Source organism: Solea senegalensis, unplaced genomic scaffold, assembly GCF_019176455.1.
Source record: "Solea senegalensis isolate Sse05_10M unplaced genomic scaffold, IFAPA_SoseM_1 scf7180000015118, whole genome shotgun sequence".
NCBI lineage: Eukaryota > Metazoa > Chordata > Actinopteri > Pleuronectiformes > Soleidae > Solea > Solea senegalensis.
This window is the reverse complement of record NW_025321228.1, coordinates 1-55000: the sequence shown is the minus strand read 5'-3', so window position 1 is coordinate 55000 and position 55000 is coordinate 1. Positions and strand designations below refer to the sequence as shown.

The 55000-nt window shown below is 40.4% G+C and overlaps 3 protein-coding genes across 3 annotated transcripts in view; 1 reads left to right on the top strand and 2 right to left on the bottom strand.

The window, feature by feature from the left end:
• The window catches only part of LOC122761957 (very long-chain acyl-CoA synthetase), a 9744-nt gene extending 9362 nt beyond the window's left edge, over positions 1–382 (bottom strand). The window contains exon 1 of the mRNA XM_044017150.1: positions 1–382. This exon is cut by the window's left edge and continues 142 nt beyond it. Coding sequence (XP_043873085.1) covers positions 1–336 — 336 coding nt within the window. The 5' untranslated portion in view covers positions 337–382.
• A 3014-nt stretch (positions 383–3396) lies between these two features.
• megf10 (multiple EGF-like-domains 10) lies at positions 3397–49436 on the bottom strand. Its single transcript, XM_044017151.1, has 25 exons — positions 49410–49436; positions 31268–31413; positions 29669–29770; positions 29256–29356; positions 28214–28306; positions 19677–19923; positions 18403–18523; positions 18109–18245; positions 16193–16405; positions 15415–15589; positions 14750–14870; positions 13144–13307; positions 12391–12493; positions 11516–11662; positions 10845–10979; positions 10631–10759; positions 9971–10099; positions 9287–9415; positions 8861–8989; positions 8062–8289; positions 7115–7230; positions 6629–6752; positions 5387–5431; positions 5094–5303; positions 3397–4589 (listed from the first exon to the last, which is right to left on the bottom strand). The coding sequence occupies exons 2-25, from the start codon at positions 31393–31395 to the stop codon at positions 4423–4425; spliced, it is 3393 nt and encodes a 1130-aa protein (XP_043873086.1). The 5' UTR covers positions 31396–31413; positions 49410–49436; the 3' UTR covers positions 3397–4422.
• LOC122761959 (chondroitin sulfate synthase 3-like) lies at positions 45321–53568 on the top strand. Its single transcript, XM_044017152.1, has 3 exons — positions 45321–46267; positions 47586–47869; positions 51232–53568. Exons 1-3 carry the CDS (start codon positions 45736–45738, stop codon positions 52801–52803), a joined length of 2388 nt encoding a protein of 795 aa, XP_043873087.1. The 5' UTR covers positions 45321–45735; the 3' UTR covers positions 52804–53568.
• Positions 53569–55000: the final 1432 nt, after the last annotated feature.

The window sequence follows — 55000 nt, the reverse complement described above, 5'->3', positions numbered from 1 at the left end:
GCACATCAACAGAGCAACAATGTCTCCTTTCTTTAGAAAACCGTGCAAACGGAACACTCTGGCAAACTGGTTACTTCTGTAGTCCACGTCCTGGTAGGTCAGGGTCTGCTTCTCGAAGATAATGAAGGGTTTGTTCGGGTTCTTCCTCGCCTGGTACAGGAAACAGTCGAGGTACGTGAGGATTCCCTGCTGCATGCGAGTCTGCAGCGTCTTTCTGTAGCTCCGCAGTTTCAAGTAGTGAATCAGATCCACGCAGAGGAACGGAGCACTCATCTTCTGATAGAGAAGGAGCGCGAGCAGCGCCGCGAGAACACTGAAGAACACCGCACCGATCATGTTCGCGACGAAGGAACCCACAGCAGCACCAGCAGCAGCAGCAGCAACTCTGCTCCGACACTGCGCGCGCACACAGCCACACACACGCGCGCTCGCGCACAGGTTTGCGCACCTATTGTTTTTAGCACACTGCAAACGCTTCCATTCATTTACACACACACACACACAGTGAGGACTAAGGTGTTAGGTAACTAAATGACAGTGTTGGGAAGATTACTTTGAAAATGCAGTTGGTTACAATTATAAGTTACCTTGTTGAAAATGTAATGGTAGTGTAACTATTTCAATTACTTTTGGATACATTGTGATTACTTTTCTGAATTTAAAAGTGGATTCAAACCATAGATCATTATTTTGGAATTAACCACATATTTGTTCTTTACACAAATAATAAACTGATAACAAAACATGATGAAATGTAAATAAATAACAATAAAATGTTGATCTGATGACAAATGTGCACAATTTAGACAACAGCGCGTGAGCAGATACGTGATGGCATTAATGTTCCATAAAATAGACCAAAAAGTCATAGACCAAAAGTCAATGTTTTTTTATGTGTTCAAAAGTTTAACCAAACATTATGAGTCTAAACTGGTCTAACTTTTTCAAAAGCTCAGATAAACTAATAAAGATTGCACCACAAGGTGGCGCTTCGAGGTCATATTTGGAAAAACTGTTAGGCTACATCTTATTTTATTGTACACAGTTCTTGCGTCAGAAATGATATGAAACTACTGTATCGTTAACAAGTCGACTGAGTCTAGTGGCAGTATGTCACATGACCAGAGAGAGCCAATCACAAGTGTCGGCTTTAGACGGAGGACGTTGATATGAAAAAAAAGATTTGATAAATCCGAGCTTCTACGGCGATTTTTAAAAATTGTAATCATGGAAATTTCCAAAAGCAACTGTAATTTCCTGCGACCCATGTGTGGGTCCTGACCCAGCCTTTGGGAACCACTGAGTTGGACCATTTCCTTGTGTTTAAAGCCTTACAAATAGGCTGTCAGAGGAAAAGAAAAAAAAACCTTTTTCATGATAGTTTTATTCGAAAGCATTTGCACAAACAAACACAGCTCTATAATAAAAAAAACAACAAACACCCACTGCCCCTCCCCCCCCCAAAAAAAGTAGAACAGATCAAATGTCGTGGTAGTAGTGGCTAAATCATTGTCACACGATTTGGAAATATGCAGTGGAAGCAAATGATCGCAAACATTACAATCAGAACAAACGTCTTTAGTGGTCTTTTAAATGCAGATTATTCTGGCGTAGTAGAAAAAGGAAGCGATTACAAAGGATATCCAGTATTCAGAGATAAAAAAAGAGTCTTGAGAGTTTACATGGTCATTATTTGGTGAAACAAATGCCTCATTTGTTCATGTAAGACACTAGGTGACATAAACATTTCTACACCAGAATCCATCACATTATATACATTATTTTACAAACAACATGTCAGAATAGCCCTAAGACTGCTTTTATAGACTATGAAGACACAACAGTACAGACAAGAAGACAAAAAGTCAATTCCAATTCAAATGGTCATTTTCACACTATTTCCCGTGAGTTTATTTCTGACACTGATTAATAACGTGCACTGTTATAATTATTCTTCCGAAAGAGCAAAAGTCCAGCTCAAGCTTGCCTTTCATAAGCAGCTTTGTCAGTGACTTGATATGAATGTGGTCATATGGGGATGTTTATTGACTTGTCATCATAATGACTGACACCCTCATCACTGTCAGTCACGATTAGTCAAAGAACAAAACACAGTAACCTCTGTTTGACTGCATCTGCATCCATGGACACTTTGTAAAGTATGAGAATACTGGACAGAAACGTGTATGTAATGGTGTTTCCCACAGTTAGTAGACACTTTAAACACAAGTTTACTACTGTATGTATTACAAAGAACACACACACCAACAAGTCTATTTGGTCAAAGGAGGCAATTTAAAAATGAACTGTTAGAAAGCAATAGAGCAACCACACACACACACACACACAGAGATGGCCAACAGATGCCTTGTGCTGGCCCAGCAGAGCCACAGATTCTTCATCAGGAATAACAAATGCACATAAATTGAAAAAAAAAATAAAACAATTATAATAACATTATTAGTGTCACTTCTAATATGTTCTACCTCACAGCTGCTAACATCCTTTGCTTTTGACATGTGAAAGTATTAATGTGAGACAGTGCATATTCTGGACAAGCAAGAGTAAGATATATACAAATATATCTATATATATAGATATATACAAATATATCTATATATATAGATATATACAAATATATCTATATATATATACATATATAGATATATCTATATGTATATATATATACTTTTATATACACATATACATATATATCTATCTATATATGTATATATATACTTTTATATACACATATACATATACATATATCTATATATGTATACGTATATATATATCTATATATAGATATATATATATTCAAAAAAATATATATAGATATAAAACCTATTGGTTTGTAAAATGCTTTAGAAAATAAAATAAGAACTGTACAAAGTTGACACAGGTTCTGGTTTTGTGGAGCCCCAGGTTCTGGTTCCTGCAGTGTGCTGAACACTTGGAATTCCTTGTGTTTGCTACCATCAGCTAGTGGTCTTTAGTTTTGTTTTTTAAACCATGCTCTTTCTGTATATCACATCCTTAGAACTTAATACAATTATTAAATAGCACACAGCCATTCACTGTATCAACAACAAGAAAACAATATTTGATCCTTATTTTCAGTACATGATGTCATTAGAACTACGGAGATTAGCCCTAAAAAGGATTTATAAATGGTTTATAGTTGGGTTATTTTATTATTTATTTGGTTTTTAACACGGTATAAATCATTAATATGCAACTCCAGATAAGTTGTAACATTTTTCATGAATTGATAATCCTACTATTGACCAAGATCTTGTTACTGTTTACTACCAATTCATTTCACTCATGAGCGACTAACTGTCTACTACTTTCAAAAACAAACAAGATTCTAATTTTTTGATGCGATCAAATAAATAAAAATGAAATCATGATTCATTTATTTATATACAGTATCTCTTGGAAATGGCTGCATTATATACATTCAACATAACCTTCTTCTGGTCATGCCCAGTCTCAGTGTCAGTGTCGTTTTTACGGTTTTATTTAAAGTGCAGTAAAAACAACAGTGGTTAAATGCTTGTAACCTATTCAACAAGCTGCAGGTCACTGTTGCTCTTTATTATGAAATGACTTATAAACGATGACGAAATCTTAACAACCTAATTAATAACCTCATTATAAACCATTTATAAATTCTATAATAATTATCTATTATTACAGTATCATTTTCTGTGAATGAAGATATGGAAATGAACTGAGATTCTGAGCATGCTTAGAATTTAAATTTACATATTTGAGTCTTTAGTCTTAATTCTGCCATGACATTATGCAAATCTTTATTTATAGAAAATCAGTGACAATATATGTTTTTATAAATATATGTTATTTATATATAAATGAAATGAGCCTCAATCAGAAATGGAATCACTTATAAACCCTCATTCTCCCACTGACATGTGATGTTGTTACCATCCGTCCCACTCCACCTCAGAAACACCAACGTTCAATCCCATCCTGCCTAAATGTCGTTATAAAAATAAAGATTTGATCGGTCATGAGTATTATACACAGAAGTCACGAAGGCGCTTGAAATGAAGAGCTCCGACGTCAGAAACAGGACGACGATCCGTTTAACTGTGTGTGGGTTTCTTTGTTTGTTTTCAGACTAAAGACATGGAAGACGTCGCGTCCCTGCACAGTGACTCGTGAGGCATTTGTTGTTCAGAGCATGACTTCATCAAAACCTCCACGACATAATGGAATGACCTATGAAGAATTCACAGCCGTGTCAATACTGTAGTAAAATATCCCCCAATCTCTTATATACCCACTCTGTTCAAAAAGAAGTCATACATGATTCATTCTTACAATGATAATTTCAAAGTGTAAATATGTCTATGAAAGTGTGAGACCCGATCTCTGTACTGACTCTCTGAAGCATCAGTCACTGTCCAGCTCCTTGAGCTCTGACGATGGACTCTCTCTGGCAGGCAGGAGGTCATAGTGAGAGAGGATGTGGCTGTTTTTTGGTAGATCGTACGGATCTTGACCAAACTGTGTGTGGCCATTGTCGTCTGCAGTGGATGGGACGGTGCTCACCGTCGGCTCTGAAATCAAACACAGACAGAGGTTTACGCTCCATTCTCGACTGCACGTCGTCATGTGAACGTGACAAACAGCATCCATGCGCACAAACACCTCGTCTCAGATCCATGAGGTAAGATTAGGTTCACCTTGACTGAATCTCCACTGAGGACATTTAGAAACAGACACCATGACTTTGTGAGCGAGACGAAGCTAAATGGAAAATACTGTTTAATAATATAGAAAGTAGCTGATGGATTTTATTAGGTGAGCTTTTTGTTGCTTTTTCTTGTCTCCCTGTTGACAGCCATGGTTTAAGTGAGGACATCGGTCTCAGTCTTATCTCAGTCTTATTATTCTCAGCACAGGGGACATGGAGAGACTCATGTCACAGATCATGAATCAGTGATTCAGTGAGTCATTTGACAAAGATTTGAATGAAATCATTTTTACTCACCACAGCTGTGACGCAACTGAAAACAATAAACTCACAGTGACGACGAAACATATTCAAAAAAGCCGCTCACCAACTTCGTAGACATTGCGGTTGTTGGTGGGGCTGCTGTTGCTGATCTCTGCGTACATGGAGTCACGCCTGGCCGGTGACTTCATTTCCACGTAGCCACACTCTGTGTTTTTGGCCGTCAGTATCGGGGGGTCCTTTATCGTGGCGTATGGGTTTTCTGAGCTGCTGAGGGAGCAGGAGCTGGCGTGAAACGGCGCGCCGTTTGCCAGATCTAGATGAGACAGAGAGCAGTTAAAGCTGTTTTGAAAGCAGCATTAAAAGCTTATCATTTATTTGTATTATTGCAGAGTTTACCTCGTAATGATTTCCCAGTGTATCTCCTATCTATTCCATAAGCTCCTGGTGTGGAGAAACAGAAATTTACAGCAACATTCTTCATAAGCTCATTTCCTAACTGTTTGTGCAGTCTGAGTTTCTTAACAGTCTGTGTTTATTGTTTTAATGTTCCTTCTACCTCTTTTCTGTTGTTCATCACATGACTTCATGACACGATGATATTTTTATTGCATTTCATATCAGATTTTTGCCATGAGCAGATGTGGTTCTAGATCAGAATCATCACTGTCTTATTCTCAGGTTGGTCAGCGAGGAAATCACAAGGCTTCTTTTAGTAGTATATTATTCATTTTATTATTCAATTTCCTGCACTGTTGCAGTACTATGTAGAGACCGCCACCATGTTGCTGTCTGTTTTTCTGATGTGCAAGATTTCTCTGTGGTGTTTGGATTCTTGAGCTTTTGCTTTTTGTTTAATTTTGGTATAACTCAGTCAAAATTGACTCCATGCCTTTAAAAACCTGAAATATCCCTTTACTAAATACAGGGATCAGTACCACTATGGTTTCACCTGTATTTCAGGATACGTTCATTGAAAAATGCTGATACATAACTGAGAGGGCTGAGAGAATTAGTTTTTTCTTTTTTGTGGATTGTTAAAAAAATGATATTCAGATGTCTTTATTGTAAAGATTGATTGAATGTAAGAATGCATGGCAACGCATTGAAGCTTTAGGTTTGAAGGTTGAGTTTTAAGATGAAGTAAGCCTTGTTTCAAGATAAACCAACTTGGATTAAGACAGATCTTAGTCATTCTTGCCTAATACGGAGTATTTCTTCTAAAAAAGTAAGAAAACAAAATATTCAAATGCTTATATTTAGTACATTTGACTTATTTTGAGGCTGTAAAAAGTTATTTTTAAGTAATCTCATCTTAAATGTAGCACTTATACTTATTTTAAGCCTTCTGAATACATCTGTAGCCGTGCTTATTTCTGGATTTAATCTCAATTCAAGAAATCTTGTCAAATGAAATCATCTTGCTGCACGGACAGATCATTTCACTTGCTCTGAGCACCTTTTCCCTCAGATTTAGTGTTTTTATCTTGTTTTTAGAAAGCCCTTTCTTTGCAGTGAAGCATGATTTTCACTTCATGGGAGAGTTAATTTCTCAGATTCACTGCATCACGATCACAGCAGCTGCTATCACCAGAGGAAAATGGCTGCCTTGTGAATAATAGTGTCTGTGTCATGACTCACCCAGTTCATCAGAGCTGTCTCCTTGTTTCCAGTCTGCAGGCAGTGTGCCTGTGTGGTCAGGTCGAGGAGCCACTTTCCTCTGATCCACATTCTTCAAATTTGCAAACAGCTGGTTGTTCTTTGTCTAAACATGTATACATGAATAAAAGAACATTCATTAATAACCACATTCCACACTGGATTCTCTCTCTCTCTCTCTCTCTGCCTTCTCTTTGAGCAGCGTCTCAGTTTCCAGACATGAAGTGTGGAGGTTATATCTGGGTCCAGATATTAATCCACCTATGACACAGCTGATATTATGTAGCTTCGATGTGTTCACAACAGCTGGAGAAACTCTGGAGGATTGTCTGAAGCTTTCACTCGGGTGGATTATTTTTGAGTTCCTCATTCTAAAATGATCCAGAGAATCTCACATACAGCTACACCACATAATCTCTGGAATTAAGTACAAGTAGCTGAAAGCAGCTAAAACGTCCAATCCCATACCTTTCCATATGGTCCATTGGTGACATGTGGGGGGCTGATGCACTGGGTCAGAGTATGGTAGCTGGGGTTGGAGAAGTAGCTGCTGGGGTAACCCTCACATGCTGGTGGGTGAGCATCTACAAAATGAAAAGGGAGATAAGATCAAAAAGACTGTTCCTTTAGAGCTTTCAGAGCAAAGCAAAATACAAACATCCCAATGAACATGTGACTCAGACTATTACATGTTACCATGTGATATGGGCCATAGAAAAGGCTAATCTTTCCTTTTGATTTGTCTCTTTTCTTGGTCTAATACAAACAGATGTGTCGTCATTCAAGATGCTTGGATCACACATTGCTACAATATAAATGTGTTTTCAGAGGCATTTATATACATATATATATATATATATATATATATATATACATATATATATGTATATATATACATATATATATACATATATATATACATATATATATACATATATATATATATATATATATACAGTATAAGTTAGTCCAGACCCACTTTTTGAAGATGAACTATTATATGTAATTTGTAATTTGTGCATAATGTAGCAGCCATATCTGTAATATCATTTTGACTTGTTAAATCATTTCCAACAAAAGAAAATTCAATCCAAAAAGTCTTTGGGAATCACTGTTGTAGTGAATATGTGGAGGTCAGACACATGCTAATAGCACTTCTGTTGTATTTGTTACACGGTAAATCAGTCGTACACATAGTACTGTTTGCTTTTGTAATGTAGACATGTTGCTAAACTGTTTGCATGAGCAAAATACCATGTAGATTCTGGTTGTTTACTGGTATGGCTAACAAAGGCTAACAAAGGCTAACAAAGGCTAGCCTCAGATACATTTGTGTCGGCATTTACAACTTCTGCAAAAATGTAACCTTCGACGACACAGACAAAAAAAAGGCTAGTGGTCGGCCTGTAATGTACCTGTGATGGTGTAATCAGCGGTGACCCTCATGGCAGGCGTGTAGGTCACGGCCGGCATGGTGGGCTCTTTTCCCTTCTGCTTCTTCCTGTAAATGATGAAGAGGAGGAGGAGGAAGAGCACCAGCAGCACCAGGACAATGATCCCTGCGATGGCTCCGATCTGGTAGGAGTCCACCTGCATGGCTGCACTGGTCAAACTGTTGAGGCTGCCCACCACCACCACAGCAGCTGCAGGAAATAAAGACTACATGAGCTTCACCATCGTGATGATATGCAACATTCTGCTTCAGGTCATCAGTAAGCAAAAGTATAGTGAAGTACAAATGAGATGAGTAGAGAGAATAACCTCTGTCACAAGACTATGATACCGACAGGAATAGGCATGATTGTGTGCTATGGGGGCCACAGTAGATCAGTGGTAGAGAAAATTGTCTTGTAAGGTTGTGGGTTCCATTCCCAGATCTGCTCTAATTTACTGGAATAACGTTTTTTTTCTGATGCTGAACTGTGACAACTGGTGATTCTCAAGTGTTGCATATTGGACCTTTAGTGACCGTCATGCTTGGACGTGTTACTGCGTTCCTGGTGATTCAAGGCGAGAGAAGCTTTGTGCCAGTAAATGATGCAAACCTCACAAATAAAACTTATTACTTTGTAGTGTTGTATTTGGCTGTGAGTCTCATGCTTGGAAATGTCTGGTGGAGAAAGATTAGTCCACCAAATGAATCGGCATAGAGCAACCATTTTCATAAACAGATTTGTAACCTGAGGGTTAAATGATTTTGTTTGACTCACTCACCTTGGTCACAGCGAGCTCCTTTCCAGCCTGGGTTACAGTAACATGTACCAGTGATGTGGTCACAGGTGGAGTTATTCAGGCAGTCACACACCTGTCGACAGCCGTAACCGTATGAGCCAGGGGGACACTCTGGAAATCAGAGGAAATTAATCATTTAGAGCAGGGGCCTCAAAGTCAAAATGACCTAGGGGCCAGTGAGCTTCTAGTCTGGTCATGAATACTTTGGTGATTAGAAAATAAAATTATACTGTATCTTGAAAATCCATCATGATGTTGCATTTAAAAATATTTAGGATGATAATGCACACCATTTCAAAGTAAAAGTGGTTTTTACATATAGTTCACACAAAAACAAACGTATTTATGATGCAAAATGAATATGAAAATAACAAAAACAAAGAGGAAGGAAGGAAAGCACTGACTTACTTTGCTCACAGTGTCGTCCCATGAAGCCGGTGCGACACGTGCACTGTCCTGAGATGTGGTCACAGTCGGCTCCGTTCCTGCACAGACAGGTCTGAGAACAATCCTTCCCATAGAAACCTAAAGGACAGCCTGCAGGAAAGTCACCAGACATCATGTACAGCAAATAAAAACAGAAGGAAACTATTTGACTTGTTGCATTTTTCTCAACACTGGTCGATTATAAGAAACTCGAGTTTAAAATGAGTGACGTTTAGTTAACAACTCATTGAAATCATTATTAATTCATTATTCATTACTGAGACGGTGACCTGTCAACATATCTGCCATGAAAAAGGCCTGTAACACCACTAAAGCCTGGTGATGAGCTTATATAATACTCAATATAAGTATCTGTGTGACGCCGCTCAGTTCAAAGCAAAAAGACCAACATTATATACCAGACTGCACTAGTCATGTCAGCTGTGCACACTTGTTTTAAGAATGCACAAATAAAACACGCAGTAGAGCAGTGAAAAATAAACAAATACATAATGAAAAAGTATCATTTAATATCATGTAAATGCAAATCAGCCAAAATAAAGGCATAAAAAAGTTGTGATATCAAACATTAAAAAGTGATTTTTTTTAATCACTGTACAATATTATACTTCATACAAAGTTAGTGTGTGTGTGTGTGTGACCTACGCTGTGTGCAGTAGAGGCCAGTCCATCCAGGTGTGCACTTGCATTCTCCATCATAAGCACTGCAGTAGGCTCCGTTGTGACAGTTGCACGTGTGGATGCAGTTGGGTCCCCACTGAGCAGGTGGACACGCTGCAACACAGGGACAACACGTCAGAGCGTGTCATCTTCAGTCTTTTCACCTCAAAATACTATGTACCAACACATTCAGTCTATATATTTCTTTCTATTTCAAGCGCATTTGAACATTATACCAAGTTCATTTACTGCAGGTGTGACATTCCTGTGATGGAGAGCTCCTAAATAACTCAAGCTCTTCTTCTGCTGGATGCTGATGCTTACATTAAATAACATATCTGTTCTCTGATAACTTACTGTCATTAGCTGTTGGGATAATTTTTGCATTGCATAAACCTGTTTAATATAAAATGGTTAGATTAAAGATTTTTTTTTCTTAATTTAACCACAACTGGGGCCAGAAAATGTCCTGTGTGTGAGTGCTTTTGCCCATTTTCCCAGAGTAACTATCAATACCTGCCAGTTATATACATTACATTTTACTGCATGTTAAAATAGTGTTTCAACAGTTTAAAATGAAGAACAACAAAGTTATATTCACAACCACCAGGTTTGTTATATGTGATATCATTTAAAGATACGCACGCTGAGAGCAGTCGCTGCCGATCCATCCTGGATAACACTGACAGGAGCCATCGATGGGGTTACACGTGCCGTTGTTGGTACAGCTGCAGCTCAACATGCAGTCCTTCCCATAGCAACCGCTGGGACACACTGTTGACAGGACATGTGTGTGTGTTAAATGCGCTTCACTGGGTTTCTCAGCGTATCAGTGTATCTGTGGTGGTGCGATGCTCACCCTCGTTGCACAGCGTCCCCTTGAAGCCTGGCAGACAGTCACACTGTCCTGTAATGTGGTGACAGGGTCCATTACTGTGGACACACTGTGGACACGTCTGACTGCAGCGGTGACCAAAGTAACCCGGAGAGCAGACTGCAGGGAGAAACACAAAGGATGTCAGTTCAAGCCAATGAGTCGATTCACAAACAGGATAAATGATAAACTGTAATGCTTAACTTTGAAATATAACACATCTGTTACATTCTAACCATTGAGTACACGTTGCCAGTGACATTAACCCTTAGAACACAGAGCATTTCGGCTGCTTTCTTCCATCACTATGTTTAAATGTACAATTTACACAGAGGCTGTAATAATGTGCAATATAAAGTGTCTTGTATCCTTTTTTTTCAGCACAAAATAGGCAATCGGATTAAAGAAGATTAAGAAAAATGCTTCACAATTATTGCTACTTTATATCACTATTAAAAATGCGACATAAAACGAATCATAACTTTGACACAACGCATTTTTTAAAGCCTGAATATGTGACCTATAAACATAAATCCCCAGGATGTCCATATAAGGAGATCTAAAAATGTCATAGCTATTTATTGGAGTGATGTAGTGAGAGCTAAAGAGACGACACTGAAGTGGACACGCGTGTGTGCATCACATGCAGGACTCACTCCTCTGACAGGTGGTGCCTCTGTATCCTGGAGCACATTCACAGGTGCCCTCATCAGGAGAGCAGGACGCTCCGTTCTTACAGTTACACGGGAGCGAGCAGTTTGGGCCCCAGCGGCCCTCTGCACACACACTATCACAGTGGATACCTTATAGAGAGAGAGAGAATACATGAAATGTGACTTTTATAATGGAGTCGATAAAATAAATATAAAGTATTGATCTTGACAAGGATACAAATATTTATTTATTTACTTTATAATAAGTTTATTTATTGATTTATTTCATTAAATGCTACTTAACTACTTAACCCTTTAACACCAAGCGCGTTAGATGAAAAGTTTGTGCACGTTTTTGGTTTGTGGTTATTACGGTAATTTCACTGTAGCAGGAAGCGGCGAATCAGCGTCTTTGTCACCCAGAGAGGAGAGAGTTGGAAAATAACATTTGCATTTTTTGGGCTTTTTTTGCAAATTGAGACAAAGACTCAAACAAATGTTGTTTTAAATATGTTTTAATTTCAAATTTAACATGTAAAATCTGGTGTTTGTGTATCTGGCAACAATGTTTGGCTACCTTGGAATGAGGGAAAATCCTAAAACATACAAAATGAAGTGCCTCTTGTGCCCAAAGTGCCACGAGATAAAGGCATTTAAGAACTCTCCATCCAACCATTTCTGAATGTTTTGCTTCTTTAAAATACTTTGTGTTTTACTTGTACTTTTGATTATTGAGCATATTTTTTCACAAGACTACTTTAAGACTTTTACTCAAGTGATTTTCTTATGGGTAAACTATTACCAAAGTCATTTTCAGTTATGGTATTTGTACTTGTTCTTTTTTTCCAAGTACTTTATACACCTCTGATTCCACTGACCTGTCCATCCAGCCAGACAGCTGCAGTGACCAGTGGAATGGTGGCATCCGTCAGCGTGACTGCAGTCACAGCGTTCTTTACAGTCCAGACCATAGGTGCCGTCCTGACGAAGGGGAAAAGTGACCATCATGCTAACACATCACATGACAGGAAGCAGCTCTGCATCCTTATGCACTGAAATGTTTACAATTATTCAATGAATTATTGTCATCATTATTATTATTATTATTATTATTGTTATTATACACTGGTGCATTATCTGTTGCCTCAGAAAACAAAAACATGAAGAGTTAAATTGACTCTTTAACATGCTTTACTCTATTACATTAGAATTGTGATGCAACAGTGCCAGCATTTCCCAAATAATAATAATAATACATGTAAAGGCTTGCATTCACTCCGTCACTACAGATGGTGAAGCCGGCGTGTCGTCAGTAATAAGATCAGTCCCGTGTTGTTAAAGGAGGTGGGACACGACCTTATTTATTTAGAGACAGACATAGAGACCATTAGAGTCTTAGTATCCCACATCACACTGCAGCATGATCAGGCACTGACACACACACACAGCTGCTTTACTGTTGCTTCAGCTTCTGCTCCACAAGTTCAACCCAGAAGCATTTCTCCAGGAATAAGGTGGATATATCCATCCATCTTCTACCGCTTTATCCTCCACATATGCTCAAATAAGCATATGCATGGATGGATGGATGGATGGATGGATGGATGGATGGGGCGTTCCTCTCATCTCACCTGACAGTGGAGGTCACACTTCTCTCCTCTCCAGCCAGGAGCACAGGTGCAGTGACCGTCCAGGGCGTTACAGGATCCTCCTCTCCCACACTTGCAGGTGAGGTTACAGCTCAGACCCCAGGTTCCACTTGGACAGTTGATGGAACAGTCCACACCATGCCACCCTGGTTACATGAGGCCGACAATGGTCAAACATAGAAACGCCCTAACAAGTATAACAGGATGATATTGATAAGAAAATAAGAAAACTGTCCCAGGAAAGAGTTTTTTATTGGTCCTAAGAGTTCAGTCCACAGTGAACCTTGACCGATCCCGAGGGGGAGGGCAGTATAAGACCCTGTCACTGTAAGTCAGCTGATACCTTGACTTTGTCTGATGAGCACGTTTTGTTGGACTTTTTATTCATCGTTTTCTTTACATTTCGTCTTGTTTTCAGTTCTTGATTTCCTGTTTTATTTTGAAGTTTTTTTTCCTTTATCCAGTATCATCTGTTTGATGGTCCCTGTTTGTCCCGTGTCAGTGTTGGTTTGTTTGCTCCATGTTGTTTTTCAGTTCACCTTTCACTCTCTGCATTTTTGCTTTATTGAAGACTCTTTTTGTTCATTTTTTTCGGAAACTGCGTTTGATTTTTGATTGATTTTTTACACGTCACAGCTACTTGTGATGATATTTCACAGAATTTCAAAATAAAAGTTTTTTATTTAAATTGAACGATATGAACATTACAATAAAAAATAATATATATATATATATATACATATATATGTATATATATACATGTATTATTATTTTTTTATTGTATATACATATATATATATGTATAAATATATATATGTAAATATTTGTATATGCTCAGTGTCTGTCTCCGAAGTGTATTATTAAGTGGTTGGACAAGAAGTACCTGTTAGTGTGACTATGAATTCAGATGCGGTTAATGTTTTTTTCAAAGACCAATTTGAAAAAATAATTGGTCTTTTTATACATATATTTATATATACATACAGATATGTGTATATATATACACACATACACAAATATATGTATATACCTACTATATATAGTATAGTATATATTGTATAGTAATAGTCTTTTCATACATATTTACACGTCACAGCTACTTGTGATATTTCACAGAATTTCAAAATAAAAGTTTTTTATTTAAATTGAACGATATGAACATTACAATAAAAAATAATATATATATATATACATATATATGTATATATATACATGTATTATTATTTTTTTATTGTATATACATATATATATATATATATATATATGTATAAATATATATATGTAAATATTTGTATATGCTCAGTGTCTGTCTCCGAAGTGTATTATTAAGTGGTTGGACAAGAAGTACCTGTTAATGTGACTATGAATTCAGATGCGGTTAATGTTTTTTTCAAAGACCAATTTGAAAAAATAATTGGTCTTTTTATACATATATTTATATATACATACAGATATGTGTATATATATACACACATACACAAATATATGTATATACCTACTATATATAGTATAGTATATATTGTATAGTAATAGTCTTTTCATACATATTTACGTGTCACTGATTATATACAGTATAAACTGTCCTCACCTGGTTTACAGGAGCACGATCCATCCACAGGTGAACACTGGGCTCGGTTCTTACAGTTACAGCTGGAGGAGCATCTGTCTCCATACGTCCCTGCTGGACACGGCACCGAACAGTTGGGACCCTGTGAAGCAGCAGACTCAGTCACATAGTTTGATAAACAACTTAACTATTGACATGGAGTCGTCTGCTGTGTTATTATCTGATACTGTTCTGATATTTATTGATTATCCTGCTTGGATACAAGGTTAAATAGAATTGCACCTTGTTTACCACCTGCCTCTGGAAACATTGATCACAATTTTAACAGAATTTTGTAAAACTCTCCTCTTCAGTAAATTAATAACTAGCACTGTTTTACACTGGTTTTCTACATATAGTTTTTTCATTTATATTACAGTAAGCTCAATTATGTATCATATTATATTACTGTTATTTTCTTATAATTTCCACATTACTTAATGCCAAAAAAAGGACAGGAACTGCTGTAGTCTCTAAATCCTGCCACTAGATGTCGTTAAAGAGCCATAAAAGTCTGTTTCCTGTGTTTTTGATGACTGGCTGAGATGTAAAAGGTCTTATAGTTCACCTGCTGCATTAGACTCATTAATAAAAAACAGGTGGCATAGAGTTCACTTTTCAACAGGTTATAAAACAAAAGTGTTTACCCTGAAGCCTGGAGCACAGATACACTCTCCGGTCACACTGTGGCAGTCGGCGCCGTTCTGGCACTGGCACACCTGCTGGCAGGACTCGCCGTAAAACCCTGGAGTGCAGGTTTCATTGCAGTAGAGTCCTGACCAGCCCGGCTGACATGTGCACTCTCCTGTCATAGGGTGGCAGCTGCTCGCGAGAAAGAAACACAACATTGTTTACAGATTGTACTCACTCTTATTACCAGGGGCCTTTCAACATGGTAGACAAAACAGGACATTTCAAGCTGAGAGGGGGCCCCCGAGACAGCTGATTACATTAGTCCACAGCAATGACCATTTTGTCAGAAAAGCAGTTTTGACGAGTCAGTCAGTATCTGAAATACACGGCAAAAACCCCCAGAACTATCACTATGGGCTTAAAACTCTTGGATTAGGAATTAAGAGTTAGAACAACCCGGAATTACAAATGTAGGGGGCGCTCAAGCTCAAAACTGTTGTATAATGTTGGCGTCTCTTTGGTGTAGGACCTCCGTGTCTCCATGGTGCTTCTTAGCAGAGCGGGGATCATGAAGTATGACACATTTATTACTAAGTGTGTTTGACTGACAGCTGGCCGGTGTGACACAGCAGTCCCATTGAGGAGCAGCGGAGCAGCTGTGCTCTACAGAGACACATGCAGTCGGCCAGCTGTACTGAGCCTAACTGATCACTAACTACTGTCTACAAGGTCAGAAATATGTATATATATACATACATATATATATATATATATATATTGAACATGGCGTACCTCCGCGTGTTCACTGTGGAGCATGGACACTTCCTGTCGCAGTGAAGGCCGTAGTGAGCTTCAGAGCACAGTCGAACGTCACATATCTCCCCGGTGTATCCTGGCTCACACACACACGCGCCGTTGGTGTGGTAGCACTTGCCGTTGTTCTTACAGCGACATGTCTTTGCACAGCCAGCACCGTAGGTTCCAACTGGACACTCGTCCTGGCACCTGTTTACAGCAGAGCGAGCGCACAATCACACAGTGTCTCAGTGAACACGTTATGGTCGCAGTTTTACAGGCCGCAAACAGGAGGGAACACGTGTTATTGTAGTTCCCTGACAATGATAACTCGTCTCTTTTGTCCCTGGAACAGAGAACTGAGAGTTCATCTGTTATTTATTCTAGTGATTATTCCACTGCTGTCAATGTTACACACTTCTCTCGTACTTCAAGCTGACGTCAGAGTTAAGTTTATTAAATCATGTCACATCATCCGCAGTGCAGTGGCAGTCCTTCCCTTCCTTCTTGTCCTGTTAATGGTTTCCAGTGGCTTTGGGTGTGCCATGGCCGGCCCAGTTCCAAACAGTGCTATACCATAATGCTGGCCTTCCCTCAAACCCTTATTTACTCATAAAAGTGCACTTGGATAGGCTATTCCTGTCCCGTCACTGGTCTGCTTAAATATATGGTGCCTGCTCTCTGATATTGTTAATTATATGGGCCTAAAGCCCTGTGTGGCTTTCTGCTGACAGTCGTCGATGAAAATACTGACTGTGTTCCCTGCCTGTGTTTTCTCTCCTCTCTCAGTCGGATGTGGAGGAGTTAAACAAATACAGATAATTGCATTTTTAACTGCATGTCATCTGTGTGTGAGTGAAATGACAGTACACTCTCTGTAGTAATGGCCAGCATTTATTTAGCGCGTTTCTATTCTCGCTGACCACTCGGAGCTGCTTTACACATTCATACAGTGTATTTCTTATTCCAGAGAAGGTCCAATGTCTGGATGAGTAGAAAGTATACTGTTTAGGTTTAGGTGGGATTATTTGGACGATAAACTAGACTAAGAGCTGATAGAAAGCGTATCCTTTGAGGCACACAGTTGTGGTTTTGTCTAATGCTACGTTAATACAAACATTCGTATGTGCTCCTACAATTAGTGAGAAGTCATGACGTTGTTCTAAACCTGAAGTCAGGTTGGGGGAAAAGTCAGGTTCATATTGAGAGGGAGCATAGACAGAAATAAAAGCACATTTATGTCCTGAGATGGTTTTAATGTAAGTCGCCGTCCTGACTGCTACTCTTTCCTAGTATGTATATATATTTTTAAATGTCTTTATTTAACCAGGAAAATTCTTGAGATTAAGAACCTCTTTTTCAAGGGTGTATGAAACACGAAACACTCGACAGTTACACATTTAAAACACAAACGGAAAACAAATAAAAGAATCCAGATTAAATTTACAAGCACATTATGAAAAACTCCATTTGAACTGAGGCCATCAAATCATAACCAGTTCATGTCCAACTGAACATTTGAACTTCATTTAAAAAGGATTTGCTGAGACATCATGGCCACACAGGCAGATTCTCCTCAGTGGGTTTTCACTTCTTCATCTACATTCCTTTGCATTCTTAGTATTTTTTGTTTTATTTTAATTGATTTTTATCTGTATTTCATATAGTTATCATTTTTGTATGGTAATAAATTGTATATCATCATCATATTATTATTATTATGATCATTATTATTATTAATAATAATAATGATTTTTATGTCATAGCATTGCTCACGAGTGTTCGTAAAGCATACTTCTGTTGATTTATGTAAACTAATCCAGGAACTGCAGGAAGAGCAAAAGCCAAACTGCAACTGTATGAGACTCACGCAGAGGCTGGTGTCCGTGTGTCCGTGTAAAAGCAGCATTTACCGTTCTCCCATGTACCCCGGGGTGCAGAGACACTGTCCCGTAGACAACACACAGAAGCCGTTGTTGTGGCACTGACATTCCTGGGAACAGTTCTGTCCAAATCTTCCCTCTGGACATGGTTGACCACACACTGTACCCTACACAACAACAACGACGGAAGCATCATTATTATTATTATTATTATTATTATTATCATGGTTTAAAACCTCTAACAGCAAACACACACATATTTCTATTGAAATGACTATTGAAGGAAATGATATTGTGGTGATTATTGTCGGTATTGCTGTGTACCATCCATCCTGCAGGACACGAGCACTCTCCAGTCACATGGTGACACTGTCCCCCGTTCTGACATGGACATCGCTCCTCACACTGTGGCCCGTGTTTACCAGGAGGACACAGGTCTTCACAGCTGTCAGCAAAAGAAAAGAAAACAGCAGCAGGTTCAAATATGTCCATCTGCGTTCCGGGTAAATGAAAATCAAACGTGATATTCAACAAGGTGACCACAACTTTGGCAAGAGAAAGGAAAAAACCTGAAATAATTGTCTTTTCTTATTTTGGATTTGAAATGAAGAATAGTAAAAACCACAAGTCATCTTAGTCGTTTGAATGTTTTGTTGTCTAACACTGGCTGAGGTGAATAATAATTATTTCATATTTCACCGTACTGCTGTTATTTTAATATATAAAAGGTAACAGAACGCTTAAATGAATGTAGAGTGCACTGGTCTAGGTTTTCGACTCAAAAGTCTTTTGGCGCTTTTCCACTACATAGTCCCGGCACACCTCACCTCGGCACGGCACAACTCAGCTCGTCTCTACGTGGTTTGGTACGGTTTTCCATTACTATAGTACCTCCTCAACGTGGGCGGAGTCATCACCGGACAGGACGGCTGCATGAAACTGCTGTGACTTCATTTCACATGCGAAAAACACAAACTAGTGACTTGTAAAGCAATTGTTTTCGGTGTAACTGAATCATTAGAACCCGTTTGTTCAGTACTTCCTGCAAAACTCCGTCTGACACAGTCACTGACCTGACATTTCCTTGCTAAATGTTGGAGATTAACATGATTTGTAAGTCTTTTTAACTGATCAACAGTTTGTCACGCTCATGACTCCTCCAGTAACGGCTCTCTGACCTCTGCTGACGTCACATAGAGTATTGGCTCGGAACCTTGCAGATAAAAAAGTCCCAGGTACTATCGCTAATGGAAAAGCAAAAAAACAAACAAGCCGAGCTGTGCCAGGACTGTGTAGTGGAAAAGTGCCAGTGGTCTTGTCATAGGCCACTTTCACACTGAAAACTATCTTGAAATAGTCTAAATGCTCCTCTGTACTCTCTCCTCTGTCACTAAATGCCAGGAATCATCAGGATAAAGCTGTGCAATCCTTCAGTCCTGCACATATCTGACAATAAATCTGTATTAATAAAATTAATAAGGGAACTGAAAACTGTTTGTGACACAATATACAGCAGATATAGACACTGAAACTGCTCCCCAAACATATAAAGTACTTCTTCTAAAGACTGATATTCTCACACATTCTCGTCAACTTACAAAGCTCCAGTGTATCCCGGTGTGCACTTGCATTCTCCGGTCACATGGTGACAGGCGGCACCATTCTGGCACTGACATTTCTGTTGGCATCCGTTACCATAGGTACCCATTTCACACTGGCTCTCACAGCGCCAGCCTCTGTATCCGGGGGTGCAGATACAGGCTCCGGTGATGGGGTTGCACAGCGCTCCGTTCTGACACTGACATCTGTTACTGCAGTGTGGACCCCAGTGGCTGCTGTCACATGCTGGAGGAAAGACGGAGGACAGGAATCAAAATATGACGCCGGTGGAATACGGCGAAGGGTGTGAAAACTTTGGCAAATTATAGTGTGTGAACGCGCAACCGAACTCCGATCCGCACCAAAGAAGTGAACTCTGGTCGGCCTAAAAAACATAAGTCTCAGTTCGTTTCAAGTGAACCAAATGCAGGAAGCGGACTACAACGCAGGGCATTGTGGGTAAACACAACCAAAACATGTGAGCGAGTTTTCTTGTTCATTGTTTGTCTCGTCTTCTTCAGTAATTCTCAATGAGAGGTTACAGAGTTTCTCAGAGACTCCAGTAATACACGGAATAACAATGTTGTTATGGTTATTGCTATTTTCTTTCTTGTCTGATGTTCTCCTGGAGGAGTGGATGTCTACAATCGTTGGAAGGACTCCAAGTGATCACTCTACCTGGAACTGGCTCAGGGGTGAATGACCTGCCTTGTCTAGACAGGTTTCCAGCCTACAGATGCCTGGGTGACTGAAAACCTTCACAGACATTGGCAATCTGATTTTATGATTGATCTAAATTCACATACTGATTGCCTTTCATAGAGATGAGCCAAATACTATGTTATTGTGACAAAAAGACTTCATCATCAGAGTACCTGTAGTGTGTCCTCACTACTGCTGCATCTTTATGACAGGAACATGTTCCTACATACTCACCAAACTTATACAAAGCAAAGACAAGAGTGCAGAGTGGGACTGAGGGTTCATTCTCTCTACTACAAGTGACCAAGCCATCGACATAATTCTGACAAAGAGAGCTGCTTTACTGCTCTGTGTATGTTAATCTCTTCTAGCAACAGAACAGCCCAAACCATGTTATGATACCACACCAAGCTGTGCCCGACCACGTCTTGCCGAAAGCCAAAGTCTGCTCCTAATCACTGTCAAGAAAAACCATCTGGTTGTACAAACAGGCAAAGACTCCATCAGCGCTCAGCACTGACCTCAGCCAGCTTCATTAACCTCGGACCGCTGGGATTTCCAGCCTTAATCAAGACCTACCTCATACGCATAAGCAAGCTCAACCTTGTGTCTGGCTTCATCATTACAATTTGTGATGGAAACCTCAGCATGTGTAGCCACATGCTAAAGCTGACAATGTGTCGGACCACATGTTTATTCTAGATGACTTTCATGTTGAAGAGAGCTCATGAGGAGATTGTTGCCCTGCTCTCAGTGTCTGCTAATGACTGGGGACAAAACTGGAGAGAGTCAAGGAGGTTTACAGTCACTGACAGGCCTTTCATTATGCGTCTCTGCGTCATGGAGGTTTATATTGGGTTTGAGGGGAAAGAGGGGAATATTCACGAGGACTTTGTAATGTACAGCGCGTCCATATACTCCTGAATTTAAAGCTGCAGTTGACGGGATCAATAGAAAATTATTTTATAGGTTGCTTTGCAGTGTCGGCAGCAGAAACATCTGGTGACAATGGCAAAGAAAGGTTTTCGGCTGAAACATGGAGCTGGAACAAGGTCTATACTGTCAAATCATTGAGACTGAGACCAATCCACAGTGTGGAAGAATAGTAGGAACTACAAAGCCTGAAATAATAAAGGGATAAGTTGGTAAAGGTATTAAGGGGTAGTTTAAGTTTGGATTTAAAGGCTTCAGCAGAGTCAGACAGACTGGTATCAGGTTATTCCATAGGAAGGCGGTCCAGATAGAAGGTGGCCCTGGAGACGGAATAATTCTAAAACAGGATCCTTGTATTATCAGGGACAGAGAACAGGATGGAGTACAGGGATTAAAGAGATCAGAGCCATTGACAATGATGTGTGTCATTAAACACACTATAAAAATGAAGTTGTATGAAGTAGTGACACACACGTGTTGAGAACCATGGTGAGACATGAAGTCTGTGCCCCACTGAAAACATGGCTGGGACAAAAGGAAACTTAATAACAAAAGACCTACCTAACAAAGTCTATGTCTGCAATACCTTTCAACATGTTTACTGATATATCTAACATCATTTTTAAAAGCTATCTATATGTATATATTTATATCTGCTATGCTGACGCCTGTTGTCCATATGAGCTTTAAAAGGGAAAAACGTTGCATACGCTCATGATCTGTGTTTAAGAAATAGAGACCTCAGAAAATGCCGCTACTGTTGACACTTTCAGCTGTTTCTGGTTAATGACAATTTGTGAAAATAAGCAAAGAAAAAAAGCATAAAATTGACTTCCTGTTTACCCCCCAAGCATGATTTATTTTTATTTACTTTGTAGTTACTTACATCACTGAGGAAAGAAGGAAAGCTTGAGGACATCTCTGACCAACAAGGATGTTGGAGACATCTTCATGTCTTTTTGTTTGTTTGATTGTTTCCTTTTGTTAATTGTGATTTTCTAATGACAGCATTAAACTGTATGTAGCTGTTCATTCTTGATGCCTTTTTATCTTCTAACCTCTCCTCTATGTAATCTGAGTGCCGTAAAGATGACACTTGTATTTCAATAATAGAACATTTCCCTGGAGCTCAGGCTCCTCTCACACGGTGCACAGCCTGGTGTTTATGTGACCAGCATACAAAGTAACACAGCCATCTTCAACCACTCCACCATTCTGCAGTTGTTTAAGTGATTAACAGGCTCCTTTTATTCCTCTCCTGCATTAGCCTACTTCACTTTGCCCTGATAAAAGTGCACACTTCCCTTTTCCTCCGGCAGTTTGGGCCTGTGTGACAAACAGTGGTGAGGATTGGGGGGGGGCGTGACGGTTTGAGAATTAGAGATGAGAGATAGTAGAACGCTCATGTCAAAAACCCTTCGTGCCTTCATGTCTTGTCATCCCTGCACCTTTGTGAAACCTGACCTAGATTAAAGAAAGAGCAGCTTCTAGGAGCTCAGGGCTCCTTATCCACTCGCAGGAGAATGGGCCGCTTCTCTTTCACTGGCCTCTTCACTATGGTCTCGAACAAAAACAAAGTGCACCGTGCCAGAGGTTTCGTCACACGGCTGGTCTCACCAATAAATAAATAAATAAATAACGATATTTTATGTAAACAATAATAAATCCTTCTGCAGGGAAAGACAGTGCATCTTCATTTAAAAACACACAACGCGTCACAAATGCACTAACCAAGTTAATGGGGAAAATAATAATAATAATAATAAAAAAAAAACAGTCTTGCGCCAGTAACTTGAGCTGCTGATGGTGGGCTCAGCTCTCGCTCTCCACACTGAGGAGGGATTGGTAGTGGAATGTTTTTCCATCTTTTTAGTGATTACCCAGGCTACCAGGCATGGTGCACTCATGGGAACAGAGAAGGCCTCTCACACTGATATGGAGGATTCGCAGTGAGAAGAAACATCTGTATCCTTCTTCCACTTTCCCATGCAGCATGGAATGTGTGTCCTCCAAGAATTCATCTTCATATTACAATAAATATATCACACATTTCAGCAGCGACGATGCTGATGTACAGTACGTGGAGAACAGAGACCCTGGCGCCACAAATCATACATTTGATTCTTTAAACATCGTTCACTTTTGTCCCCATGCAGGCGAGGTTTTGTGCTGCCAGACAAATAAAGAAGCATAACTAGCCTTGACGGGGAACTCCACCAGGTCTACACAACAAGATCATTTGACTTCTTACGATTAGAAGCAGTCAGTCTGTGACACCGCTGTATAATGATCTCTTTTATTAAACTTAAAAAACTCTGGGATTGCTTTATTTTTACTGTTATTGCGTGGAGATGACAGATGCATCCACACAGATGAGCGTTTTAGCTCCACATCAGTAGTGAGTATTGTCCAAATGCTGGTGTAACCTCTTGGTTGGGTAGAAAATGAAGAGCAGGAAAGTGTTAGACTGACAAAGCTGTAAAAGTAAAGCTGTAAAGCTGCTTTGTATAAGAACGCAAATATCCTGACACTCTTCAAACTCTAATTTAGGAGCTCGAAAACTCGTGCAGAGGGGACACCAGTTGTAAATGTACCCAGCCAATGTGATGCTTTTTAAAGTGTGGTGATAAAACGTAAAACCTTGTTCAAAACTGGCTTTAACGTCTCGGGTAATCCAGCCACAAGTGAAACCACAGAATAGACAGCCCTTTACCTGTCCCAGGATTTGAACCAGTAACTCTAGCCCAATTGCTTTCCTCATTAAGTAAAGTTTGTTGACAAGGAAAACTACAAACTACAGCCATTTTTGAGTGTCTTTAAGTTTAGTTTTTGTATGACGGAGTATCAGGGCCACCAATGAAGACATTTTTTTGCCTTGATGAGATTAATCTCCAGAATAAAGCCCAAAAAACACAAAAATAGCACATAAGATCCTGTGCACCCTGGGGTGAACTAACAACTGCCATAATGTTGAAAACCTGACGCTGAAAGAACAGGGTACCGAGGCTGAAGGTTTAATGAGTAAAAGGCACAACCGGGTCTTCTACAGTACATGTTGTTACTCGGTATGTTCTTACAGCTGGACTTGAGGACTCATGAGCGTCTTGTGCTGTTATCATGTGTACTAAATCACAAGCTCCAGTGCCCGGGGTCATTTCCTACTGCAAATCTCCGTCCTATTATTCCTGCTCATCGGAGAAAACAACCTCTCCGCATTTCCTGCTCTTGTCCCCTAATTGATCCTCAGACATTATTGTTGAAGCCCAGTGACCTGTAAAACAGTCAGTGCATCGGATATTAGATGTGTCACTGAGGGGGGGAAGGGAATCACGATTGGTTTGGTGCTTTTTCACAGAAACACACAAAGCAATGAGGCCAATTTCATGTTCTCTGTACGGAAGAGAGTTTCTGGAGGCCGCAGGCAACATGACCAAACTCTCCTGGTGTTCCGAAACGGTAAGAAATAGCCCATAAATGTGGAGTTCACTGCAATGTCATTAGGACAGTTGAGTTCATTATTTCCGGTGTGAATATATTACCAACATCTGTGCTCTAAACTTTACAGAAACATACAAAAATGTGAAGTAATTTAACAATTTAGTGAGCCATAGCAAAGCTCTTCGTCAATGTAAGCTGGAGGAGAGAGTACCCCACGTACGAGTAAGTCTGCGACCGACAGGCTACTTGATATGGACCTTTTATTTTCTAATTATTTGGAGTTTGACAAAAGAACACAGCCGAATGTAAATGTCTGCGTCTGTTCAAGTTTGTTAAAACAATACATGACTTTACAAAGCCACGTTTTTTGTTACATATCAATCTTTTGATCTGCCACAATAATGTAATAATCAATTTAAATGAAAATACCTCAAGTTGAGGGCTTTTCTAAGTCATTTTAGGTTTAGATTAATTAATTACAGATCATAATTAATGAATTGTTATAATATTATAATTGTGCAATACATATGTAAACTACTATCAACTAGTTGAACTCACAAGTGAAAACCTCTGTGCGTGTGTGTGTGTGTGTAGACAGACTGGCTGGACTTAGTGGGGCCCAGGAGAGTCCTGGGGCCACTACAGAACAATATGCTTCTTTATTACAGACTGAAACTGAAGACAGCAGGGACACACCCTGTGGGCTCCTCATGCATATCAGCTTATGGATCTGCACAGAGACACATTCACACACTGTGGAGGAGAGACAAAAAAAATAGCCTCTTCAGTCACTGAGTGGACACAAGAGAACTTAAGTTTCAACCAGTACAGACACAAGCACCAACGTCCGGTGTGTGGCAAATAAATGAACGTGAGGAAGTTCCACGTGTAAGCGAGGCGCCCGCCGTGACTGCGGTGGCATCTCTGCGTGAGTTAGAGGAGGAGCCACTTGCAGCTGGTCAGGAGAGAAACGAAGGGGCGGCTGATGTGCGGCAGCTGCAGAGACTGTGTGTGTGTGTGTGTGGGTGTCATGGATCATGTTGATGTCTGAAACAACGAACTGTAAAACCAGCTTCTGTGCACAGACCAATTCAATTGAAAAATAATATAAGCTTCATGTGGAGGCCTGCTGAGCTGAGCCAGACCACAGCGAGGGAGAGACAAACTGGCAGCAGCTGGTGAGAGACAAGGGTCATGATAACATTCACCGCAGTCTGCCTTTGAAATGTCCGGTCAGTTTTTGTTGACATAAAAAGGCTGCGCTTTGACACTAAAGTACCATATCATTGTATTTAATACCCAAATGTCTCAACATGTTTTTCATAGTGTTGTCGTTTATTATTATTATTATTATTATTATATATTTGAAGCAAATTCTCCAAAGCAGATTGGTCGTCAAATGCTGGAAGATTTATTGCTGATTTTTGTAGGATTTTATAGACATTACAGTCCATGACGCATCCACCACACAGGTGTGTGTATTCATGGAAAGGATGTTGTGTCACTATGAGAAAATAACATAATCTTTTAAGCCCTGAGCAGGTGGTTTTTTGTACCTAAACTTAACCACAGTCATAATCAGAAGAATGGTTTTCCACCACCTTCCTTAAAGGAATACTTCACCAATTTGCATGTAGCATCGTATTACTAGAATGGGGTAGTATTGTTGAAAAAATTGTGCTTTCCAACCTCAGTTTCCACTGAGTCAAGAGTTATCTTCATTCTTTTTTTTGTTACGTGTACACCAGAGATACTTGGCCTGAGGCTTAAAACTGCAACGCTAATTCTGCACTCTTTAGAGCCCCTCATAGGGGACGGAGACCACATTCCCAGAATGTAAACAGTGTCTGCCATCTTTGCTAACAGCTACGCTAACAGGACCAAGTGTCACTGGTGGGCACGTAACAAAGAAGCAAAAACACAGTGGATAAGCATATCTGTAGACATACGTAAAAGAATATCACACGTAATAAAGAGTAGACTTTTGTTGTGTGGGAGACAAAGCTGGTATTTAAAAAGGCAACAGACAGCTTCCATGTCTTGGTCACTGTCATAAAGATGCAGCTGTAGTAGGATGGCAGTAGGTACAAATGAACTTCTTTACTTTACAGCTGCTGTGGTGTCATAATTAGCAGCCTTGTGTGGAAAACCTGGCAGATGCTGATGTCGATCCGCTTCATCGTTTTGGAAATGAAATAAACGCTGAATGTCAAGTATTTAGCAGAGAAGATGTCCTTCTATCACCACTACACTTCTACTGCAATCAGTTATATCATCATCATCATCATAACGACGACACACAGCATACAGGTGCTGCCACTGTCATCTCTATAAACAGGTTCTGCCTGTAAATATATACAATCTTCAGGTTTCTGTCTGTATTTTGACCATTAACGCTTCAACAGGATTGGTTCCCTGCAGGTAGAAGACCGTGCGCAGGATATAGTGATTGAAATGCATCAGACAGCTGTTAATATAGATTAGTACACTCGTCAAAAATCATGAATTCAAAATACGAATTAAAAATGAGTGAAAGTGGACAAAAACTAATTAAAAATGAGTGAAAATGGATAAAATCGAATAAAAATTTAGTGAAAATAGACCAAAACTAATAGAAAATGAGTAACAGTGGACAAAAACTAATTGAAAATGAGTGAAAGTGGACCAAAACTAATTAAAAATGAGTGAAAATGGATAAAATCGAATAAAAATTTAGTGAAAATAGACCAAAACTAATAGAAAATGAGTAACAGTGGACAAAAACTAATTAAAAATGAGTGAAAATGGATAAAAAAATTAAATTGATAAAAACTAAATCAAAATGTCAAATGTGTAAATCTAATATTTCCGAAAGTGTTAATAAAAATAAGATTTTTGAGACAAAAAAAATCATGATTTAATTGATATTTCCTAAATAAGATTTCCTAAATGCAAACAAAAGGCTTATTTCTCTCAGTTTTCAATCATCCATTCATCTGGCAGGTGAGACAAAACAAGATGCTAAATTAAAGACAGGTGAGTCTAGTGCTGTCTACACAGGAAGCCCCACAACACTGGCTAAATCCTCACCTGATTAAAGCTGACGTGACATTTAAATTGGAGCAGGGCCAGCATTTGCATATACATGATTTGACTGGTTCACAACATGTGACATGGCTGCATTCACAGTAAAGAGCAAGTGCTTCGCTTGCAGCCTACGGTGAACCCATGTGAGAGCACTCTGAGCCAAAAAAGTCTAGATGAGCTTTAAGTGCAGAACATGAGGGAACACAGAGTGCACAGAGAAAAGCAGGCATGAGAACAAAGTGTGTTGCTCCTGTGGTGTTTCTCTGTGTCGGTGTGGCTCAGTAAGATGATACAACAGTCTGTTTTCTCTCTCATGCTCTGAGTGCTTTCACAGAAAACCACAGTCACACTCACAAAGACGTGAGGGCTCACAGACAGCAGCAGCTGCATGACTTACCGCTGGAGCAGTTGGAGCCCCCCCAGCCTGGTTCACACTGGCAGGTGTTGGGGGCCATACAGCGACCATGGACACAGCTCTCTGCACAGTGGGCTGGACAGAGACAAGACGAGACGAGAGGACAGACGAGTCATCAGTACAATGCTTACAGTCGAGTATCAGCTCTGAAACTCTGACATACATCATATTGCATTTTTCTTTATTTTTTAGGCAGCAGACCCTCTTGTAGCTAAGCTAGAATAATGACTCTTTCAGGTCATTTGATTGACATAATATTGAACAGTTATTATGGAAATCTTATCACTTTAGCACTTTGTGACATTTGTGTCATAATTATTAAAAAAACTGTATGAGTATGAGTTTATTTTTTCAACATTGAACATTAGGATTGTTTGCGTTTTTGATTTTTTTGAAAGCCTTAAATTTACAATCCCACATTAGACCACTTTAAAAAAAGCCAGAACATAAATCTGCACTTTTGTCAAAGCAAAACCCAGATGTTTTCAAAAAGAACAGAGTGACATAAACAGACTTTCAGTCTTTTCTTCTTCCTTTTTTTTATTTTTGCTACAATGCCCCCAACACTTTTGTTTAAAACACAATATTACACAAAAGATACAGTATATACATATAATAAACTCAAACACTTATTTGTTTAAACCATCAGTTGTGTAACTGTGTTTGTGGCCAATTGTGACCAAATGTAGATAGATAGATAGATAGATAGATAGATAGATCATCTAAGTGTTTAGTACGAGTTACAATTTCTGCATACAAGCATTAAACTTTGAATTATTTAATGTACTATGAGTACAATAGTAGCTTATATAGTCTCAGTGTATTTATTTTGAGTAGTAATAATAATAATATCAATCAATCTGCATCAATCAAACGATGAACGTCATTATTTGAATCTCACTGGACATAGAAGAATAAGAATAACAGTGACACAATTCAGGCCAGTATATTTGTTGGACTGATGAGGACAGAGAGAGCGTGTGTGTGTGTGTTTTTGTAATGTGTGTGTGTGTGAGAGACTCACGAGCACAGATCTCTCCATTCTCGTAGAAGCCTGGGCAGCACTGGGACTTTCTCCGATACATGGTTTTCTCTCCTCTGCGATATGCTACCCTATAACTCACCCTACACACACACACACACACACACGCACACACTCAGTCAAAGAAGACATATACTTTACACACACACACACAGTGCAGTTCACTCTGTGTTAATTTCATGGCGTGGGTTCACATGTGGAGAGAGAAGTGGTCTCATAATGGAACTCAATGTCTGTATTATCACACGTATATTTCAGTACTAAGCATCTTTAAAGTTGGACATAAAAACCAAACACACCGTTATATGTGATTAACAATAACTCCTCCTAATAAAAAAACGTCTTACAGTATGAGTGGATGTTTTGCAGCGGGGGTTCAGGTACATGGTTCTTACCTGTGTCTGGTGCACTTGAACCAGTTGAGGATGTCGGTGCAGCTGGTGTAATAAATCTGATCAAAGGGATGAGCGTAGGACTCCTGCACCGTCACTGAGTAACTGCAACCACAAGGAGGCAAAAAACAGATCTTAGTGAGGGCATTTTGGCTGCTCTTCTTAACTTTAAAGGGCCTTTTCAGGGTTAAGAATTGGATTTAGGTTAAAGGAGAAGTGAACAGCGAGGGTTAGGTATTTAGCTTTCAATGTTTTTCACACTGATTATAGTTAACGGATCTGTGCCGCAGGTGCACCCTCGGTAAATTGCCGTGGGAATAATACACAACTCCTTATATGGACATCCTGTGTGTGTGTGTGAGTGTTCATAAGTCACATATTCAGGCTTCTTATGTGTTGTTGAGTCAAAGTTATTATTCATTTTATCAACAACAGCGTGTGTGTGTGCGTGTTACTGCTATTTCAGAGGTTAAACATGTTTCTTTAACCTCTGAAATCAGAGGCTACGAAGCCGCACAGCGAGCGCGAGCTAGCCATTAGCACCATGCTAGCTCATCCTGAGGCGAGCTGCTAAACAACATTATTTTATAAACCAGCGCCACCTGTCGACTTTCAACAGCCTCTGTTTGTTAATTATAGCCCAAAAAACAGCCATTCCAAGAGCTTTGTGTGTTTTAAACGTGTCCTGAAGCTCCACACACGTAGCTAATTACATCTGCGGGGCCGGTCCCCGGGCTCCGGGTTTACCTGCGGCACGAGTCACTCACCCTGTGTGGGTTGGGCTAATCCAAAATAGTGAAAACAAGGGGGGTGTTCTCTGAAGACACTTTGTGACCTGTGAAAATACCCCCATAAGCACTTGGTACTTTCCTCCTAATGACTGAATGAAATTAACATGGCAAAAAAATCCAATATTCTTATGTTGAAGGTTAAAATTGATGTAACCCATTGGTTAATAATAATAAATAGGTCAGTTTTTCTCATACCTACTGTAATATCACAAATCTAGCCTATTCTAACATTCCACACTATAAAATAAGTCATTAAAGTATGTATGATTCATGTTGATATCGTATCGTATCGGTATCAGCCAATACTCAAGGCTGCAATATCGGTATCGTATTGGAAGTGAAAAAGTTACTCTAACTCTAACGCTAACTCTATTGTAATGGGGGGGGATTTTTCAATCTTCAATTCTAATTTACCTCAGTAACCAACAGGCAAAGCAACATTTATACTTTTTATGAAAAGAAAAAAAAAAGCTTGAATGAAGAGCAAGCAAAATATCTGCACCTGAGATAAAACCAGAGAAAACTGCAGTTTTACACTGTAACTTTATTTACTTTGGTCACTGGTCTCATACTGGTCGTCCCTGTTCCTGCATCTTCCACAGTAGTGGTAACCGTGGCGACAGCAGTAGCCTCCGCTCCACAGCATTTACGCCTATTTGTTTACTTGCTATGATCTCCTCAACAAATTATGAAGGTTATAATTTAAAAAGTTAAATTCTCTAGGAGGACGACAATAATATTTGCCAAAATAAAATGACATCAAATGAAAAACCTTTCATCATTCATTCAAGACAGCAGCGCTGTGACTGACCTCTCCCAGTGGCTGCACACGTTGGGATCCTCCAAGCTGAGGGAGGAAGTGATGTGAGGCAGGAAACAGAAAAGTGAGAAGGTCACAGCCGAGAAGAACGTCCCACGGCAGCAGAGTGACACAGCCATCGCAGACCACGCTGCAACCTGACACATGAAGAGAGGACACACGTCTGAATTATTATTATTATTACAATACAATTAAAAGATAAAAGCATTGACATGTTAGCACCAGAGTTTAAAGGTTAACCATTCAAATATGAACTTCAGCCTCACAAATATGGCATTTTGAATCAAAGCTGCATCTGACACTGTGAAATAACATCTGACACAGTCACTCCTGACGCACAGCTCATCAACTCATGATCCAAACTGAGGTTTTAGGAGAAACAGCGTGGCATAAACAACAGATCAGCAGAGAACAATTGTGACTTTGTTGGTCTTAAAATTGCAAATGATTCTATGTGCTGCTATGTTTTACACAAACACACACACACACACACTGGTATGCTAATATTCTGTGACAATATTTCAACCCCTTTCAAAACATAAACCTCTTTTCCTATTATTATTATCATTATTATTATTACAGACATTACATTATGACAGAGGTTTGATACTGTAAACATGCTAATTTTTAATTCTTTGACTCTTTCATGTTTCCAAATTGAAGTCTTTTGCTTTTGTTTGCACATTCTGGGTCAGAGAGAAGATTAAACTGGACCTGCCGCCTTCAGGCACGGACACTTTGTATGTGAAACCATCAATTTCCAAAAGTGGTGTCTTTAGTCTCCAAACACAAATGTTTGAATGAGACTAATCTCAGTCGTGTGGTTCTGAATACACACGTGAAAATACACAGCTGGGATATTTTCATTTTGACCAAATCCCAGCAGGCGTTTGGTGTTTCCACACATGCTCTCGTGCTAATAGCATCTCTTCACAGCTTCTTTTAATGGTACGGATGACCTACAATGGGACAAAGGCCCGTTTCTGTCTCAGCAGCAAGGATTTCATATTTTGAGGATGTGTGATCAGAGTTTATTTAATTTTTGAGTAAAAAAAAAAATCCAAACCAAAGGACCAACACTGGATTCTGGGGACATGAAAAAGGCAAGTAAAGGGCAAAACATGTGTTGTCCAATGGCATCTGGTCTGGTTTCACATGAACTGTGAGTTGCTGTTTTCTGTTTTAAGCTCTTACACTTGAGAACATCCATCCGTCCATTTTCTACCGCTTCATCCTCCACATGAGGGTCCCGGGGGGGGCGGCTGTGCCAATGTCAGCTGACATAGGGCGATAGGCGGGGGACACACCCTGGACAGTTGGCCAGTCCATCATAGCGACACACATATAAAGACAAACAACCATCGGCTTACACTTGCAGTTAATTTAGAGTGTTCAATTTACCAAATTCCCATATCGCATGTTTTTTCAGATCGGAGGACCGGGCGAGAAATCTGATTTTCTTTACAGGACAGAAACAGGCGTTTATACTGTAAATGTCTTATATAAGAAGGTGGTCTCTGGCACAAAACAACTCATTTGCATGGGTAAAGTGACAAGATTTGGAGGGAGCAAGAGAGAAGAAGATATCAAAGATGGCGTCTGCCATAAATAAACAAATGAAGTGCAAAATTAAGGGAATAAAGGAGTGACTGGAGTAAATGGCTTCGTTCATTTATTAGGCTTTACTGTAGCTGATGTAAACGGACTTTACAAACTTGATGTCATTTATCATGCTGGCTAAAGGAGTTCCTCACTAACTGTTCCTGTGCTGTTTTTAGTGAGCTCCATGTCCGACCTCAAAGTGCCTTCTTTAGATTGAACGAGCCGAAACCTTCCACTTAGGAGGGAAAGTCAGGATCTCGCGTCACAGCCAGCCTTGTACGTAGCCGCGCTCCCAATTAACGCCGCTCAAAGCGCCATCATCTGGCAACAATGACAGGGTGGACTGCTCTTTCCCCTTAAAACCCAAAACGCTGACACTATTGATGAAAATGTGCCAGATTTACTGTCTTCTCAGGACCACAACCACCTTCACCCCATCTAACCTCGTCCTTTTTTTTCCCCCGCTTATCCTCTTCACCAGCACAATCGCCACTTTGTCTGACACTTTCTTTGTTTACGACTTACACAGCCAGGAATGTGTAATTACATCCGATGTTTTGTTGGCACAAAAACAGCAAACAGACCAAGGACCAAAAAGAGGATACAGTATATTTAAGACATTTGATGCAGAGTGTTTCAGGACTTTGTGCTTGTGTCCCTGCGTGTTTCTCCCAGCCTTTGAACAGAGCATATATTCCTGTCCGCTCAGTAAACAGCTGAACAAAACCTCCTGAGCATCAGTAGTCCTGTCACATCACCTGTGTGGACAGAGGACAGTCAAATTAATCCAGGCGGGCGAAGAAAAGGCAACTGTAGCAAACCTGTGGTGTCTAAGGAAGGATCTCGTTTTTATTCCAGGCAGAAACCTTTGTTTCAATTCAATCCAATGTAGCAGTGTCAAAGAAGTGTTTTAACAACAACACAACATAAAGGGCTGTAAATCTGTAAAATAAACACGGTGTAATCCAGATTATATGACTGCTCACACCTGAGTGTAACATCCAGCCCGAACACACTCAACTGCATCTCCAGATCCACATTCAGAGGTGTTCTCTCTCTCTCTCTCTCTGTCTCCTGGACAGTTAACTGTGGAGGTCTTTCAAAGGAAAACCCAGACCCATATTCCACTGGAGGGATTAAATATCTAATCTGGCCCTGGGAATCAGCCAGGAGGGGCTGAAACATGTGGCAGAGGACAGGGGAAAACCCTGCTCGGCATCTTGCCTCCAACACCACCATCCTAAAAAAGAATGAATGATGATTTCTGTGTGTATTTGCATACGGCACAGCTGGTCAGAGGAAAAGCCTCCAGGATGCTCTGACCACCGTGATCTCTGCTAGTCTACATACTGTTGATGCCTGATGCTCCCGTCATTGAGCAAAATGACCATCTACCACTTTCAGGTCTCCTGGGTTTTTGACTGAATCATTTGTCCAAAAGTTTCTACAGCAGGTGAAACACCTCATTAGTCTCACGCTGTATGAAACCTGGAGAACCTTCTCTCCAACGACCTCTGACCAGTGTGTCTGCTGCTGAGAAGAAAACAGCCCTATGACCAACATATGAGGCTGCCACCAAAACACAGTAGTGGTGCTGATATGGTTGGTGTGGTCTTCAGTGACCAATGAAAGAACTAAACCTCACTGTTTAAATGATGAAGCTAACCACTTGAATGTATGTGAGGCTCTTTAGGATTTGTCTGTGTATGATGGTCTTCTTCTTGTCTGGTCGTCTTCCTTCATGGTACAGAAACAGCTGTTGACTCCAACACACAATGGCAACGTTATTACTCCAGCTGCTTGATAAATCTGAAGAGGCCAGTGAGGTTACTCCTCTCTTTGGAAGAGCTGCTCGACGAGGAAGCTTGTAAGACGTCTCCAGTGGCAGGATGGCTGTTGACAGCATGTCTGTGCAGGCTCTTTATGAGCCGCCAGGACCAGTCCTCTCTGGTTTCACTGAGCTACGAGTGGGCACAGCTGCTGCCACCAACACTGAAGCGCTCCCCACCCCGGGACAACTGCACTGCTGCACAAACAAGGACCGTGCTGTGTGTGTGAGTGCGCTAATGGTGCAGATTAGGCACAACGTTGATACACTGTTCCAGGCCGTACAGTACTGACACTTTTCTGTCCACTCACAAATGCAGTGTTTCCATCATGGAACAGTATGGTCCAGTTTGGAATGGTGAAGTCCTGGGTCAGGCTTGTGTTTCCACTGAGAACGGTAACTTTACTTGGTGGGCGGGATGTGGGCTGTGATGGCCGATGGCCACGTAACATGACGCGGTACCGGTGCGACAACAAAGAATAAGGACATGGAGCTCGACACAACAGTCAACAACACAACAGTCAAACAGTCAACAACACAACAGTCAACAACAACAACAGATACTGATGGTGGACAACAAAGAATAAGGACATCAACAACACAAACACAACAGTCAACAGTCAACAACAAACAGTCAACACAACTGACAACAACACAACAGTAACAACAAAACAAAACACAACAGACAACAACACAACAGTCAAAACACAACAGACAACAACAACACAACAAACAACAACACAATACAACAACACAACAGACAAAAACACAACAGTCAACAACACAACAGTCAAAAACACAACAGACAACAACACAACAGACAACAACTATTGTAGACAGTCAACAGTCAACAACTCAACAGTCAACAGTCAACAACACAACAGTCAACAACACAACACAACAACAACAAATACAAACAACAGCAAAACACAGACAACACAACAGTCAAAAACACAACAGACAAAAACACAACAGTCAACAACACAACAGTCAAAACACAACAGACAACAGACAGACAACAGTCAAAACAGCAGTCAAGACAGACAACAACAGACAACAACAACAACACAACAGTCAACAACAGTCAACACACAACAGACAACAACACAACAGTCAAACACAAACAGATAACAACACAACAGTCAAAAGCACAACAGACAACAACACAACAGTCAAAAACACAACAGACAACACAACAGTCAAAACACAACAGACAACAACACAACAGCAACACAATAGTCAACAACACAACAGACAAAACACAAACAGTCAACAACACAACAGTCAAAACACAACAGACAACAACACAACAGATAACAACTATTGTCAACAGTCAACAGTCAACAGTCAACAGTCAAACAACAGTCAACAACACAACAGTCAAAACACAAAACACAACACAACAGTAAAACACAAACAGTCAAAAACAACAGTCAAACATAACAGACAACAACATAACAGTCAAAACACACAGACAAAAACACAACAGTCAACAACACAACAGTCAAACACAACAGACAACTGTTGTAGACAACAGTCAACAACTCAACAGTCAACAACACAACAGTCAAAACAGCAGTCAACACACAACAGACAACAAATATAACAGTCAAAAACACAACAGACAAAAACAAACAGTCAACAACAGACAAACAACAGTCAACAGATCCAAACACAACAGACAACAAAACAACAGTCAAAGCACAACAACACAACAGTCAAAAACACAACAGAGAACAACACAACAGTAACCCCTTGTTAACCCCTCCCCTGCACTTGAGCCACCTCAGCACTCTCACCCTCCATCAGTCCACTGTTCCTATCAAGTGGATATAGGAACAGTGGTGGATGTATTTTTTTACTATTCCTGTTCCTAATGGAAACTATTCTACGCTCCCTCCATCCATGATATGAACAGTTTTGTTGCTGACTGTACAAGCTATTGTTCATAGGCTTTAAAACATATTTGGATATTCTGGGGGGAAAATGCGATTAAGACGTTCATGAAGATGTTGAAAAAGTACAAAATGATAGTTAACTCAGTCTGTTTGTGAACTGAATGTTTACCTACAGAATAACAATGACAATCTCTCCACCAGGTCTGTACCGGCACCTACATGACATTTAATCTCAATATTATGCCCTTAAGCACTTTCACATTGTAAACCACTCATTCCCCACACACCAGAGTCCATGAAGTAAGTAAATCCTTCATTCAGGTTTACCTGAGTAACACACTGCCTCGAAATACCAGAGAATGTGCTGAAACTGCACTAACAATCAAAACATATCAACAATGTCCAATATATGTAGAGAAAGGAACAAGTTAAATCAAAGAGCCTTTATTTTTATTATATACATGTATTTTCTCCAGCTTCTTCCCACAGTCCAAAAACATGCAATATGGGGATTAGGTCAATTGGACACTCTAAATTGAGCGTAGGTGTGAGAGTGAACGGTTGTTTGTCTCTGTGATGGACTGGCGAACTGTCCAGGGTGCGACGAGGCACGACCCTCGTGTGGAGGATAAAACGGTAGAAAATGGATGGATGAAATTCTCTCCCTACACCTATTCACATCAGGTTTAACGTACAGATGCCACAAGAACAACACAATAGTGTTTTTTAAGCAGGGTAAAATAGTAGTAGAAATATATAAATATCTTTGAAGTGTTTACTCAAACCCAGCTGTCAAAGTGAAGCCTCTGAGGAAGAGCACAGCTGCAGCTGCTCTTGTGTGTCTCCTCCGTCAGTGTGAGAGGACTTTCACTCAAACATCATATGTGTCAGACTGTGGTGTGTTTGTGTCTTTGGCTTCACTTCACTCACATGAACCTCTCTTACTGTACTGTCTGTGCACGTTGGTTTTCCCACTTCTGACCCTCTATAAGCCTCGCTTTCACTCTTATTCTATCATTCTCTGCAGAAAGACGCCTCTGCAGTTGCTCATTACGTCACAACACTGGCTCAGAGGGAAAGCGGCGCGTCCTGAAGGAACAGCTGTGTCTTTAACTGTGACAACAACACTCCACCTGGAACTGCCACTGACCACGTCATTACTCGTCTGTGTCTGTGGTTCATAAGCTGACAGAGCAGAGAAAGATTGGTCTCCTCATTGTTCCAACAAAGCCTGAGTTTTTGCCCCATGACTTTGTCGCTGTAGTCGTACTCTTCTGTGAAACTGCTGCGTCTATTATTTCCAGGTCAATCCCAGCTCACACAGGGCAAAACATAGGGACAAACAACCATCCACTCTCACACTCACAGTCAATTTAGATCAGGGGTGTCAAACTCAAATGACCTGGGGGCCAATGAGCATCTTGTCTGGTCAAGCGGGGGCCCGACACAGAGGAAAAAAAGTGGAAAAAACAACTATTTAGTAGCCGGTGGGCAATATAAGATATTCATTATGATATTAGACAGAATTGCATTAAAGGTGCTTGTTTTGATATAAAATGATTCACAATAAAAACATATTTATGATCCACAAAAACGGAGAATTAAATTGAAAATTTTGCAAATAATGACGAGGATAATTGTGATTAAAACAGCTTAAATAAATGTAATTTCATGTTGAGTGTAATACATTTAATAAAGCAATGATTACAACCGAATGTCTTATTACTATTATAAAAATATTGCCGGGAAATGCATTTAGTCTTATATTCTGTCTCTATTCCATCACCTTGCACAGTGGTGGGCGGGCGATCGGAGGGCCACATGTGGCCCCCGGGCCACCAGTTTGACAAATGTGATTTAGAGTGTCCAAATTTGCCTTACCCTCACACTAACATGTAAACATTTATTTTTTAAGTCACGTTTTAGTCAAATGTCATGTAAACACACTGACTCTGCAGTGATGGCTGTGTTGTACAGTTCTCATTGTTTGGACATGAATCTGACTGATCTGTCCACACACGCAGGCTATTTTTTGCTGATGGTGAATTAAAAACCCTCCTCTTGTTTAACACAGCTGTATGCACTTGAGTGCGTCTTCATTCTTGCCAGAGTCAGTCAGCATCATGTTCTGTCCACACTCTCCTCTCCTCTCTCACACATCGTCATCGAGCACCGTGTCCTACATTATGAGATTTGGCAGAAGTTTCCCAGCAGGCACCACTGCGTCCTGGTCACTGAGCAGGATTTGAGATGAGTGTCCCTGCCGTAGACCATAAATTAAACTGTGCTGTTTGAGGCCAAGCGGAAAAGAAGAACATATATATGGAATAGCCACCAGGGGGCGACTCCACTGGTTGCAAAAGTTTGAATTGCAGTCTAATTGTCACTCGATTTATCACGTCAGTAAACATTTTCCTGGTCTCAGTCACTAGCAGTGAAGCAGTGTCACGGTTGCTCATCGTTCTTTACCACTGACTGAATCTCTCATTTAATTAGCAGCTCAGGTTACTCATCAGGGCGACCGCTTTACTTATCATATTACTTATCTTATCTTATTACATATCAAGCGCTCAAAGTAAACATCATGTCGATGTGCAGCTTTGTTCACTTCACACACGTCTTCTTCTCCTGTGTGGCACGGTAATCTGGACAAATGTCAACATATCTAGTTGCTTTTGGCAGGTGCAGCTTATTCCAGCCGTTTCAGACACGCAGCACTGTTTGTTCACTTTTTCTACACTGAGTTTCCTACAACTTTGACCAGGAACACATGGCACATTTGGAAAAAGCCACATGAAATGGAAAGGGAATGACGTGCCAGGAATGAAAAGTACTCTTTTAAGATACAATATAAAGGCCTGTACTTGTGTTGAAGAGGTAGTATTTCACTTATGTGTGTTCAGCTTCTTAAATGTGAGTATATTGTGGTTATTTACTTTTACCTTGAAAATCTGAATATTGCACAGGAACAAATGTGTGTGACACTACTCTACTGTTACGTGTTAACGTCTGTTTACATGTGCAAGTGTGCGTATGTTGCACCTTCAAAGACAGAAAGCAGTCGAGCTAAAGTAAATGATTATTGTTCCGTGGGAAAGTGGGTGGAGTCTATTGAATAAAATGAACAAAACAAAAATGTGACTTTAGGCGCTGGGACTCAGAATCAAGATCAAGATTCCGGTCTAGATTTGAGGTATTCCATGAACCGAGTCACAAGAGTCATGAAACATGTGCTGGCAGAGCCTTGTTTTACCTTTTACTCTTTAGACACATGAATCACATGTTTGCCATTGTAGGTTTTCTGATGAACACAGATATGTGTGAGCCCGTCTTTCTGACACAAGAAACAAAGTAATGGAATAGATAATAACGACTTCATGGTTATAAATGTCATTTTCATACCCAATAAATCATTAAAAACTGTCAGATGCTGCTCGGCAAAGCAGAGCGCTTCTCTTCCAGGTAAGAATTTTGTCGTAAATACCTGAGAACTGTGAATATGATACGTTTGGTAAATGGTACATTTATGTTGCGCTTTTCTCGTGACGATGCCCACTCAACGCTGCTTTACACAACAGTTTTGTTATTCATCCATTTAAGCATATTTATGTGAAGCACTTCAAATCGGCATCAAACCCCTTGACCTTGTGTATGAAAGACGACCCACTCTACCACTGAGCCTCTATATCGCAGTAAAATGTTACCCTGTACAGAATGTCCAAACGCAACATTTCTAATATTTGAATCGAAGCATAATAGTTAATAGAGACCAGGCTGAGTTCTTGTTATTCAGGTATTGGTGTCTTTTATATGAATGTTTCCTCCAGCTTCACTTCATTTTATTATTAGATATTATTGCTCACTCAGAACCACAGATATTAAGACTTCTTTTTCCCCCCTCCCTCTTCCAACGCTGTCTCTTAGTTGGTGCGTCCAGAATCCGTCCCTCTCTAAGCTGTGGAAGTTTTCTGCTGCCAACATTTTTTTAAAATGTTCTCATGCATCACTTTAGAAACACTTTTATTTTTTTATACTTTTTAAAGAAAAGTAAGATTGTATCCCATCAAATTTACAATCACTCATTTAAGGTCACATAAGAACTGTCAGGAAACTAAAAACAAGTCACTTGTGTTGACTTGTGAAGTAAAAGTTCTTGTCTGACATGATTAGACATGCTAACAGCTGAATCTGTCACCAGCATCTTTTAAGACAATATTCCCCGTTTACATGTCCTGTTTTCTGGCAGTGTGGTCTCAATTCATGTTCATGTGCTACTTTAACAACTTTTTGGTTTCATCCGATATTGAAAAACTTCAACTTTTGTTGACGTTTTCATGGTTTCATGCTTTCCATGGTTTCATGGTCTCGGTAGATTGGTCATGCTGTTCTATGATCATAGTGGTTCACATCTGCTGAGGAGGTCACTGAAGGTCACTGAGCTCACTCTCATGTGCATGGAAGAGTATTATCCTGCTGTAGGACATGAAGTGATAAACATGGTGAGTAACAATCCTCAGACACACTGTGACACGATGACTGATTGGTATGACGGCTCCAGAGTTTGTCTAGAAAACAATCCCATCACCACTACATCAGCACCGTCAGCCTGGACTGTTGACACAAGATGGCTCCATGGATTCATGCTGACTCCACATTCAGAGACGGAGCACACGTTTAAAACTCAGGTCTGTAATTTCACTCCGAAACACTCACTCACTCATTTTCTATGGAGGGTCGTGGGGCCTGTGGTCAGTCCTAGGGTCACACCCTCGACAGGTCACCTGTCCATCACAGGGCAAACGTACAGAAACAAGCAACCACTCACACCTATGGTCAATTTACAGTCATCAATTAACCTCTGCATGTTTTTGGATTGTGGGGAAGAAACTGAAAAACCCACATGCACACAAGGACAACATGAAAACTCCACACAGCAAAGCACTCAGTCAAACTGAGATTCAAACCATCCGCACGTGCCCTTCCTAATCAAACCCTAGTTTGTTCGTCATTGTGGGTAAACAGGAGAAATGTCTGAGCCCATGTTCACATAAAACGATAGGATTTGATGCTCCATGTTTTGCTCCGATGAACTAACAGATAAGCCAGTTTTCTTCAGTCATTCTTGATACAGTGCATATTGGGCCGTTAATAAAAACTTGCTTCAATCCGAACAAGTAATAAACATCCAAAGCAGAAACCAAGCAATTGAAAAAGACACCCGGAGGCAGTTGTGAAAACAAAATGAGCTGGAAATGAACACGGGGAGCAGAGAGGCTCTACACACCCGAGAGAAAAACTTCAGAATAAAACAGGATATAATCCACAGAGAGAAACACGACTAGTAAAGAAACAACTGGAGTACATCCATCATTGAAAAACTCAAATATTACCAAACAACTGAAAACAAAGCCAAAAATAAACTAAACTAAACGTAAAAAAAAACTATTAAAAGAGAGATAGAGATATTTATATGACATAATGAGCCAGTGCTTTTCCAATAGGTGTGTGTGTCACACTGCTGTCAAACTTATCACGCCACAGTCTTTTGATAATCGATTCAGCGGTTTGTCTGGGTGTTTTTTTTTAAATGATTATAACACGTTTTATGATTTTTCAGCTTCTTAAATGTGAAGATTTTCTGATTTCTTTGCTCCACATAACAAAGGAAATCATTCAAATTTAATCTTTTTTTTTCTTTTTTTAGACATTTGAATTCTTACATTACAGAACAAACATCACCATCCACAGAATTTTAACTTAACATTCTATAGGTCAAGTTTATTCTGCTTTTAATCTTTAATCTAATTTTTTTTTTGGGATAAAGAACCGGATTTTCTCCATCACATATGCACTTACTATATCTTATATCTTATAACCACTTGTAACTTTGTCCCAGAATAGTTTCTATGTGTGAGAAACAAGTGCAGAAGCACAGTGAGGTTATTGAACAGCAGTGATTATAATGTCACGCTGGTGTAAAACGCCGGCGGTAACGTCACAGTGTTGTGAGCGCAGTCACTGACACATCATTGATCTGCAGCCGCAGTGAATGACACATGAATATAGACAAGGATGAAAAGTCTTACCTTATCTATGAGAGAGTGATGCGCGCGCCAGCGTGTGTGTGTGTGTGGATCAGACGGTGATATGTCCAGCAGCACAGAAACAAACACAAAAACACAGTAAACTCCAGTGATCGCTCTCTCCGCCACTTTCTCACACTCTCACTCACTCACTCACTCACTCACTCACATTTACTAACTACAGGGCGCAGCGCAGCGCCGCGTGACGTCACCGGCCTTTCACTCTCTCAGTCAGCCTGCTTTTCTACTTGAGGCTGAACCAAGACACTCGAGCTGGGATTTAAGGCTCTGTGAAGGGAGCCGGATCTTGAGGAGCAAAAAGTCTGGCTCCTTCTAATATTTAATTCTTAATTTTTTTTTACAGTGGTAACTAATTTTTTATCAAGAAAATAATAATCACAGATTTTAATTATAAGGTAGGATTTGGATCAGAATGATTACACATCCCACCAATATATATACTTTATTGGTGGAAGTCATTCTAAAATGGTCATTATAGTTTCATTTGGCTTGTGTTTTCATTGTGAATATTCCATAAGGTGGCGCCATATCCCCATATGCTTTGTCGGTGAGATGATCACTATTTTCCTCACCTAAAAAAACTTTGTGGCAAAATAAAAATAAAAAATAAGCAAGACAACATTTGCTACAATGAACTTCTTGCTATGTTTCCTAATGAAAAGAACTGCTCGCCACTGCAACTCGGTTCTCATCATTGAGAAGAGCCGTTCAAAAGGTTTGACTCGTTCGTGAACGTCACAGCACTGCAAGACACATTCCTCACTGTTCCTCTGTAGCAACGGCTGAGCTCAGCTGTTCCTGTTCATTGTTTGTTTTTCTGTTGAAGTGAAAGGGTGCTGGAGTCTTAATTCACAAAACCACTTTACTAAGTGCTTTAGTTAAAGACATTAGAAACAGGTAAACAATATAATAACACTAATACTAATAATAATAACAATAATAAAACAGCCATAAAAGCCATTAGAAGCAGCACTGAACAAACCCCCGGCATGCGTAGACCACACCAGGTGTGCAGCACGCGTAGACCACACCGGTGTGCAGCCCACATAGACCACACCCTGAAAGACTCATGAAACGTACTTCCGGCTGCCAGGAGGTGGCGCAATAACTGACTTTGCAGGTTATCACTGATGAAAATGAATAGAGACAGGGCAGATACCTGCTATTCCTGCTAACATACATAATGGCCACTAACGTGGTTGCCATATAAACCTGTATACAGATCAAAGGTGTGTGAGGGTAAGAAGAGATTCAACACAAGCCATCATGATTCTGCTGATCTGATTTCTTCACAGTCAAAGGAATTTAAAGTGACAACTGAGCCCGTTCCATTTACATCAGATGTCAATAACTCATAACTCTGAGTCAAATACTGTTCAGCGTGTTCTCCTGATGAAGAGCTTTTGTTTCTCTCTGTCATACCCAAGAGGTAACTCCTGACTCAAAGAGGCTTAAAGTGAAATTTAAAGGACCAAATTATTGATCTGGAAACAACTTAGCTGATAATGGACAGACGCAATCCTTTTGAGTCTGCTGCCACCTGGTGGTCGATCACATTACAACACTTCATCAAAACTTTACCTCATAAGCATCAAAATATAAGACAACTCGTGTTAAATTCAGATGACCACATGTAATTTATAAAAAAATAAATTACATTTTTTTAATGAGGAGTAAAATTAAAGCAGACATTTTCTCTGGAGGATTTTTGAATTTGCCTGCTTTTTAAGTGCACGTCATCTCAAGTCACAGCTCTACGTATATGGAAATATCTATTTATATAAAATCATAGAATGAACATAGAATCAACACAAAAAGTATATTTAAATTCAAAGAGTGTTTTAATGGCTTTCCTTAAACTTTAAACACAATTTCTCTCCTTTGAAGCACAAAAAAAGGCATATTTCTTATATTCTGGAATAGAAATAATGACAGAACCCAGGCATATGTTAAAGTGCAGGCTGAATATCAAAACCACCAAGGCTAATAACACTAGACATCAGCTGAAAGGGCAGTCATTTCTTATATGAACTAGTAACAAAAAGACAGTACGTTCCATCTTTCTGCCAGTTCCAATTCAAAGGTTTGTTGGCAACACCTGGAAAATGGTTAGCACGCTCCAATGTTGTCATTGTTGTCAATGAGTCCAGTCTTTATCAATGAAATGCGCTGTGACGCCCATTATTGTCTGATTTTTATGTTCTTGTGTGGGACATTTTTGAGTAAAGTTGTTTTTGCATTGACGTTAATTGCAGCCTGCTTATTTTTTATTGTGCCACAAAGGTTTTTTAGGTGAGGGCAAATCAGCTCACTGTGAAAGCATATGGGGATATGGAATGTTTACAATGAAAACACAAGCCAAATGGAAATATAATGAATATTTCAGAATTACTTCCACCAATCAAGTATATATTGTGTAAGTTTATATCATTCCGATACTAATCTTACCTCATAATGTATTTTTTATCTTATATTTTATATTAAAAAAATGTCTTCTAAAAAATGAGCCAGTCTTTTGAAAGGCTATTTGAAAAGGAAGGGATCTGAGGGGAGGGGCGTTATAGTGACTCTATAGTGTGTTATTGGTGCTGACGGCCAGTGGGGGGCGCTAACACAGTTATAAGAGAAGTCACCATTAGAGGCCATGCTATGATATGCAGCGTTGTCTTCCTGTAATAAAAGCAGCTGTATGAACACATCAATGACAAAGTTCCAAGATAAACACAACAGTCAAAGTGACACACTGAGGCACGAGAGAACCGCGGCTGTGACACGGACCGTCGCGAGGACCAGACCACAGTGAGGAGGCGGTCACAACACGGGGGGACATGGTGCTTCCAGAGCGGGGGAGTTAGGACCGTTAGGACCGTTAGGACAGTCACAGTGGGCCTCTAGCTGTAGCTGCTACTGTCCATACACGTCAGCAGCAGCAGCGGCGGCGGCGGTCCAGTTCAGCTCCGGACAACAACAACAACAGCTGCATTCATGAGCTCTTCCCACGCAGCGTCGGCTTCACCGTGAACAGCGATGGCTCTGAAGTCACGGAGGCCGTGGACCACAGTCGTTATCGGCGTCTTTCTCGGCTTCACCGCGTCGTCGTGGCTCTTCGCGCCTCAGGTGGACGACAGGAGGAAAAAAGGTCCCACCTGTTTCTACAGAGACTCGTCCGTGGGTGAAGGTCCTCCCGGTGTGCTCGGGAGGAGCGCGGGGAGCAGGGAGCAGGAGGAGGTGCTGGGGCCGGGGAGCAAAAGCGGGGACGGAGGACCCAAGCGCTTCCTCTATGTTGGTGTGATGACCGCGAAGAAGTACCTGAGCTCTCGCGCCGTCGCTGCCCACCAGACGTGGACCAGCTCCATACCCGGCAGGGTGGAGTTCTTCTCCAGCGCCGGGTCAGCTGCTGTCCACACGGACGTCCCTGTACCCGTAGTGTCTCTGGCGGGAGTGGACGACTCATACCCGCCACAGAAGAAGTCCTTCATGATGCTCAAGTACATCCACGACCACTACCTGGACCAGTATGAGTGGTTCATGAGGGCAGATGATGACGTTTATATCAAAGGTGAGTGATTCTGTGTGTGTGTATGTGTGTGTGTGTGTGTGCGAGGCTCCAAAAAACAGCAAACAAACACATAATCTAATATTATTATGATGCACAGAGTGTCATCTTTACAAACAATCACATTCATTCACGCTTATCACAGCATCTACGAACCTTGAACTCTTGTTTAAATAAACATTTAAATCACTTTATTCAGGTTTATCAAGGTATTTAATCGTACACTGTATTTCATAAGTGAACACAGTTATAACTGTGAATATGCATCACTTAACTGTAATTAAGCATTTATTAGTCACAGTAACGGCTGTATAGACTATTATAATAATATAAAAATGAATAACTTCGATAAACTGAACATGTTAGTTAAAACATTCATAATGTTAGTAAATATTAATCAATGAGCATTAAAATAGTCATTGATTAATAATCAATTCATCGAATGATTGTGGTAAATTCAACCATGATAAAAACATAGACATAGTGTTTCCTGTGTTCACTCTGGAGTCAACAGTACAACACTTGTGTGGAGTCTGAAGCCTGGTTTCATATGTGGGCGTGTTCTATGAGGCAGTGGCAGTTTTCCAGGTGTGAGGACATGATTCATAACCACATCATAGTTTATGAAAAAAAACTACTCAAGTTTATACATGTTGTATGAAATTACAGTCAGACTTTTAGCAATAGTCTTAATGTTTGTAGGAGTGGGTTGGGGGGTTGGTTGCAGGGGGTGTGGCATGGTATTGAAATCCGACACCAAGTTGCATGAAAGGGATGTGCACTCATTAGACCAGAGAGGCACAAAAGAGTTCACCAGTGACACACCAACGCTGTGTTCACACCGCTTGTCGCGTCGCTCTGCACCCATTGCATCTGTCGCGGGATCATTTTGTATGCATCAGTATCAGTTTTATCAGTTGTATGCACTCACTCACTCACTCAGGTCAACACAAGCAACAAACTTCTTCACTGACACTTTTGCCACGCTTTGTCTTTCTTGTTTCTGTTCCCGGTAAGAGAAACAAGTTGTTGTACAACTCCAGGTGACCGCACACAGAAATAATCCATCTCTCCTCCATAGTCTCCAGTCGTTCGGAGAATCTCAATGCTGATTGGCTATCGCATCGTTGCGTCAGTGCGTTCTTTTTGCTGCCACCCAGCGTGAATATCGCGTCTGTACATTGACTTTGTATGTAAAGTCATTGCACGACAACTTTGCGATGCATCCGGTGTGAACACAAGTTTTCAAGGGTTTTGTTACATTTAAATTGGAGAAGGTCATCCAGTCCATGTATGTTTGTCCTCTGTCACTCTGGTCCAGGTGAGAAGCTGGAGTCGTTCCTGCGCTCACTGAACAGCAGCAAACCCCTGTACCTGGGTCAGACTGGTCTTGGCATGACTGAAGAATTGGGCCGTTTGGCCCTCGAGCCCGGAGAGAACTTCTGCATGGGAGGCCCCGGGATGATCTTCAGCAGAGAAGTACTTCGCAGGATGGTCCCTCACATCAGTACCTGTCTGAGGGAGATGTACACCACCCACGAGGACGTGGAAGTGGGTCGCTGTGTGCGTCGTTTTGGAGGAACACAGTGCGTGTGGTCGTACGAGGTACAGCTCTTCAGCTCATGTGGTCTTAAGTTTTAGTTTAGGACCAAGTAAGCTGAGGGACTTGAGTTATTTACAGACTCTGAAAGTGTGATTTCTAAGCTTTCCATCAATGTCTAAAACATGGGAATCAAAAAATATTTGAAGGTGTGGCCATTTGAATGTAGGCACTCCTCAAACTGCTTTAGAGACAATTTTAGCCTAAAAGATTTACACCTTCTGGGAGCCAAAAGACAGAATCATCACATTTACATAGTCCAACCCCCTCCTGGTCTAGCTGTCAGTGACACCACACCTCTCTGTATGAGCTACTTCTCATCACAGAAACTGGAGCACAGATACTATTGTGTGAGCTACACTGCTACACAGAACAATATATAAACAACTGGACATAATAACCTCTTAACATTCGAAATGAAATAACTTGAAAAATTTATAGAAAGGGGTGAGGCTTACTCTGTTATCATTTCTTGTCCTTACACTAGTGTAGTCATATTTCCATCATCTGTTTTTGTTGTTGTTTCTTTTCTTTTTGAAATAACAGTGCAGTTGCAGTAAATACAGTTTAATTCATTTCGTGGCATAGTCAGGAGGCTACTTTTAGTTGAACTATTTCATTTTTAGATTTTATATCCTGGCCATGCATATATTAATTGTTAAATTTTTCGTTACATTTGTTTCAAAGATGTCAGCCCCCTACCCTCATCCTGAAGGCCTCAAAATCTGCCACCAACACCTACAACACACATAACCCTCACCTACCCCTGCCCTTACCAGCTAAATCTCACTCTGAACTGACTTCAAAACTTGAGAGCCCTGATAAACTATTGTAGTAGTTTGAACAACATTTATCAAAAACAGGTCTAGGGACTCCAAGGGTTCTATGAAGAGCTCCTAGATGGGTTCCCAGAGAAAAATAAAATAAAATATTAATATAAATTTCATAAAAATGAAAAACAAGAAAGGTAATATACTGAAGAGTTAGAAGGATCAACGATAGATACATATATCTAATATTAAATCAAATAAAATACATTGAAGGGGCTCTATGTTGGTGTGGATGGATCAGTCTGTTACTGAATGAGGTGAATGATGATGATGATGTGTTCAAAGAGTTGCTAAATCATTAGCATCACAGTCAATACTTCATACACAAAGCTGTGCCATTCACACATTATTCAAGCACATCAGCAGAGCCAGCGCTCCCTGTTCTTCTGACCAATTAAGCTTAGGGCCCCCAAAAGCTTAGCAGTGGCCTGCACATCAGGTTGGTTTCTATATTAATAGCAGACGCTCACATGCTCCGTTACAGTTTATAATACCATCATCTGATCAAACACGTTTCAATGTGTGTAACATTTGCATTTTAAAAACAACAATACTGAGCTATAGCTAATAACAATATTGTCACATAACGTTCTGAAACGCACAGTGGATCATTAAAAGAACGCATCCAGCATGAAAACACATTTTTGTAATCCCTGTATGTGACTTCTATTGAACACTAACATAACGTAGATTAACAACATTGATGAAAACTCACCCCATAAGAAGATAGAAGGTAGAGGTTCGGTGGGTGCATCGCTGGCGTCATGTCGTCATCTCAGAAGTAACTGTCTGCTCAAGGTGTTCATTTATTCTCATGTCCTGTCACTCTCTTTCGGCCGCTACACTTTATCCAAACGTCTGTGTAAAACTGAAAAAGTTTGCTAGTTTAAATGCTAACGCGTTAGCATAAAGTTCGCTACTTTAAATGCTAACGCGTTAGCATAACGTTCGCTAGTTTAAATGCTAGCGCGTTAGCGATAAAGCCCGCTAGTTTAAATGCTAACGTGTTAGCGACAAAGTCCGCTAGTTTAAATGCTAAAGCGTTAGCATAAAGTTCGCTAGTTTAAATGCTAACGCGTTAGCATAAAGTTCGCTAGTTTAAATGCTAACGCGTTAGAATAAAGTTCGCTAGCTTAAATACTAACGCGTTAGCGATAAAGTCCGCTAGCATAGCATGACCACAAGCCTCTGTGTTCGTTAAGAAGTACAGCCACATATTTAATTCTTCTGCAGTGTGTTTTATCTTGTTCATCTTCATTCAACGCTGAAAACACACACACACACACAGCTTCTCGAAGCAGCAGTAACAGTGAGGAGCGCGGCAGTAGCTGCATATTAAGTAGCCATGTGTCCGAAAAAAACATCAAAAGCAGGGACAGTGATATCTACGAAGGAGTATTAAGGCCAGCCAAAACAATAAAAAATAAACAGCCAAAAAAATTATATTGATATTTTCTAAATTAATTAATTTTTTTGCCTGACATTTCTTTTCTTGTACTGTTTTTTTGTTGTTTTTTTTAATACTCCTTCGTAGATATCACCAGTCACGCTGATCAAACAACCCTAATTCAAATACAAAGTTTATGGTTTAAGACCCACCCCTGTGTAAAATAAAATAAATAAATAAATCTGTGTTTACTCACTTACTTCACATAGAAAGGTACATATTCATCACACTAACCAGCGTGTAAAGCCCTTCTGCAGGATACAAACATGATATTTAAATTATATTCATATTAATCAAATATTTAACTTTTAAATATTTTTTTTTGCAATTTCAATTCTTTCTGTGAGTGTAGTGTGAATCAGGTGAAGTAGAGACTACAGCATCAGGATATGGAGCTCTGTTCATACACTCTGGTCTCACACACACACTATTTTTCAAAATGGTCTCAGTATTGTTTCATAAGAATTTCACAAATATGTTGTAACTGACAAAGTCAAATAGAGTGAAATCAAATGTTTGTGTAATCATGCTTACAGACAGCTCGTGTTGAAAACACTATTATGTCATTCTCTGCCATCATACCCCAGCAATAACATCCACAGCATTTGAGTTGATTTGAGCGATGGAATTGTGTAGAAACCTGGAGGAAGAGACATTATATTATCATTATCGTCATCCACATTACTCCATTTTCATTTAAAAATGCATACATTCTGCACCGGGTGTGCCAGAGTCCACACTCCAGGACTGTTTGAGTCTTGACCAGTTCTTTCAGAGTTCCTCTAACACCTACTTTCAGTTTCAGTGTCAACTTCTTAACAGAAATCCTTGTTACTTTTCGTCATTGTTGTTCCTCATTAGTCAAAGTAGCCTTTGTCACATGATGTGCGCTTTCAGGTGTCAGTGTGGATGCAGACTCAACGTATTGCTGATCATTTGTTTCTGAAAATTCAGTTTCTAAATGAAAATATAGTGAAAATGTAGACATGTAGCCTGTGAGTCACGACCTGATGACAATAGCTCATCGATTTTCCCGCTCAAATGTGACGACGACGACCTGAACACCAAGTGTTGATGTTTCTTCCCACAGATGCAGCAGCTCTTCTACGAGAACTATGAACACAACAAGAAAGGTTTCATCGAGGAACTTCACAGCAGTAAGATCCACAACGCCATCACACTGCACCCCAACAAAAATCCCGCCTACCAGTACAGACTCCACAGCTTCACGCTGAGCCGCGAGATCTCCAGGCTGCGTTACCGCACCGTCCTGCTCCACCGCGACAGCCTGGTCATGAGTTACCTGAGCGACACGGAGGTGCAGTGGGAGGACCAGCAGCTGGGCTCCCCGCCTTCATACATGCACTATCAGCCCAGCGAAAGGAAAGACGTCATCGAGTGGGATTTCCTGACCGGCCGCCACGTTTACTCTGCAGACGAAAGCAAGACCGCGCGGCAGAGCCTGGGGAACTCGCTCCGGACTGCACTGGAGGACGTTATAATGCAGGTGATGGAGATCATCAATCAGAACTCAAAGACTCAGGGCCGTGCTATTGACTTTAAAAAGATTCAGTACGGCTACTACAGGGTGGATCCAATGCACGGAGCGGAATACATTCTAGATTTGCTGCTGCTGTACAAGAAGCACAAGGGACGGAAAATCAAAGTGCCCGTGAGGCGGCACGCTTACCTCCAGCAGGCCTTCAGTCGACCCTTCTTCACCGAAAGTGAGGAGTTAGACGTGGCAGAACTCGTGGCTGTCATCAACTCCGAGTCTCAGTCCCTGTCCTTCCTGTCCAACTCCCTGAAGTTCCTGTCACCTTTCCAGTTCTATGAATCGACCAGAGAAGTGTGGAAGCAGAACCAGGAGAAAGTCCACATTGTCCTTCCGTTGTCCGGTCGCTACGACACCTTTGTCCACTTCATGGAGAACTTTGAGAAGGTGTGTTTAATCGCCAAACAGAACGTTAAACTCTCGGTTGTTCTGGTGGACAACGAGAGCAGTCAGATCAGTGAAGCCTATATTCAGCTGATCAAAGAGTATCATCGGAAATATCCCACAGCGGACATTTCTCTGATCCCCATGACGGGGAACTTCTCACGAGGCCTGGCTCTGGAGCTGGGCTCCTCCAGGCTCCACAACGACACCTTACTGTTCTTCTGTGACGTGGACCTCGTCTTCAGTGCTGATGCCTTGCAGCGCTGCAGAGACAACACTGTCCAAAGCAAACAGGTCTACTTCCCCGTTGTCTTTAGTCAGTACAACCCCAAGATAGTGTACGCCGAGAAAACCCTGAGAGAAAACAAATATGTGCTCACCAAGAAAAGTGGTTTCTGGCGAGATTACGGCTTTGGAATCACGTGCATATTCAAGAGTGACTTGCTAAAAGCCGGAGGCTTCGACACCTCCATCTTTGGTTGGGGAATGGAAGACGTGGACTTGTACACGAAGGTTATTAGCACTGGTTTTAAAGTGTTGCGCAGTCATGATCCAGGAATCTTCCACGTTTATCACCCGGTCCACTGCAACGCGAGTCTCGAGCAGAAACAGTACAAAATGTGCCTCGGTTCGAGAGCGAGCACGTTTGCGTCGACAGTGCAGTTAGCAGAGCTGTGGCTGGAGAAACACGCGGAGAACGGCTACAACAGAACGTCATCGTGACATTCACGAGTTCACCGCACGCCTCAGCGACGGACTGTGTTGTTCAACTTCACAGGACCTTCATCCAAAGTGACCTGACACGAGTCAAACGTGAAAACATGGTACCGGACCGGAACCCAGCCCAGGTTTGCTGCACCAAAAAAAAACAGAGGTTCATCAGATACTTTACACTTTACTCAGTTTTACACTTTTATTCTTTGCTGACTGAGGCTACGTAAAAGTGCCGAGTCATGGAGGGTGAAAGAATGACCCAAAGAACGATCATGGAAATCACCCCAAGGCTGCTTTGAAATTATATGCAATGACAATTATTATTATTTTTTTGTAAGTGAATTGATAATCAGAGTGAAGTGTGTGTGTGTGTGTGTGTGTGTGTGTGTGTGGGTTCAACACATTCTTGATTTTTGAAGTGAGAACATTTTGGTTGGTCCTCACATCCTGTCCTCCGTTATTAAAACTGCTTTTTTAGGGTTAGGTTAAGGGTTACAGTGAGGTATTTAGAGAGTGTCTGCACAGACGTTTGATTCATTGACTCTTGGTTCTTTGGTCCATCAAAGTGTTCAACATGTTTCCCAAACTCGGAATAGAGAATTCAGGAAACCAGAAAATATTCACGTTTGAGTGACAGAAAAATCAGATAACTTTTTGAAATTAAATTTAAACGTTCACTGATTAATCAATTATCAAAGTAAGTGAAAATTTTGCCGCCCTACCACCATCCATCCATCTATCTGTCATCTACCGCTTTATCCTCCACATGAGGGTCACAGGTCAGCTGACACAGGGTGAGGGGGCGGGGTCACACCCTGGACAAACACACCTATGCTCACTTTAGCGTGTCCAGTTAACCTCTGCATGTTTTTGGACTGTGGGAGGAAACCCGTGTGCGCACAGAGGAGAACATGAACACTGTGTCGCACAGCCCCCACTTTATTAACCTGTTTTTACAAGTGAAGAAGAAGAAGTGTTTTATCCAGCTTTAATTCACAACCAGGATATTAAATGTGAAAATGTTTATGGTAAATGCAGTATTCGATTTAAGCCAACCTTTAAGCAATTTGTATTAAGTTACCGAACTGAAAGATATTTGTATTCATTTATTTATTTGTGATCACCTGCAGTAACCAAAGAACCCACCAGGGGGCACAACCTAATTACTGGACTATACAAATGTCTGTGTGATGAAGCTAGTGAGTGAGTGAGTGAGTGAGTGTCACATTGACTCCAGTCCACACTCACATTAGGCCATTGTACATTTCTGTAGTTACTCATGGCGCTTTTTCACTACATAGTCCCGGCTCGCCTCGCCTCGGCACGGCTCGACTCTACACTGTTTGCTTTGGTTTTCCATCACTATAGTTCCTCCTCAATGTGGGCGGAGTCATCACTGCACGGCTGCATGAAACTGCCGTGACTTTGTTTTGTGTGCGACACACACACACACATAAAAACAACAGTCACTAGGACTTGTACGGCAGTTGTTTTCCGTGTAACTGAATCATTAGAATCAGTTCATTAAAAAGAGTTGATCAGTATTTCCTCCTGACAGACGCCTCTGTTCAATGTTTGGATTTCAGACCTTTCTTTGGTAAATGTCGGGGAAAAAAACTCATGTTAATAATCTGTTTCTGTTGCCATTTTACTTTCCCAGGAAAACAAGACATTGTCTTTTTTTGCACTTGCTACAAACCAATTTAATCTGCTCTAAGAACATTTATTCCAATAAACCAGTGAGCAAATATTATGTCCGTGAGTCCAGCTGCTGATTTGAGACCTTTCCAGCGTCAACGTAAATCTGCTTTTTAATGGAAAATCATATACAACCTTTTTTAGTCTAATGATAAGTTGTGAACTAACAGTATATCATATATATATATATATATATATATACATGATGTTGAGGAAACACCGCCATGTGACACTCGGACAAAAAGAGAAGCTGGAAACCGTGTTGAAGAGTTGGTACAAGTGAGTACACCGATTGATTTTAATGGCTTCATAAACAACTATATAAAACAGTTCATAAAAATCCATGCACTTTCAGTGTAAAGTCATTTTGAAATAAAGGAAATTTATGTACAACAGTGTGAACTGTAACAGTGACTTCATTCAGTTGGGTGGTTCACCACAAATATACTTGGCTGCATAGAAACATTATTATTGCCTACACAGGAAACAGAATGAGAGGGAAACAGAA

Bases quoted from the DNA above. Each gene is read 5' to 3' on its own strand.
- megf10 (XM_044017151.1), bottom strand. From the start codon at position 31,395: ATGGCTGTGTCACTCTGCTGCCGTGGGACGTTCTTCTCGGCTGTGACC. The intron at 11,663-12,390 runs GTCAGTGGAATC...TCTCTCTATAAG, and splicing joins CTGTCTGGCTGGATGGACAG to GTATCCACTGTGATAGTGTG. The intron at 5,304-5,386 runs GTAAACTCTGCA...TGTCTCATCTAG, and splicing joins CACTGGGAAATCATTACGAG to ATCTGGCAAACGGCGCGCCG.
- LOC122761959 (XM_044017152.1), top strand. From the start codon at position 45,736: ATGGCTCTGAAGTCACGGAGGCCGTGGACCACAGTCGTTATCGGCGTC. The intron at 46,268-47,585 runs GTGAGTGATTCT...ACTCTGGTCCAG, and splicing joins TGATGACGTTTATATCAAAG to GTGAGAAGCTGGAGTCGTTC. The intron at 47,870-51,231 runs GTACAGCTCTTC...TTCTTCCCACAG, and splicing joins AGTGCGTGTGGTCGTACGAG to ATGCAGCAGCTCTTCTACGA.